Source organism: Pleurodeles waltl, chromosome 1_1, assembly GCF_031143425.1.
Source record: "Pleurodeles waltl isolate 20211129_DDA chromosome 1_1, aPleWal1.hap1.20221129, whole genome shotgun sequence".
Taxonomy (NCBI): domain Eukaryota; kingdom Metazoa; phylum Chordata; class Amphibia; order Caudata; family Salamandridae; genus Pleurodeles; species Pleurodeles waltl.
In genome coordinates this window covers 235311448-235383536 of record NC_090436.1, presented here as the reverse complement: position 1 = coordinate 235383536, position 72089 = coordinate 235311448, and positions in this window count along the sequence as shown.

Sequence of the window (72089 nt, the reverse complement as noted above, 5' to 3'; positions counted from 1 at the left end):
TTGGGGGTGTGTGAGGGCTCTTGATCCTAAAAGGGGGCTATCCCTGTGTGGGGTTGTGACCTGCAATCAGTGCTTTTGGTTTTTGTAGGAACTACACACTTACCTTTAGCTATAGTTTGGTGAGGGCATATATGCTGGACCTTTAAAAGCCCTCAGTCCCTCTTGTCGTGAAGCTACAGAATTATGAGGCACGTCTCAAGGAAAGTAGTGAATAACCATAATCTTCCACACCAGCAAAAGTCTCCTTGCTACACAAAAACATCTGAGTGCATTCATACAAATTTGGTTCATTGTAACTTTTGGAACCTCTATACAGTAACTACCTGCCAGGTGAGGTGTGTTTAACCTCAATGTTAAACTTGTTCAAGATGGCCATCAATGAACATCTCATCACAAGATTATAGATGCGATCCACACTCTTGATACTGTAATGTCCATACTGTAAATTTGTACATTTGATAAATATGTGGAATGTAATCATAATTTACCACTCAATCAATCCTGATATCCTAATATATGTATATATACATCAACCAAAACTATTAATAGTCTTGTTACCCTTTGAAATTTTAGAACCTAATACCATTGTGTTGTGTTTCTATAAAGAATCAATTACAGTGAACATTCTCCCAGCCCTTTCACTCACAGCAGTGAAATAATTTTTATATATATGTTTCTCACGAACAAATGGATTGAACAAATTGTGGTTGCAAGTTCAAATATCTACCTGTTGCCTTAGTAAAGTCTGACTATGAACAACCGCAGGGCCCTTAAAACTCTTGTGCAGGTCACTGCTCTAAAATTTCTTGAAACAATCCAGCAGGGATTTCCTTTGATGGCATGAGTTAATTTTTCCATCCCTAGGATGAACTAGATCCTCCTATTTTTGTTAACAAGTATTTTCTATTGGTGTTTCAACAAAACAATCATAGACACACTGTCACAATTGACATAATGTCTGCATTCATATCAATAGAGCTGCTACTGCTCCTGGGGGAGCAAGAGCTGTGGAATACGTGTGACAGTATGCGACCAATGGTCATGGGGCTATTGTTTGATTACACGGGCAGCACTATGATGGTGAGATTAAGCTGTTTGTCTCGGGGTAGCATGGTGGGGAGGAATCGGGGGTTGGGGGTGGAGACCAGGGCGCTATTCGATGAAGGCTGTGGCTGATGCCATGGTGTGTGTGGGAAGTACCCCGTGCAGTGTTAGCAAGATTGTGGGGAAGTGAGCCTCCCAAGGGATGCAGCAATAGGAGTCTGGAGAGGGGGGTACTTGGCCACTGGAAGGGTTGTAGCTCTGGGATCATGAGGATAGGCCATCATCCCAGATGTTTTGGAGGAACTGGTCAAAGAGGGCGTCCCTGCTGGGCAGAAGAGGCATCAGCAGATTTTCTGGACCCCTTCAAAACCCAGTACCTCTCCCTCTGCTCTCCCTCAGCACAGCACTGCATTGTGCCAGGCCTCCAACCTGGGGGGCCGAAGTATTTCCCAAAGGAGAGTGATAGCTCACTTACCTAGAAGTAGTGCGAGGCTTGCGAAGCATGTCCAGACTGCTATTCGCTTTCTGTGTTTGGACATACCAAAGTCACAAGCCTCCCAGTTGCTTATGTCTGGGAGCTCCGTTAAAACACATAGCATTTCATGAATAGCCTGCCAGTATGTGGAGAGGGAGGACAGAACCATAGCATGTCTTCAAGGTCGAAGGAGAACTTTTGAAATTGCAGACAGTTGAGGTGGGCCGTGGGGAAGAAGCGGTTAAGCTGGTGTGGCATGAAATAGGCCCTATGAAGCATAGTGTACTGAATACTCTTAAATCGGGCATTGCATGAGACCTTATGAGGGAATTTGAAAGCTCTTTCCCACCTAGAGGCGTGCAGGATTCTCCCAAAGTCCATTTCTCACTTGTCCCAGAATGATATGAGCGAGGCCTCTATGTGGTCCTTTATGGCCTTGTAGTGACATGTTAGGAGGTGGCTGCCTGTTTCCATGGTTAGTAGGGACTGAATGATGGAATGAGTAGGAGATTCGGTATCGATGATGGACCATAGGGCGTGGAATATGGCAACTGATGGAATCTTAGAAACTGATCCTTCGGGTAGGCGAAGTTGCTAATGAGATGGTATTTGGTGAGAAGTTGGCCATTTTGAAAGAGGTCATTAATTATAGTGAGAGAACAGTTGTGCTAGGGTGTGAGATCTTTGGATGAGCAGGCATCAGGGGTGTATGGGAGGCCCTGTAGAGCGAATGCAGGTGCATGTGGGACTATGTGCCGTGCCAGAGCAAGTGTCTACCTGATGTATTTATACTGAGTTGTCACCAGGAGAAGGGGGGATCGGCAGTGGGGAGGCACTTAGAGCTGTAGGAGGCTCACGGGGTCCACACGAGAAAGGGGGCCAGCTGTGGTGCTCATTTCAGCCAGATTACAGTATGTCAGCAAGTGGGAGCCCCATTGATGATGTACCGCTAAGAAGAAGGCCTTGAACACCGATGCTCCGAGGCTGCCTTTCTCCATATGTTGTAGTTGTAGTTTCTGTAGTGCTATGTGGTGGCGCCTTTTTGCTCCAGTTAAGCTCTCTGAGTAGTGTGTCAAGGTCCAGAAAGAAGCTGCAAGGAGGGATTATGGGGAGGCTGGTGAAGTTGTAGAGAAGGTGCTAGAGTATTATAATGTTTGAGACAGCTATTTTGCCTATAGTGGCCAATATATAAGTTTTCAAGACTTGAACCTGGGATTTCAGCACTGTAAAGACTCTGATCTGTGGAAGAATGATAGAGCCAGACCTCTAGGTATCAAATGGTATCTTCTTTCCATTCCAGCCACCATCCATTCAGTCAGACCTCGTTAGGGGGTAAGGATCCCCTCAATGGGATAACACTGGATTTTACCCAGTTTACCCATTGTCTAGTGACATATGTGAATGATTGAAGGGTGGAATTGATGGCGAGACGTTGATGCCGATATCCCAGATGTTGAGGAGTAAATCACCCACATAGAGAGAGACTACATGGGTTTTATTTGCGTATGGTATCCCTAGGCTTCTCCCTCCATTTGGAGCCTTGTGGCCAGTGGCTCCATTGTAAGCACAAATAGTAGGGAGAGGGAGGAGCAGCCTAGTTTGGAGAATCTCTCCACAATAAAAGCTGGAGATCTCAGAAGGCCCTGCTGGACCCTGGACCTAGAGGCAATATACCTTAGCCTTGTATGTGCACAGAGACGCTTGCCAACTCTTAGCATGGAGAGCACCTGGAAGAGGCAGTCCCACTCTGAGGTATCAAAGGCTTTTCCAGGTCCAGAATGAGGAATACCGCATAGGGGAAGTGATGTAGGACTTGATCCATTAGGTGGAAGAGACAACAAATATTCTGGGCCCCCAGAGACACAATTGTTTTCACCTGAATGAAGTGGTCTCAGTAAAATGTGGGCAAAATATTCTGAGAGCATTTTCCCCAGGTTTTTATAGTCTGTGCCTAATAAAGAGATGGGGTGGTAGGACTCAAGGAGGGTCGGATCCTGATCGGGCATCAATACTGGCTCACATAGGGAGAATGGCAAGTGCTTCATGAGTTAGGCCTCTTCGTACACCTCAATCAAGTCGAGAGCTAGGACAGTACGGAAGATGCAGTAATATTCAATTGAAAGGCCACTGAGGCCAGGGGCTTTATTCATGGCCAGGGTGCGTATAGCCTGTTCAACCTCTTGGGGTGTTATAGGTTCATCCAGTTCCCCTCTTCTGACGGGTGTGACCTTAGAAAGGGTGCATTTGACTAGAAGGAGCTAATCTCCATCATTGGTAGGGAAGGTGACATAAATCAAGGTGTAATAGGTGATGAAAGCCTCTAGGATGCACTTTTGGGTGTGAAGGGTGTTTCAAGGGGGTGAGGTGATCTCAAGGGTGGACTTTGAGAAGGTTTCTTGGTGGACTATGCATATGAATAGCCTGCCCGATGTAGCTCCCTCTCTGTGCGTTCTTTCTTAATAAACTTTAAAGTTGAAGCAGCACATTTGGTCCAGGATTGTCGCACATTGGACTTTACCATCTGTGAGGGCTGTCTTTTTAGAGGCGTCTAGGCCTGCTGCCTTCTCCGGGTCAACTATCTCATGCTCGGCTGTGGCTGTCTTGCGTTCCAGCATTTTGCAGACCCCTGAAACTGCTTGAATGCACTAGCCATGCATGGTCACCTTGAAGAGGGTGGGATCCTCCAGCGTTTTCATGGGGAGTCGCCACATGGGCATAGGGATGTGGGATGGTCCAGAATAAGTCAACTGTGTTTGCTTCATGATCTGAGAATATACAACACAGATAGTCCATCCATTGTATGGCATATAGGAAGGTGGCTGACACAAGGATTAGACTGAGGCGCCCATACAGATTTTGCACCACTGAATAGTAGGAGTATACTCTTGTGTTGGGGTGAATGGATCACCCCGCATCAATCTATGACCATTGATGAGTTCATTGTTGGAGGTGTACTGCTTGCTAGTGTGAGGGCATGTGGGAGAAATGAGGATGGGAATAATAAAGAGAGACATCTAGTGAGCAGTTGTACATGCTTGCAAAGATTCATGAGGTTCCCGTTCTGTGTGCAAGTGTTTGAGATAGTATGATCCAGAAAAACAGAGGATAAGTGAGGTGGGGGAATGCACCAGGAGGAGTAAAGGGTATCATGGGTAGTTCAGATTATGGTGTCCGCAGTCTGTGGCGTGACCAGCTGTGGGGTCTGGGAGCCAAGGCAGTGCCCATCCATTGCAATCAATTCCTTGTCTGTTGTGAAGAAATGGGTATCCTGTTCATCTTCCAAGGAGCCAGCAATGTCTCTCAGCAATGCCACTGCCTGAATTGCCCATCTACGGTACTCAATTAGCTGTTCCAACAGTGGGTGGATTTGTGAGGCTGAGAGGAGGAAGGTTACTCCTTCTCTGGCAATGCCTTCTCTGTTGTCCCGCTCCTGGTGGTCTGGATTGTGCCCCTCTTCAGATTGTTGAAGTCGTGTTGACATGATACTGGTCCAGCCACTCCCAGACATCTGTGGAAGAAGAATAGGGACTTTCCCTCCGAGAGCAGCTTGAGGCATGCAGGGAATAGAAGAGATTGCTGGATTCCCATGTGACAGAGTCTCTTTTTGGCGCTCAAGAAGAAGGCTCTCTGGCATTGTACTGCAGGGCTCTAGTCTGGGAACAGCATTATCGTTTGATTGTGCAGAGGCCAGCCATACGTGGTGCTTGCAAGATCGTGTCTTAGTCCAGGTAATGGAGTAGTTTGGCCAGTATGGGGTGAAGAGGTCAGCCAGAATTGGTGGTCTTGTTGGGTCCCTGTGTGCCATTTCCAGAGTGAAAAATGGGGTGAAATCTGAAACCCAGATGAAGGAGCAGAACCAGCTGTAAAGGTATGCCACTGGGTCTCAGCCCTCCAGGCCTTCTGGAAGGCCCACTATTGAGATGTTGCTTCTCAGGGACCGGCCCTCGGTGTCTTGTGCTCACTTCTCAATGGTTTTCACTTGAGCCTGAAGATCCAACAGCATTCCTCAGGCTTCTGACATCTGGGGCTGTAGTGTTGCCATCTTCTTTTCACCTTCCACCACCCAATCTGACAGTTTTTGATAATCATCTCTGAAGAACTGTAGTTCAGTTATCAGTTTGCCAATCTTCAAGTCCATCGATTGTGATGAGGTATCAAGTTTATCGTTGGGGAGCTGAGTGCTGTCCGTTGGATTGTCTGAGAGAGAGATTTCCAGCACCACTGTCCATTGCTCAGCGACCTGGCACATCGGTGCATGTGCAGTTGCCTTGTTCTGCCCATTATGCCTCTTGGAGTGGGGGTCCAGCAGGAATGGAGTTTCCCCAGCCAGTCACGTAGGGTGAGGACACTGATGCACCAGATCTGCAGATATTGAGTACACTTTAAAGCCTCCTGGGAGGGGTCTCTAGCATGTGAGTCTTTGCTTGTAAAAGGAGCAGGGCAGTAGAGGGCCTGTTTAGTTCTGAAGGAAGGGAAGTCATTGGGTAGGTGCGGTGCAGAGTAGCGTTCAAGTGTCCGGATCGCACTATGTGGCATGGTATGCGGGAACAAGTGGCATCCTGCGCCTTGGTCAGAGATCTTTGGGAGTTGCTAGGGGTTCAGCTCAGGAGTGCCCAGTGACCAGCAGGGGCTGCCCCTTCCACCATAAGTATGGTGTGCCCTCAACTCAGTGGCTACTCACTTGTCCTGGTGGGGTGGTGAATGTCTTCCTCTGGTGTGTGGTACCACTGACATTGACAAGAGGGCGCAAGAGTTCCACTGTAGCTTTTAAAGTTCATGGGGTGGGTGGGATCCCTGGTGCAAAGCGGCCTCCGGTGGTGTCCTATTTTTATTAAGTTTGCCACTCAGGGGATTACTGAAGTCTGGCTGGGGACCTGCGGATTATAGGTCCTCAACCTGGTAAAGTTCTCCTCTTGACCCACATAAGCCACAAAGGACAGTTGCCTGCAGGCACTGGCCATTACAGTGCCCAGTGGCTGGAAACAAAAGGAACTCTGTCACAGTGTCTATTTGCCAGGTTTTGGCTATTGGCATGCAGGTGGATGCTCCCCCTGAAAGTAATCAGGCTTTGCTTCTGTCAGATGGCTGCTTCCGAAGGCCTTTGGGCCAGGCTGTCTCACTCCTGTGCATTGGTGGTCATTTGCGGGCACTGGTGTGCAGGAGATGTGTAAATTAAGGATCTTGCCCAGATGTTGACTTGTTAACTGCATGAAGGGTCTAGTGCCAACTTGAAAAATGTTGCCGCCAGTTTCTTTGCAAAGTGCGTGTCTTAATCTCTTGTATGTATTACGAAAATAAATTCCAATTGTGTATTTGAGAGGGTTAATTCTCATTGCTTTTCCCATTTAAGCTGAAAAGCGCTCTTCATTGCTATATTTGCATCTGTAAGTGCTTTGTAGATTTTTTCATATTAAGTGTGTATTCCCCTCTACAATTTGTAGTAGCTATTCAAATGCTGCAACTGGTTGTGTAGCTGCAGCTTATATCTCCTTTTGCATGACTCAGTGTCCCACACATCCAGTAGGTAGCCAGATTTAATTTGGTCTGGAGATTTAATGTCGCTATTTTTAAACATGTAACCTATGGTAGAGCTCTAGCCAATCTAGCAGTCTCCATTGCTAAAAGGCTTCTCTATCTAACCTTGGACAAACTTATGGGCTTCCAAACAGTGGAGTTAATGGTGGCTGATGTTTCATGAAATCCAGTGATTCACCCATCGCGTCACTTATTTGAAGAGTTGCTTTTGCTATGGGATTGGGAGACTCCAAGAGGAAGCGATGGCTATGTTTCAGGTACGTCCATGGGACTTCCCATAAATAGCCTTATGCAGGGAAAAAGTTGATGAAGCACTACTGTAATCCTGCTGCCTTGGCCTTTGACCATTCTAAATTATAGGGTTAGCGCGCCAGACCATAATAAGTATACTTACAAGGGGAACGCGAATAGGTCCATGAACCTTTTGACTCACAATTAAGAAGTTTTTACCATAGCTCCAGTACATAATCAATAATCAATACACAATAATCAATAATCATTAGTAATCAATGAAATCAATAATCAGTAGAGTCTGTAGCTGTCACACACCATGACCTTTCAGTCATGAATATTCACACCTTTAGAAAAGGTTTAGTAAGTTTATTTCCCTATATTACCAATGCTCAGGTCATGTAGATTAATCTCAATATCAAATGAAACACACACAAAAACAACACTGGTTGTCCAAAGTGGCTTAAGAAACACAATCTAATCAAAGCTTGAACACATTCTAAGGTTACAGTGCAAATCAATAGCACAGTCAGTTGCGACAAAGTTATAACTTACATGGAATTCAGCAAGGTAATTAACCAAACATCAGTCCCTGTGATCCTCAGTCATTTGTGAAGGCCCTTAACTAACATCAGATTAGCATCAGCATGATGGGCTTCATGCAAAACATTCAGTAACACAAATTTAGAAAAACATCTAACTATGGTTCTATCAAAACAACACAGTTGGTACCTAGAAAGAAAAAGCAAATATGCAAAATAATCACAGTTTAGCGCATTATACCTATCATCGGTATGGGTCAGCAAGCAGAATCAGTCTTCGTCCTCAGGATATCAGTCGATCAGCAAAGCATCAGGCTCTCAGTCAGGGAATATGAGCCCAATGTCAGCATGAATGTCTATCTCCTCGAATCTCTTCCTCTCCTGAAACTTTTCCCTCTGCGGCATGGTATAAAAGTCAACTGAACTATCCCCTAATTCCCTGTTGGTCAGTATGTTCATACTTTTGTCCAATAATATTTTTATACCAAATCTATGAATTCTAATTACACACATTACACATAAAATTTTGCAGTAGCAAGAACATCATCTCCTAGCAGCTGGTTCTCAGGAAAAGTTTCCGTTAGGCACATTTAACAATACAATAGACATTTCACAGTTTAATTCATGTGGTCAGCATTTTCATTAAGCGCTAAGAAATACAGCTTCTGCATGGGGCCTGGCAAAATAGGCCAAGACACTTGCTACGTTAAGGCCTACAATTAATAAAGCTAAAGCATACTTCAAAACCCCTAAAATGACATATTACTGCATTAGTCTAGTACACATTCGATATGTCATAAGTATAAATCATTAATTAGTACTTTTCGTGAATATTGGTGGCCATTCTTCGGAGTCACATTTTCAAATGTGTGCATTATTTTTCTACGTTATTTCATTTTCTACATAGACTCATTATTCAAAATACATAGATATTCATTAATAATTTCTAATTGAAACTCCTGCGCTAGCAATAGCTAATGCGGTCGGCTTTGTAATAGGCAAAAAACTTGGAATTTCCAGTGTTTTCTTAGTGAGAGGCTGAGTTGAGGTTATGAATGTTATTCTCATCTTCTTCCCTCCATTTACTCATTCCATATTCTTTGAAGGTGAGTGAAGATGGGGGGGTTTATCCTAACAAGTATTGTCTGAAAGAGGAATAAATCCATAGGAACGATCGCCATTTTCATTGAGGCAATTCTCTGTCTCATGAGACAGAGTGGTTATGCAGCTCTGAAGTTCCATTTGGACATAATTCAGCATCTATTTGTATTCCCAAATATTTAACTCTGGATATATTCCATAAAAAGACAGAATCCACTTCAAGCCGTGCCTCCGCATCTCTAGAAATATTTAATCCAAAAGTGTGCCAATTTAACCATGTTAACTTTAAACCCTGGGACCCTCCAAAACCTCGAAAGGGCCTCCAAAAGTGGAGCCAAAGAGTACTAAGGGTTAGTGGGAGTGAGTAGAAAACTACAGTTTCATCAGCAAACAAGGAGTTTAAATTTGTCTCTTTCGAGGGCCACTTTTATAGCCACAGGGTTTCATATTTGCTCTGTCAAAGAGGGGAAGGGGCACCCCTGTCATGTACTCCACCTTCACTGGGGATGAGGAATCCCAGTCATTTATTTGAATCTTAGCTGTAATGTTGCTATAGACCGCCATAGCCAAATTTATAAATCAATTTCCCAGCCCGTTGTATTTCTGGGTTTCACTCAGGAAGTTCCATTCTACTCATCTGAATACTTTTTTAGCAACCAACGATAGGAAGATGTTCTAGTTATTTTATATGTTTATCACGTCAGTCAAATTAAGGGCTTTCTTAGTGTTGTCTCTCATCCATTTATTTGGAATAAAGCTGACCTGGTCTGGGTGTATCAGCATTGACAACAGTTTTTGTAGTGATTGTAAGAGAATGCATGTCTCTTTTTGCATGTTCACCCCTACATTTTTGGACTGATGCTGCTGGTTTTCAATGCTGAGTGCACTGAGGCCTGCCAAACAGACCTCAGAGTCAGTGTTGTAACCTGTTCACAGAAAGCAGTCAGGTGAGTCCTTTGGGCAGCCAGGCAGTTCTTCTTGGCAGGATGCAGGTTCTGGTTCCAGTTATCTTCTCCAGGAAGTGTCTGAGTTGGACGGGGCATAGGCCCTGTTTATATATCCAAATGTGCCTTTGAAATGGGGGAGACTGCAAAGAGTGGCTTAGAAGTGCACAATGTCCCCTTTCAGTTCAATACTGTCTGCCAGGGTCACAGTACGGGGTGTGGCAGTCCTTTGTGATAGAGCAGGCCATCCACCCTCCCAGCCCAGGAAGACCCATTCAAAATGCAGATGTATGCAAGTGAGACTGAGTATCTTGTGTTTGGGGTGTGCCTGGGTGAATGCACAAGAAACTGTCAACTAAACCCAGCCAGACGTGGATTGTAAAGCACAGAAAGATTTAAGTGCAAAGAAATGCTCACTTTCTAAAAGTGGCATTTCTAAAATAGTAATATTAAATCCAACTTCACCAGTCAGCAGGATTTTATATCACCATTCTGGCCATACGAAATATGACCTTCCTACTCCTTTCAGATCAGCAGCTACCACTCAAACAATGTATGAGGACAGCCCCAATGTTAGCCTAGGAAGGAAGCAGGCCTCACAGCATTGTAAAAACGAATTTAGGAGTTTTACACTACCAGGACATGTAAACTACATAGGTATGTGGCCTGCCTTTTGCCTACACAGCACCCTGCCCTATGGGTTACCTAGGGCATACCTTAGGGGTGTCTTATATATAGAAAAAGGAGAGTTTGGGCTTGGAAGTACATTTAAATGCCAATTCGAATTGAAAGTGAAACTGTAAACACAGGCCTTGCAATGGCAAGCCTTAGACAAGGTTAAGGGGCTACTTAAGTGGGTGGCATAATCAGTGCTGCAGGCCCACTAGTAGCATTTAATCTACAGGCCCTGGGCACATATAGTGCACACTAGTAGGGACTTATAAGTAAATTAAATATTCCAATTGGGTATGATCGAATGTTACCATGTTAAAAGGGAGAGAGCATATGCACTTTAGCACTGGTTAGCAGTGGTAAAGTGCGCAGAGTCTAAAAACCAGCAAAAACAGTGTCCAAAAAGTGGAGGGCGGCAGGCAAAAAGTTAGGGGTGACCACCCTAAGGCTGTCAGGTCTAACATGTGTCCCCCCCAGCTGAAAGTGGGGGGAGCTACCCACCCTCCTGGGAGCTCTCATCGCTAAGGCGGAAGTATCTTGAGAGACCATCAGCATTGACGTGGTCAATCCCTGGGCGATGCTCCATCGTAAAGTCTATCCCCTGTAGGGAAATGGACCACCTCAAGAGTTTAGGATTCTCACCCCTCATCTCATTGGGCCATCTGAGGGGCCTTAGGTCTGTCTGAACCCGGAAGTGAGTCCCAAACAGGTAGGGTATTAACTTCTTCAGTGCCCAGACCACAGCAAATGCTTCTCTCTCAATAGCACTCCACCTTTGTTCCCATGGTAACAGCCTTCTGCTAATAAAGGCTACTGGTTGGTCTTAGCCCCCCTCATTTAGCTGTGCTAGAACAGCCCCTATGCATGCTCTGAATCGTCTGCACAATAAATTCCTGGGAGTAGTCACCGGCCTTGAGCATGGTGGCCGTGCACATGGCTTCCTTCAGAGAATCAAAAGCTTTCTGACAAGCCTCTGTCCAATTCACCAACCTAGGTTGTTTCTTAGAAGTGAGTTCTGTCAAGGGTGACACAATGGTACCATAGCCCTTGACGAATCTGTGGTAGTATCCAGTGAGGTCTAACAAAGCACTCACTTCCATCTGTGTTCTAGGTGGTTACCAGACCTTGATAGTTTCAATCTTGGCCTGGAGTGGCTGCGCCTTGCCACCACCTACTAGATGTCCCAAGTACACCATGTAACCCTGCCCAATCTGGCATTTACCAGCCTTGATGGTCAGGCCTGCCTGTCACAGAGCCTGAAGCACCTCCTTGAGGTAGAGCAGGTGTTCCTCCCAGCTGGAACTGTAGACAGCTATGTCATCTTGGTAGGCTGCGCAGTAGGCATCCTTGCCACCTAGGACCCCATTAACCAACTGTTGGAAGGTAGCCGGGACACTTTTCAACCCAAAGGGCATCACCTGGATCTGTGAATGGCCATCAGGTGTGGAAAATGCAGATCTCTCTTCAGCCCCCTCAGTCAGAGCGATCTGCCAGTACCCTGATGTAAGATCAAACGTATTCAGGAACTTGGCAGTGCCTAGCCTGTCAACGAGCTCATCAGCTCGGGGGATGGGGTGAGTATCAGTCCGTGTGACTGAGTTGAGACCCCGGTAGTCCACGCAGAACCTGAGTTCTGGCTTCGCACCGGGGGCAGCAGCCTTAGGAACCAGCACTACAGGGCTAGCCCAGGGACTACTGGATTTCTCAATAACCACTAAAGTCAACATCTTGGAGAACTCCTCCTTGATGCTACCCTTCACCTTATCCGATAACCTGTAAATTTTGTTCTGCACAGGGGGACTGTCACCTGTGTCAATGTCATGAACAAATAAGTGGGTCAGTCCAGGAGTAAGGGAGATCAGGGAAGAGAACTTCTCTAACAGCTCATAGCAGGCTCCGCCTGATTTAGAGTCAGGGAGTCAGATAGAATGACACCCTCCACTGACCCATCACCTTCTCTGGCAGAGTGGAGGTCGGGGAGAGGTTTGCTAGCACACCTTGTCCTTAGTAAGTAAACTTACAAAGGAACACGTATAGGTCGATGAATCTTTTGGATCGCATAGGGTATCCTAGTCAAGTATAGCGAGCAAAAGACAGTATCAACAAATCAATCCAATCAACTTAGATTACCATGAACTAATCTAATCAGAAAAACCACTATCACTCATATGAAAGTTAATTTGTTTTATTCCCTATTAGTTACAATTCTAATCATAAACCTTTATTCAACAATATCATGATTTCCAAATCTTTATTAGCAACATAAGCAATGAATTCTCAGCACTTTATTAATATGCAACCAACGTTTAACAAAGCATAGCCATTCATGAGCAATCGAATAATTCAGCAATTTAAGTCAGTCAGTCTAAGTCACCTTAAGTCACCATTGTCAGCCTACCTATCTCCAAATTAGCATCAGGATGTGGGCCTTCATGCTAAAACAATTTAGTCAAAAATCATTCATTTGGAAAAATCTATCTAGAAGAGAAAAACATTTTTAAACAGTGCAGTTGGTACCTAGAAAGAAAAAAAGCATTCATTAGTAAGTCAGGTTATAGCTACCTATCCAAGATAGATTAGCAACGAGTCAGACTTCGTCTCCAGGTCATCAGTCATTAATAAGAGTCGGGCTCAAAGGAAGCAAGTCCAAGTTTCAGCACTTCGGACAGCGTCTCCTGACGTCATCAACTTTCGCCTTTCCATTGTGATTTTTTCCTCTCATGTCATGACTTTTTATTAGGGTCTCTCAGTCCGTCCCACAATTTGCCCATTGGTCAACCTTATGAGGGGTCATGACTCTAACCTATAATTTTTGTTTCCCACTTGTCTACGTTATTTTGAGAGTCAAGTTCCATTAACATGATTGGTCCTCTTGTTGATGAGTACATCATCTAGTTTCTTCGGGTCTATAGCTTTATTGTTCGAGTCCTGGGAAATTACATTTAGCCTACTCTACACATAATTGTATCAATTTGTTCTGATCGTCTCCTGTCCGCTGGTGAGTTTGCAGATTTTTCTAGCAGTGTTTCATGGTGAGCTCTGTACAGTTCAAGGTCTCTTTTCTCCAGTTCTAGTCTGTGGCGGCTCATCGTGTCTCCACGTTTAAGCAAGCAAGGCCCAGTGCCGACTAGGCATCTGGTGTAGCTAATTTAAGGATATGAAGCATCATAAGATAAATTTATATCTCTCATTATAACACATTAGTACAATTATTAAACATTTCACATTATTTTAGTACTGTTAACACAGATGGTGACCACTCCCCGTGGGCACATTTTGCACATTACACATTATTTTCAATTACTGTTAATCTAATGTCAAATTTTCTCATTAGTTATTATGCGCAACTCATTAGCATATTCTCACATTAGCATATCTGCTGCAACAGGTTCACTCTCCTCTTCCATGCCCTCACCTGTGACCAGGAGCATACTGATCTCAGACATCTCAAAGTGAGGTTTGAGCCTGTTGTGATGGAGGACCCCTAGGGGATGCCTAGGGGTCTTGAAGTCCACTAGGTAAGTGGCCTTTCCTTTGCGCTCCTTGATCTCAAATGGGTTAGTCCAGCGGTCCTGAAGAGCCCTGGGCTCTACTGGCCCCATCACTCAAACCTTGTCTCCAGGTGAGAACTCAACCAGAGGGGTCTTCCGGTCATACCACTCCTTCATCACCTCTTGACTGGCCTCGAGGTTACTCTGGGCCTGCTTCCAGAAGCGTTGGGTTTGGTTGCAGAGGGCCAGCATGTAGCTGACCACATCTTGGAGAGGTGTCTTGGGAGCTTTCTCCCAGCCCTCTTTAACTATGCTCAGTGGCCCCCTGACGGGGTGACCATAGAGAAGCTCAAAGGGGCTGAACCCCACCCCTTTCCGGGGCACCTCCCGGTAAGCAAACAACAGGCATGCTAAGAGGACATCCCACTTACGCCTCATGGCTTCAGTCGGGCCACTAATCATGCCTTTCAGGGTCTTGTTGAATCTCTCAACAAGCCTATTGGATTTAGGATGATAAGGGGGTAAACCGGTAGGTCACCCCACACTCATCCCACATGGACTTCATGTATGCAGACATGAAGTTTGTGCCCCTGTCAGACACAATTTCCTTAGGGAATCCCACATGGGTAAATATTCCCAACAGGGCTGTGGTCACCACTGGATAGCGGGTAGCATGGTCCACCAAAACCAGGATAAACCTGTTGCCCAAGGCAGTTTTGGGGTTCAAGGGACCAACAATATCGATGTCCACCCTTTCAAAGGGGGTGTCAACGACGGGGAGTGGGAGCAGGGGAGCTTTCAGCTTTTGCCCTTTCTTCCCACTAGCCTGGCAGGTGGGGCAAGCTCTGCAGAAATTATATGAGACTAACCTCATTCTGGGCCAATGGAAGTGGGTGACAAGCCTGTCAAAGGTCTTGACTTGGCCCAGATGTCCTGCCAGGGGAATGTCGTGAGCCAGACCCAGTAGGAAGGCCCGGTAACACTGAGGGACCACCAGCACATGTGCTGCCCCAGGACCAGGAACCTTAGGCTCACGTAAAGGAGATCATTCAGTAAATATGGTGATTAACAGAGGTGTCACTTGCTGCTTGGGCTGTGATCATTCAGTAAATATGGTGATTAACAGAGGTGTCACTTGCTGCTTGGGCTGTGGCCTGTCGCCTCAGACCCTCAAGGGTGGAGCATTCCTTCTGCGCCTTGCAGAATTCTGCCCTGGATGGCCCACCCTCTACTTGCCAGCCAGCAAGTTCAGATAGGTTACCCAAGTCAGCTGTGCCCTCCCCAGTTGTCTCAGGGGCCTCCTCCTCCTCAGGAGCCCCGTCCACCTCCGTGGCAACATCTGGGGTGGGTTTCCCGCGCCTCTTGTCCTTCCTCTTTGCAGCTGCCTGGCCATTGTTCCAGGATCCATATGTTCTTAACTCCCTTACCTTACTCCTGGACTGTGTGGTCATGCAGACCCACTCAGGCAAACCTAACATCTCCAGGTGGGATCTGAGCTCTACCTCTTTCCAGGCAGTATGCTCAAGATCATTGCCTAACAGACAATCTACAGGCATGGTAGGACTCACAGCTACTGTGTGTTCCCCTTCCTATTTGCGATTCGCATTGCGATGTAGAATTGCTTTGTGACAGCGAACGCGGTCGCAAAGCAATTCGCAGTTAGCACCCATTTCAAATGGGTGCTAACCCATTTGCAAAAGGGAAGGGGTCTCCATAGGACCCCTTCCTCTTTGTGAATGGCTCTGAAAAAATGAAACCAAAACGTTTCATTTTTTCATGTTTATTGCAACTCGTTTTCCTTTAAGGAAAATGGGCTGCAATACAAAAAAAAAAACTTTTTTATTTAAAAGCAGTCACAGACATGGTGGTCTGCTGTCTCCAGCAGGCCACCATCCCTGTGAGTGCTGCGAATCGCAAGGGGGTCGCAAATTGCGACCCACCTCATTAATATTAATGAGGTGGGTCTTTGCGACCCCCTTGCTATTTGCAGATGGTGTCAGAGACACCATCCTTCATCTGGGTTCGCAAACTCTGACTTACCTACATCTGGCCCTTAATGCTCACACTTTTTATATTTTTTCTCTTTGAAACAAACCCTTGACAACAATGAAAGGAACTCTGAATATTGGCCAGTCCCATGATCCCTATATTTTTACTGAGTTTGCACAAAAATATGTGTGTCTTTTGTGAGTATTATTTTTGTTGTGTCTGCTCGGTGTGTGTGTGATATTGTTGTGTAGGTTCTCCTTATCCTAATGAGACTACTGGATTCAGGCGGCAGAATCACTTGTACTTCGTGGGACTGAGCCTGATCCCGCCCCATGTGACACCTGTATGCCTAATCTGTGTTTGTTCCGGCTAACTAGCAGTGCCTCATCTCCACCCAAGAGCAGGTATTATTGGGGCAACTGGACGCATGACATACATAGCTCCTCAGGGGAATCGTGGTCACTCAGATCTCATCTGTTTCTCACAGTTACAATAGTCTCACATATGCAAGAACAGTCAGAGGCAGAGTATAGTTCAATAAGGTTTTATTGAAGTAACTGCATCTTAGATAATAAAGCATGAATTGCAATAACAGCAACAATGAAGCACAATAAGATAAAAATTGTGACAAGGAGAGTAAACACAAGAATAACGCTGCCATACTGTCACTAAGGTTTGTAGGGATAGTTCCTACCTAAGCTATGTTAGAGCACAGCATGTTAAGCTCTAATTCTGCCTTTCAGGTTCCCTCTGGAGTGATATCATCCCTCGTACCTGAGCAAGAGGCCCGTAGTCTGCATAAGCAGCTGTAGCAAAGCAATCGTTAATCAGCATACAGTCGTGATCATCTGGCTGGAATCTCCCTCTAACGTACATGGGTCAAAGTAGTGTTTTGATAATAAAACAACTGATGTTCCAAGAAAGGAACCCCACGTAAAAGTGTGTATGTTTCTGTGAACATTGGAGACAAATGGTACCACTTTTGCTGGCAACCTATCTTATTGCAGCCTTGAGAAAAGCACAGAGTGAAAGAAATGTCTTGTTTAAGAACGTAGTGCTGACCTAGGTGAAGAACAGCTAGATAGAAAAAATGAAACAAGACCGTATATGTGGCTAATGTTAAAGTAATAAAACAAAGCCAAATAAAATATATCTAGGTTAAAGTGCACAGCGACAGGCCTAGTATGCTAAAATAACGAGTATAAAATTATAGCCAATACGACTACCCAACAATATAATGTATAAGTCTTGTGCTCTTTAGTACAAAGTATCACGTATAGAATTTTATTGGTTCAATTATCCCAGGAGATTGGGGGATGAACAGGTAAGGAGTTTGTGTTTTGTTCTGCCAGTACCTGAGGGTCTCATTGTACACCTATGACAAGTTCAACTTGCCGCTGACGCATTAGGGCAGATCTGTAGCGATGTTGGTCATCTAGGTCGGAACTGTGGAATGATCAATCAATCTTGAACACAGACATAGAGGTGGACACCCAAAGATTGAAGACATTGCACTGCCCGTGTCATACAATAGTGACTGTCCAAAGTGAGGTTTTGTATTAGCATGGAGGCATGACCCTACACTAGAAGCATTTGCCTAAGTTGAAGCAGGTTGAAGTCAATCTGCATTATCAACCATGAAATATGCAGAGTGTGCCACTTAATAACAGTCAATTTAGCTTTCACTTAGACCATCTTTGACTGTAGTGACTATTCCACGTGGTATTCATGACTTTCAGCAGCAGTTCTATCATACTGTGACTTTACACTGGTTTCATGTCTGTATGGTGGAAGTAACACATGTTATTAACACAGCGTTCTGCAGTGTGTCACATTTGAACACCAGTAAATAAAAACATTTGTCCTTTGTGTTCTTTGTGTGCGTTCATATTTATTTGCCTTTCAGAACACTGTCTGTACCATTTTGAATTCTCCAAAGCAAAATTCACTTATCTGGATCTCTGTAGTTAAACACCTACGTTACACTTGTGGTATTGACATCAAGTGGGACATTGGCCCTGATTCTAAGCTTGGCGGGCGGTGGTAGCCGCCCGCCAAGCGTGAACCGCCAGAAGACCGTACCCCGGTCAAAAGACCGCGGCGGTCATTCTGGGTTTCCCACTGGGCTGGCGGGCGACCCCCGAAAGTCAGCCCGCCAGCCCAGCGGGAAACACCCTTCCCACGAGGAAGCCGGCTCAGAATGGAGCCGGCGGAGTGGGAAGGTGCGACGGGTGCAGTTGCACCCGTCGCAAATTTCAGTGTCTGCAAAGCAGACACTGAAATTCTTTGTGGGGCCCTCCTACGGGGGCCCCTGCAGTGCTCATGCCATTGGCATGGGCACTGCAGGGGCCCCCAGGGGCCCCACGACACCCCATACCGCCATCCTGTTCCTGGCGGGCGAACCGCCAGGAACAGGATGGCGGTATGGGGTGTCAGAATCCCTATGGCGGTGCAGCTTGGGCAGCGGAAAGTCGGCGGTACACCGCCGGCTTTCCACTTCTGGCCGCGGCTGTACCGCCGCGGTCAGAATGCCCGGCGGAGCACCGCCAGCCTGTTGGCGGTGCTACCGCCAACCTCCGCCCTGGCGGTATTTACCGCCAGGGTCAGAATGACCCCCATTGTGTCTTTGCTGGATGTCCCATGGTGGATCCCGAACGTACATCATGCACTCTGTAAATCCTCCTCAAATATTTTTACAATTACCTGGGAAACCTCCTCGCAACATTTATTTGCAGTGATCGATGCATTCATTTTTCCCTGTGAATGGAAACAATGATTGCCTGAACATTACTTGGGCTTGACAGAACAAAATGTGTCTGTGTTGCACCAGCGGTTGAGAAATATGATCAACATGAAGAAGCAATCATGAGAGAAGAATAAAGACTAGAAACGCATTTTTTGTGCTTAAAAGTATATTCTTACCACAAGACGCACATTTTTTCCAGAAAATAGCAAGCTGGTTACCCACTGATTTGTTGAATGGGTCTGAAACCTGGGTCACAATTAATTCCCAAGAAACATAAGAAAAGATACTGGCCTACAGTATTGAGTGTTTATGAGAAGCATAGGTATTCACATCCTCTGCATGGGTTATGGACTACCATTCGCAGAATGCCAAGCAGTTATTTTTATTGGTTGTTAGTTGTTGGGCCATTCTTATTTGTTGGGCCCTTCTATACAAACAGTTTTCGTCAATTTTTCTTCTCCTCCTTACCGATGACTCAGAAATCAGACAACGTATTTTCTAGTTCCAGTTTATTCTATTTGTTACAAGTGAGTTGCTTGGTTCCCTCTGATGCTGTAACATTCTTGCTAGAACACTAATATTTAGAATTTTGAGCAGTTTTCTTCAGACTTGATTTACAAGTTCCACATTTCATTCCTGGCCAAAAACTGTGATTAATAAATGTAGAGGGCAGACTGGTGCATGGTGATTGGGGCGTCGGATGCCGGCCTGCCATCAGTTGTAGGGTCTGGGTAAAGTGGTAGTGCTTCTGGGTTATTAGAGAAACAGCTGGATTTAGGGCAGCCCATTACAATTCACGGATGCCGGTCAACTCTCTATGTTATGTGGCTTGTTGTGCTTTTGTTGAAAACATTCACCAATGTCAGAACACATTTCTTCTTTTCTTGCTTCAACTCAATATCCTCAGGTCTGCATACTCTTAAATGCCCCGCTGCCCCTCATCATTGCGGTCTTCAGCTTTCCGGTTTCTTCTGCTTGTTCTTTAACGCACTGCTACTTTCTCCAGCCTCAGCATCTGTCATCAATTCAAACCAGAGCTCCCCTTGCGTAATGATTACCTATCTCAGGGTTATCCTATATGGACTAAAACTTGCTATGTACTAGTCAGTGAGTGTAGGTTCTGGGGTTCTTCAGAAAATTAGTAACATTCAAAATTGGTAATTAGGTAACCTTATACATTTACCGATGACTCAGAAATCAGACAACGTATTTTCTAGTTCCTGTTTATTCCATTTGTTACAACTGAGATTTGCTCGTTTCCCTCAAATGCTGTAACATTCTTGCTACAACACAAATATTTAGAATTTTGAGCTGAGGAGTACCTAAATTTAAACCCACTGACCTCAACACCACCATTCCCGTGCTTTAGCTCAGTTCAGTTCATTTGTCTTGAGTTTGTCTCAAATCCATTTCCTTTTGCCCGTGAAAAAGAAAATGTTCCTATTTCTACCAAGTAGGATTAGAGGATAGTCACAAGGAAATGTGGCGGGTTAGAGTTGAATTGCATTTCACCTTCTATATTCTGACATTGTTGAGATACCCATCTGTCCATAAACCTTAACTCAAGCTATTGTACTATTGCACTGGAAGCTCTATGGTATGCTCAGTGAAATGCCGAACAGGAGCCATTCATCATTTCTGGTAATTCTACACAAGAGAAACGCCCAAAGCAGTAGTTTATTTGTGTGGAACAAACAATCGATGGCCTGGCTGTGCTGAGAGGTTTCTTCATATTTGGGAGGGCTATTGAGGGATTTCTTTACCGGGAATATGTAGGGATTACACTCCAAAAAGCAGTTGGTAATTGTGTTGCGAAAACATACTAGAATCCATTTAATTTAAATCCGTTCAAAAAACTGCTGGAGCTCAGAATGAGTAGTAGAATGCAGAGAGATTCCTTCTTTCAAATAATGAATTATGTGCAAATATTAAAGAAGTTGCCATAAATCTCTCCTTTTTGCTGATCACTGTTCATTTTAGAAAAGCAGATTTTAAGAATGAAAAGCCAAATATTGTTTTAGTTTTTTAAACTACAACTTAAATGATCCTCCGTGACCTGCATTTCATCTTGGCTGCTGTCCCTGGCAGGTATTTTCAAGTCCCAACTCATCTGAAATAAATTGTTCTAGTTGAGCAGCTACATCATTTAGGTATTACAGGTGACTAGAGACACCACAACTACACTATAATAAGGACATTATAGATTCGTTTTTATATTGGGATTGCATGCTTCCAAACATTATATATGGCTTAGAGTACCCCAAGACACTCATAATAAGGCTGTTGGAAGTCACTGAGGGATTTTGTGGTCATCTTGAGAAATGAAGCTGAAAGGCAAGTTTCTTTATGAGGTCATGGAACGCCAAGGTGATTTGCAATATCCTTTTAAACATTCAGGGGTATTTACTGCTTATGATATGTCACACAATCACTTTGGCTATACGTTGTTTACATCCATTGGGTGTCTTGATCCTTTGTATGAATGAGATAGCATAGTTCCAGAGATGAAGAATAATCGCAGATTCAGTAGAGTGTAATTCAACACACCAAAAAGCAGTTATCAGTTTGTTGCAAAAACATATTAGAATTAGTTTAATGTAATTCGTCACAGAAAAACATATCATAAAAATTAGATTTTGTTTTTTTTTATTTAAACAACAGCTGTTATTGTGCACTGTGATCTGCCTTTTCCCTTGGCTACTGGGTCTGGAAGCAAATGTTATGATATCACAATTGAACTCTAATACCTTATTACAATGAGCAACAATATCGCTTTCATACTACAGATGCCTAGAGACATCACAACTCAACCGTATTAAGGAAATTGCAGACATGTTTTTGTAGTGGGACTGAAGGCTTCCATGCATTATACCCAGTGCAGTATGCTAAACTTGTCATTAAATGCCAGAGTCAAAGGTGAAGGTCAATGCAAAGGACGCTCAAGCTTCATGGTCAGTTAAACTCACTGCTGTAGGCTTTAAAGCTATTAGAATTTTTTCTCCCAGAAGACGCTGGGGGGTTTTAAAACCCCCAAGGGGTCTTGGCAGCTTCCGCCTCCATTCACAGTTTATATTGTCAATGTTTGGCAGGTCTTGCAACGTACATAATTTTAGCAATAACCAACAAATATGGACACCAGGTGCTGTGAAAAGTAGCACAATTTCTGCAAACCTTATCTAGCTCTGCCAAATTGTTTTCTATATTTTGCAAAGAGGGGGACACAGAAGCTACAGAGAATTGTCCACCTTTCTTCTCCCTCACCTCTGGTGGTATTTTGAACACCGGAGGATAAGGAAGGCTTTTAACTTTTTGATTTTATTTTGATCATTCCCCTGCAGGATTTTCAGACTCCGTGGAGAAGCAGGGGAGAATCAGATTATGTAAATTACTGCATTGTAATATTGATGGCAGCAGTCCTATACCAGTGTTCATACCCTGCTGATAGAGGAGTCACCAATCCATTGATCTAAATTTCGTTATAATTCACGGAGTCATCTCAGCATTGCACATAGGGTGTTAATTATTAATACAAATATAAGAACAAATAAAATAATAAAACATACTTCATGGCACTTGATAGATACATGCTATCCACTCTGTTTCAATAGTAAATGCAACCCTCCATGCACCAAATTCCTCCTAGGCTTGCCAGTCATCCCCACACCCAAATATCTATGCTCATTAATAACCCCCAATACAGTGACAACATCTTTGGACTGCACATAACAATGTCTGCCCAGACCACTGTGACCTTCCTTTCATCCCAACTAAATACTGCCCAGTTGAATATTGGGACCTGGCTGCAATAGCCCAGTTGACTATTTGAACACAGTGTAGCTCAGACTTCCAAAATTTTCCAACACACAACAAGTAATTCATTTATATCTGTGCAAAACAGATATCTGGAACAAAGTCTTTCAACTCTATTCCTATGTTGCTAGAATACTTTCCTTAGCTTCCAGTCAACATCCAGGTGGCACTCACATCCTAAATTCAGCTGTGACAAAATACAACAGTGTATATCTGCTCTTATGCAAATTATATATTACTCAGAATCCCACATAAGCTACAGCTCAAAAAATAAATTTAAAATTACATGCTCACAATGACCATATCAAAAGACTACTTCACCTTAGGGAAACAACTACATTTTTCTGACTTCTCTCAATGCCTATTCCTTCTAACCAGGAAGCTCCTTGAGGTAGTTAAGCTCACAGAGCACAACGATATAAGTATTCTTGTACCCATGCAACGCAGGTTTGCTCTAATGGCCTATAGTACTCCGTGAGGTTTAGCTAAAACCCTGTGAAAGGCTGTCTCATTCATTCATTAATCAGGCATTACTCTCATCTCCTCGGTCAAAATGCCCTTGTCAATGCAGCGCTTTGGACTAAACCCCATGGCTCCAAGCTAAGAACGTCTTCTGGGCATACTTACATTTTATGCTTTCCCTCTGTAACTTTCACATCATCCATTTAGTCTTTCAACAATCATATTACTTGCCTGCATGTATTTACCGAGTTGCTATTTTTGTAGTTGTTATTTTTACTGATATTAAAGCTATTCTCGGTGAGATTGATAGTTCATAACACTAGTAACAACGATAAAACTGCTGACAGTAATGAAGGCAAACCACCTTGTCTGATATTCCCTAAAACCACGAACCCTTTGTGAATTGACTGGAAGAAGGAGCACACAGGCCGCAATGTCATGGATGAAAAATAGGAACCGCATCACTCCTCACATGTACTGGTATGAGACTGTTCCCTGACGGACCAGGGTACTGAATTATGAGCATTTGTGCTGACCTGTTCATGCGCCACGGCTCTGGTAGATGAAGAGCAGAAAGCAATCTCTCTCATCGATCCTAATTTTAAACTCAGTGGACATATGTTCAAGCAGATTGAAGAAAGTCTCCTGAAACGGGTTTGAAATAGTCGGAAGGAACCAGTTCTGCTATTTCTTCAGGTCACCCGATAGAGATCTGCACAGGGTCAGGGTGCTCTAGCCTGGGAACTGCACTGGGATGCAGCCGAGTCGCCGTCATTAGTCTCCACGTCTACAGTTTGTACCCATTTACCAATGCGACCTCATCTAAACTTCCAATACTTTCTGTTCCCTGGAAAAAGTTGTTCTTGGCTGCAAATTTGCAGATCTCTTCTTTCTTTACCCTTTCACAGTTATTAGCGAAACACATTGTTGTTTTATGTATAAATGAACCGAAACACTGTAGAACGAGATTAAGCTTTTCTACTTAAACAACAGCATATTTCTTGGTCTTCAATTACTTCTCCCCAGGAAATCACCAGACATTATTTAAGTGAACATGCCAGGTAACCTAAGATACAAAATAAAACCAGTCCTTAATCGGAAGTGCTGGAGCGTGTTTTCCAAAAGTAATATTAACATGAAAAGCTTGCAATATATTGTGTAATGAAGCTGCATGGAAAATGTGTTAACATAGAAAATAGTGTATGCGTTTGAAATGTACCCAGGGGGAGTGGCTACCAATGTATACGAAAACTAATGAAAGCTTGTTTATTCTGAATTTTATGCAATAATGTTATGAGTTGTATTAGTATATTAGAATTAGAGTTATGTATTTGGAGTTTTGCTTATTAATTGTTAGGCCTTAGTTTAGCGAGGGTCTGGGTCTAGTTGCCTGGTCTCGTATTAAACTGCATTTTCTAAACGTGCAATGTGCTGTTTTCCTGAAGGACACGAAGCTGTACTTTTCCAGAAGTTAGATGTGTGTAGCCCTAGTAAATTATTTCTCATGAGAACTGACTTGCTCAAGGAGACATTCTTGCTGAATGCAACAGTGTAATATGTAACAGGTGCAAGGACAACAAGAGTAGAAGAAAACAATGAAGACACTGACTGGAGCGCAAAGTGTAACTTTTCTTACCTGACATTCTAACTGATGAAGACGTCAATGATATGGACCAATCAGCGACATGAGAACTGTGGTTTGTGGAAAATTCTGGCGAAGTGCGTGGAGAATTATTGGACAGAGATAAAGATGCACCAATTATTATGCAATGAGGCATTAAGGTCAAATTAGGCAGTTTTGATTTAACCGCACGACCCAAGGAGCAAGGGGGCCATTCTACTGAGACGTTGCTGTTTATTCTTCCTGTTACCTTAAACCATCCTCTACCCATTTCTTACTGATACTTACTTCTCCTACATATGAGGGAAGATCCTATTCCTTCGTCATGCTATATTGAGACTTTGCCCCATCCAATCTCTGCTGACGGCGAATCAACTGATGTCCTGAGGACGAAGACTGAAGCTATTTGCTGATCTGTTGGATTGGTAACTATCCGATGCAAAGTTGTGATTGTCTGTTTGCTTTTTCTTTCTAGGTACCAACTCTATTTTGATAGAGTCCATAGTTAGATGTTTTCCAAATTCATGTTTGCTAAAATGTTTTGCATGAAGCCCAACATGCTAATGCTAATCGGAGAATAGTTGAGGTATTCACATATCTGACGCAAATAGACAAATGACCGAATTCATGCTTTGTTGAATCATGTATTACTGAGACTTTGCTAAGTTGCTTCATATTAATGATGTGCCTAACCATTGAATTAATATTCTCTACACATTGATTAACTGCGTTCTAAATTGCTGAATAGAAGAGTTTAATGAGGTTTATTGCTGTTGAGATTAACAGAGATGACATGAGATTGTAACCAATAGGGAAATAAATATCCTAACACTTAACTAGTTTGTTGTGGTTATTTGTGACTGAAGGTCATGGTGTGTTCAACTTTTGCCGCTTACTAAATGTTATTGATTAGCTTGTTGATTAGTTACTGCACATATTGATTGGGCTATTGATCTATCGATTTGTGATGCCAAAAAGATATCTCGTACTGGAAAGTCCCCGAACGTGGTCAAAAGCTTCATCGACCTAGGCATGTCTCCTTGTAAGTTTACTTATCAAGGTTCTGACGCGCTGTCAGTTTTTGGTAGTAGAGGTAATGGTTTGGCCCTTTGGGGCCCCAGTACAAGGGACTACGGTTTGATAGAGTTGTTGGTTCAAAAGGTCTGCTAGAGATTGATGGGCGTGGTTTGGAAGTAAAAAAGGTGTATCAGAAAAATTGAGTTTGGGAAAATTATTATTTTTCAATGATGCAAATTGGAGAGATGATGTGCCCCTAAGTCCCAAATGACTTTCCTGGAATTTCGGAGCTTGCTGAAGGAAGTTTGAGTATGTTCTCGGCGTTCTAGTGAGAGTGTGAATGAAGTAGATTTTGCGCTTGCACAGCTTATGCATATCGCAGGTGAATTGTGAGGTTTGTGAGGATTTAGGCCAGATGATGATGTTTTAGTAGAAGTGTGTGTACTCCACAGAATGAGAGTAGGGAAGTCGGCTAACTTCATGTGAGTGTGGCGCTTTGTGCTAAAAACTTGTCCACGTGGTTGTTGGTGATGTACAGTCCCTGCGTGGTCCAAGACTCCGGAGTATACTGATAAGTGTATGAGACACTTGTTTTATGTTGTAATTTGTGCAGTTTAATAGGTCGATGGTGAAATGGACAAGTTGAGTTTGAGTCAAAACTGAGTGAATGAAAACTTCGATGGAGATTTAGTGAGTTCTAAAGTGCACTAGAACGATCCACTGACAAGTCGAGAGTAAAATTTGCAGGTTAAATTTTGCTTGCGATTGCGGGATCTGAGAAGGAGAGAGTAGCCGCTGAGGCTGAGCGAAATCTCCGTAAACTTCTAAAGCGATTGTGTTACCCTTTCCTGTAGTAAACCGACAAATTTGGTGCTAGCATTATATTGCATTATTTTTGTGCAAATTAAGAGTGAGGAAGACAAGCCGCAAGACTGTGTGTGTGAGTGTGACGTCATTGGAGCCACGCTGGGATAGGTTGGTTAGTGAGAAGGGTCGTGCACGGATTGGCAGCCGTCCGTGAGAGGCAATTGGTTGAGAAGGTAGGCGAAGAGAGTTCTGGGAATTAAAGTCACTTCCTGATGTGATTGGGAACAGAATCAAAGGCGGAAAAAAAAAATATTTCAAGGCTTTAAAGAGCACCTTGAGGGGAGATGTACATATCACCGCGAGTGTAGGGGAGGTTACACCACCAGAGGATACACCAGCTTATGCTGTAATGGAGGAAAATAGAGTCGCACCATGTCTCTGGCTAAAGCAATGGTGCAAAGCTACAGAGAAAGAAGGGTGTTTGGTGTTTCCAGAGCACGGAATGTTCAATTCGAGAATTTTTGAAACTTTGCGGAGGGTGCTAAATGAGCTAAAGCCACCTCCGACACCAGCACAGTTTCAGGCATTAGCGATTTGGGAGCTGCTGGCAATACAACAACAGCAACAGAAATTTGAAAGGAGGATCAGGATATCAGAAAAGACACTGGCGGAGGCTAGGTGGGATAGTGCACAGAGAGTTTGGAGAAGGGAAAAAATAGATGGAGTAAGGCTGTTTTCAGCAATAGCTCAAGAAGGTGAAGACAAAGGGGGGAAAGCCACTTGTAAGACTGACAAAAGTCCTTCCAAAGACAAAGAGGCTAGGAAGCCATGGTCAGAGGTAGATGACTCAGACAATGATGAGATTCTAAATCAGTTACTGAATGACCGACCACCGGCATATGCGATAGATGACAATAAACCGAGCACTAGCACATGTCCTGCAGGTTTGACCCAAGAAAAAGTGACAATAAATCTGATACAGGTTAGTCCTGTCTTGACACCAGTCCCGGTACAGAGCAGTTTTAGCGTGTCCACTGCCCAGGGTATGCAATCTCAGCTGCAACCACCACAGGCTCAGAGACTTTACCCCGATGTTCCAGTCTTAGAGAATGCCATGAATCTGATGGTGCCGACAGAGCAAGTATATGGGGGACCAAAGTTGATTCAGACTGATCCCACTCCACCCTTACTGCCCCAGGTACAGCAGCAAATGGGTCTGAATTATACTTCGGTCATGGGACCGCAGTCAAGCCTGGCACCAGTGATGAACCAAAATATGGGAGTTAGTCCTCCACAGGTTCTGGGGAACAGACAGACGCCAGCTGCCATATCTTTGCCTAATACAGTTGGCCCACCAGTACCATTGTATGCGCAGGCGAAGCCTAGTGTATGCGATCAAGGGGTGATGACCCAAGAGATGACAAGAGGAGGGTTTGTAGGAAACTTTCAAGGGATGACTTCAGTCGAACAGACGTTTGAAGGATCTAGATCCCTGTTAGACTTCAGTCCGATTGGGGCTCCTCCGGCGGCCATGAGGCAGACAGGTTCGAGACAGTTGACTCCACAGATCTCAGGTGTGAATATACCACAGACGCCGTTAGTGCAGGCTGGGAATATCTCATTACAGGGTCGAACAACACAACAGCTGACTGACTGGCTAGACAAACTTAATACACCACAGACTGCTCCTGTAGTTGCAGGGAGAAAGGAAGAAAAAGAGCACCTGGATTTTGTGAAGTTGGGCATGGAGGCAAATTAACTTGTTGAAGGGAGCATGGGAGTGAACAGGTTAGAGTCATACACGGAAGCAGAATTGAGATACTTGTGTCCAAAGATAACTAGAGAAGTGAGCAGGGTGCACCAGAGGTTGGCAAACTTGGCAGATAAGTATGGCATCGATTTAGACAATACCAAACATTTAAAGAGGAGTTATAGGTTAGATTTTGAGCCTAAGGATTTTGAACACATAAGGTCTACTGGGATGAAGGCACACCTCAAGGAAATACTGCAGAATGTGCAAGTTTGGGGAGCCTTAGAAAAGTGGGAAGGCAGATGGGCGAAGAAAAGAGATAAGAGGAAGAGTGACTGCGTAGAGCAGCCAGCAAGAGCGTTACCGGACATCAGTACAGTAAGGATGTTGCCAATGAGAGAGTCTGCCGGAGGGGTTCTTGTCCATGTACCATGGACTAGAGGTGATATCCTATCATTATGAATGATTTCCCCAGGCGGAGGGAGAAGCCAATTGAGTGGTATCAGCAGACAGACAGGTTTGTGAAGCTTGCAAAATGCCTTTGGGAAGACCTGAATACTCTCTTTGAGATCATAGTTCCAGCTGACTTGTGGCTGGAGTGCAAGAGGGGTGTGGATTGGCTGACCCAGGAACCGGCAAGGGACAGGATCACAGGAGCACCGTCTCCTGAGGTGATGAACTATTACTATAAGGTGATTGAGTTTCTGAAATCGAGAGCTTCGCCAAAGAATATTGATTGGCAAAAGATTGATCGAACGGCTCAGGAAGCCAAGGAGTCGATACATGCCTACTATGAGAGGTTGCTGAAGGCATTCAAGAACTACAGTGGTACAGAGGTTGTTGAGGCGAAGGATATGAATCACCTTGTGTTTAGATTTGTTGAAGGGTTAGGACCTGAGATTACTCAGATGATTGAGAGTAATTTGATTTGCTGGCAAGCAAAGCCGATTGATGAGGTGTTGAAGTATGCAAAGTACTGTAGTGATGAGATTGAGTTAAAGCAGAGGAAGTTGAAGGAGAAAGCGATGGTGATGCAAATTAAGGCAGCACAGTCAGGGATGCAGGGAGGATGTTTGCAACAGATGGTGAAACAACCTCAAGGAAACGGGATGTTTCAAGCACAAGTGAGAGGCAGAGGTCACAGAGGTTTTGTGAATCGAACTCCCGATTTGAACACTGTAGTGGTGCAAAATCTTGTGCAAGAGATGAAGAACATGTTACCCTGCCATGCTTGCGGGGTCGTTGGACATTGGAAACGGGAATGCCCGATGATGGTGCAGGGGGGTGTTGTTCAACAAAGCAATGATGTCAGTTCATTCCAAATTTGAGAGGACCGAGATTGAGAGGTCCGAATCCAAATTTTCAGAATAACGCGAGTCAAATGCAGGGTTTTCAATCCATGCAGCAGTTGCAGATGCCGCGTATACAGCTGATGCAGCTACAACAAGTGCAACAGCAGGTTCCTATGGTACCTAGATAGCAAATGCAAGTGCCTTTAGCGCCAATGGAGCAGCAACAGGTGATGCTTCCTCAACTGGTCACAGGCCAAAGAATGAGTCAAACTAACACAGTACAACAGTACCCCTTGCGTGGTGAGAATTGGAATAAACGATGAATGGTCGGATGAGAGTTCAGATAGCGAAGAATGCAGGCTTGCAGCATCCTTAGAGGTAGACCAGAAAGGGCCCCATGTTCAGGGGAAGGTAATGGGTCACAAGGTTTCATTCTTGGTTGACACAGGAGCTACACGTTCTACAGTCAGAAGTGCAGAGGTTCCGAAACTGCCTCTTTCGGGATGGACAGTCAAGGTAGTGGGAGTAGCGAACCAACTCCTGACTAACCTGATCACAGATCCGGTTCAGGTTGAGCTTGGTACTTTCCAAGGATTGCACAGATTTGTGGTGTGCGATTCAAGTCCCGTATCCTTGCTAGGCAGAGACTTATTGTGCAAAACGAGGTGTTCAATCACCTGTTCCAGTGAGGGAATTGAGGTCCAGACAAACAGTGATGATGAAGGAGAGGAGCAGGTTTCAGAATCTGAAATGAAGACCACAGACGAGGAGTATCCTCTGATTAATTTCTTCCCGATGTTTACTGTGGCTGATCTCCCGGCAGACTTGCAGGGAACAGTCCAAGAGAAGGTGTGGGACTTGACAGGGAACGGAGTAGGGCAGATAAAAGGAGTAGAACCAGTTAAAGTCAGTGTGAATCCACATGCTGTGTTTCCCCAGGTACCACAGTATCATATGGCGCAAGATGTCCTTATAAAGGTTGCACAATTGATTGCAGACTTTGTGAAACAAGGAGTCTTGAAAGAAGTGATGAGCAGCCCATGTAACTCGCCAATAATAGGACTGAGAAAGCCCTGTGGGAAGGTTCAGATTGTCCAAAATTTGAGAAAAATCAATGACAGTGGTGAAATGCTGCCCAGTAGTGCCAAATCCAGCTGTAATTATGTTTCAGATTCCATGTGATGCAGAATGGTTCACAGTAATTGATCTGCCTCAAGCGTTCTTTTCTGTGCCTCTTCATGAGGACAGCCAATTTCTCTTCAGTATTAAATTCCTGGACAAGGTTTACAGTTGGTGTTGAATTCCTCAAGGGTTTTCGGAATCACCTTCCATATTCAATCAGATACTGAAGAAGGATTTGGAGTCATTGGAGCTGCCTTTCCAATCGACTCTAGTGCAGTACATTGATGATTTGTTGGTCGCATCCCAGACAAGGGATGAGTGTAAGTATGATTCAATTGCCTTACTGAATCACCTGGGAAAGAATGGACACAAGGTGTCCCCAAAGAAATTGCAATATTGCCAGAAAGAGGTGAAGTACTTGGGTCATCAAACTGAGAAAGGGTCGAGGAAGTTATCCAGAGAAAGAGTGACTGCCCTGTTACAGATGAATCCCCCAGCAACACGGAGATGTTAGGATGTTTCTAGGACTGGTAGGTTACTGTTGTCAGTGGATCCCGAATTTCTCAGTCAACTCCAAGCCATTGGTGAGACTGACGGTCACAGAAGGGCCAGATGTCATAGGCGGTCATTCTGACCGCCATGCGGTCACCGCCATTTGCCCGCTCTGCGGTCGAAAGACCGCAGAGGCCATTCTGGCTTTCCCGCTGGGCCGGCGGGCACCCGCCAAAGGAGCGCCCGCCGGCCCAGCGGGAAAGGCCCTGCAACACAGAGGCCAGCTCCGAATGGAGCTATGCAGACAGTGAAAATCATGCTGGGGCCCTGTTACGGGGCCCCTGCACTGCCCATGCCAGTGGCATGGGCAGTGCAGGGGCCCCCAGGGGCCCCATGACACCCGTTCCCGCCATCCTGTTCCTGGCGGTAAAAAACGCCAGAAACAGGATGGCGGGAAGGGGGTTGGAATCCCCATGGAGGATTCTCCCAGCTGGGGGAAATCCGGTGGGAAACCGCCGGACCCGGCTGGGCGACCGCAGCTTTACAGCCGCGGTCGGAATCCCAAATGAAGCACCGCCAGCCTGTTGGCGGTGCTTCCGTGGTCATCCACCCTGGCGGTCGATGACCGCCAGGGTTGGAATGACCCCCATAGTCTTGAAAGAGAAGGAAATGAAGGCGTTTACTGAGCTAAGAGAGAGCATGTGCAGAGCTCCAGATTTAGGCATGCCTGACTACACGAAGCCTTTTGTTCTGTTTTGTCATGAACGTGATGCATGTTCTTTGTCTGTCCTGACACAGGTCCATGTAGGTGTAAACCGACCAGTAGCATATTTTTCAGCTACTTTGGACCCAGTCGCAGCAGCCTTACCGGGTTGTCTGCGTGCAATAGCAGCAGTTGGACAAAGCCTCACACAGTGTGAAGGTATAGTGATGGGACACCCTATAACAGTCATGATCCCTCACTCAGTTGAAATCCTGCTGACCCATACTAAAACGCAGCACACGACAAATGCAAGATTGACAAAATATGAAATTATTATATTGGGGTCACCAAATGTAACACTGAAAAAATGTATAGTGTTGAACCCGGCAACTTTGCTTCCAAATGAAAATACAGAGGTTGAAAATGTCGAAGATGTAGAACATGGTTGTCTTGAGGTAACCGAAATGTGCACCAAACCGAGGCCTGACATTAAAGATACCCAATTGGAAGAAAATGACCAAATTATCTTTGTCAATGGCTCGTGTTTGTGAGACTCAGTAGGAGTGCTGAGAGCAGGATATGATGTATATACGATTTCTGGCATCCTGGAAGCGTCTAGGCTTAAAAGAGTGTATTCTGCTCAGGTAGCTGAATTGGTTGCTCTTACTAGAGCTTGCCATGCCGCTGCCCAGTTGAGAGTGACTATTTATACTGATAGCCGGTACGGATTTGGAATTGTCCATGATTTTGGCCAACTGTGGTCACAGAGGGGTTTCTTGACTTCTTCTGGTTCAACAGTGAAAAATGGTGAAAGAATTAAGGAGTTGTTGCAGGCGATTCAGTTACCTTATGAAATTGCCGTGGTGAAATGCAGTGCACACCTGAAGTCACAAGACTTTGTTTCAATGGGAAATGGATATGCGGATCAAGACGCAAGGTTTTGTGCATTGAACTGTATATAGTTTAAGGATCATTGGGAATTGTTGCCTGAAACAGAAAATGAGACATGCACAGGTTACGCATTAAGGGTGATTAATAATCCAGAAGAGTTGAGATTGTTGCAGGGATGTGCCAGCAAAGATGAGAAACGTTCTTGCGTTAAGATGCAATTCATACAAAGACCAGGGGCCAGATGTAGCAAAAAAACAAATTGCGAATTGCAATTTGCGAGTCCTTCCGACTCGCAAATTGCAACTCGCAATTTGGTATGCAGAACGGTGTCTCAGACACCGTCTGCAAGTCGCTATGGGGTCGCAAAACCCACCTCATTAATATTAATGAGGTGGGTCGCAAATTGCGGCCCCATAGCGACTATGGGCACTCGCTAACATGGAGGCCTGCTGTAGTCAGCAGACCTCCATGTTCGTGACTGCTTATCAATAAAGCAGTTTTTTTTTTTTAAGTGTAGCCCGTTTTCCTTAAAGGAAAACGAGCTGCACTTTAAAAAAATCAGAAACCTTTAGCTTTGGAATTTTTTCAAATATTTTGTGGTCCATTTACAAAGGGGAAGGGGTCCCATGGGGACCCCTTCCAATTTGCGAGTGGGTTACCATCCACTTCAAGTGGATGGTAACTGCGATTCCATTTGCGACCGCATACGCGGTTGCAAATGGAATTGCATACCACTGCGAATCGCAAATAGGAAGGGAACACCCCTTCCTATTTGCGATTTGGAAATGCATTTTGCGAGTCCGTCCCGACTCGCAAAATGCATTTCTGCATAGGAAACTCCGGTTTGCGACTCGCAAACGACAATTTTTGCCGTTTGCGAGTCGCAAACAGTTTCCTACATCTGGCCCCCAGATGACTTGTGGGTCTCAGACGAAGGGAAAATGGTTTTGCCGAACAGTCTTTTGTCACAATTTGCAACGTTTTACCATGGTCAAGCACATATTGGGAGAGATGCCATGATTAGATTGTTCAAAATTGACTGGTTTAACCCAAAGTTCAGGCAAGCTGCAGAAGTAATTTGCAATAGGTGTGTCACCTGCCAGCAGATGAATGCGGGGAAAGGCACAGTGGTGAATTTGAGCCACATTGGGAGAGCTGGAGGTCCATTTAGCAGAATGCAATTGGATTTTATTGAGATGCCCGTGTGTGGAGGTTTGAGATATGTGCTGGTGATTGTATGTATCTTTAGCCATTGGATTGAAGCGTACCCTACACGCAGGAATGACAGTCTCACAGTAGCAAAGCTGCTGCTTAGGGAATTTATACCACGTTTCGGGTTTCCAATCTCTTTAGAATCAGATAGGGGAAGTCACTTCAACAACGAGGTGGTTAAGTTATTGTGCACAGAATTGAACATTGAGCAGAAGTTGCATTGTAGTTACTGCCCTGAATCATCAGGACTAGTAGAACAGATGAATGGTACCTTGAAGTCGAGAATGGCGAAAATGTGTGCAGCCACAAATTTGAAATGGCCCGATGCATGGCTTTTGGTGTTAATGTCAATGAGGAATATGCCTTACAAGAAAACAGGACTGTCTCCTCATGAGATTCTCATGGGCCGAGCTATGAGATTGCCCGCAGTGCCCACAAATGCTCTTGTGAATATCACGGATGATATGGTGTTGGACTACTGCAAGAGTCTGGCTGATGTGGTCCGCTCTTTTTCTCACCAGGTGGAAGCTACCGATAAATGATCCAGGACACAACCTGAAAGCTGGTGATTGGGATGTCATCAAGAAACACGTAAGGAAGACGTGTTTGGAGCCACGTTGGAAGGGGCCATATCAAGTGATACTAACGACTACTACTACTGTGAAGTGTGCGGGAATTCGGAACTGGATCCACGCCAGTCATACGAAAAAGGCGACGTGTCCAACTGATGAGGAAGTTGAGTTGTTGAAAGCACCAACAACAGAAAAGGAAGTCTCAATGCGGAGAGTAATCGAAGGGGATCTGAGACAGAAGGAGAGCCCTTTGAGGACGGCTTGGTCACTCCAGCAAGAGACGAAGGAGAAGAGATCCAGAGGGGTGACGGTGAGCCTATCTCAACTGAGGCAGCAGGAGCCTAATCAGAGAGAGGTTCTCCCAGAAGCAGACGAGTGCAAGAGCGAGCTAGAGCGTTTGACTGACCCAGAAGGCGAAGGAGTTGAGGTGGAAGAGAGTCAGAGTGTCCACACGCCTCCTGCGCAATTTGCAGGTCCATCAAGAGAAAACACCATAGAGTCAAAAGAGGGCGAAAAGTTGCCAGAAGAAAGTTCAAAGACAGGAGAGATACTGAAAGGAGACAAGTGGCCAGAATTGCAAGTGAAAAAGGGAGAAGTAGTTGTCGAAGATGCAATAGAGGAAGAAGTTGATACAACAAGGAGAGAAGATCTAAGCGAGGGAGAGTTGCAAGGTGATCGCAAGTTGAAGAGAAAGAGGGTTGCAAACAGAAGGTGTTCCTGAATGGGCATATGCAACGAAAGCTGAATGGCAACAAGAGTTCTTGGCGTTTTGCTTTGATCGAGAAATTCCAGGGTCAATACTTCGCACCTGAGTCTGGCTGAAGAGAATGAATTGGTGTAAAAGATCGAGATTAAGGAAAAAAATTGAGAAAAGAGACTGAGAATTTACCGGATGAGACTTTGATAACCTGAATTGACTTTTGAAAAACTGATTTTGAGAAGCTGCTAACCTGAATTGACAAGGATCCTGGGAGTGAAACTGAAAAGTGTAAATAATTGCTTGACTTTTGCTGCAAAAAAAAAAAAAGAGAGAAGAACATTTTCTAACCACCCTTGTTGTTTGAATTAACCATCCTTCACTTTCGGATTCTTTACAAATCATGGCTAATACTAGTCAGGATAATAGAGGGAGTAGGTATTGTAAATATTTGGGTGTTGGTTTAGGTGTTGTGTGTGTGATATTCATTATGGTTGTGATAGGGGGTGTGACACTAATGGATAATAGTGGGGCTAACAATGCCTCAATTCCTGAGACTACTACTCCACTAACAGCTTGGGAAAGGTTTGAGCTAGATACAAAATATTTGCATGAGGGAGCTAACGCAAAAGGGGAACTCTCCACTAATGTTTTCTATTGCTTTCTGAGTGAGTATGTTGACACAATGGATGCGAAGGATTGCTTTGTGTGTACACAGATTCCTGTTTCGGTACAAGAGAGGGTTACCTATCATAGTCTGCCACTAACATATGGGATAAGTTGTAGTTTGTTACTAACAAGGTTCTACAACCAGGAAGAGATTCAATACTTTTACTCTAATTATGACCCTGTGTTTTCTTATGTGCCTATAATAGAGGATTTGATTGGGGTAGCTAGATACTATAGTTTAAAATTAGTTAAAGGATTCTTTGAGTCGACATTAACAATTAGTACAACTTAGGCACACCGTAATAATTTGACATGCTTGCTTACACCTGTAGAGAAAGGATTTTTAGATAACACGGAAGATAGGAGAAGGGCATTAAAGGGTAAATTAGAGAAAGGATTGCAGCAGCTGGCTTTTACTAGTAGTGAAGGGTATGGTGCAATTAGGCACCAAGGGAAGTTAGCTTTAGATGCATTACATGTAGGGAAGCTTTGCATATCTAGGCCGAAATCATATTATGACAATGTGTTTGTGGGAATGAGTGAATGTAAGCATGTGTTTTTGTTTCAGAGTAAATGGACTTTCATGTTAAATGAACAGGACGCAGCAATCCCAGGGATCTATTACATATGTGGGCTTAATGCTTATTACCGTCTTCCAAAGGGATGATATGGGGCATGCTATTTGGGGATAGTTTTCCCAAAAATATATCAACTTGAGGATTAGAAAAGTTTACGAAATTGTATGAATTACATCGTACTTGACAGAAAAGAGAAACTGCTGCTGGTGTAGCAGGAGACATATTTGGAGCGATAATTCCCTCAGTGGGAGATATCTTGAACTCCATAAAGATTTGAAAGTTGTCTACTATTGGGGATAACATGTTGACAAATTTTTCAGGGGCTATACTCTTGATGGATACTGAACTTGCTGCGGAAAGGGCTATGACTCTTCAAAACAGGCTTGCTTTAGACATTCTTTCAGCGAAAAATGGTGGGTTCTCTAGAATGCTTAATGAGCGTCATTGTTGCACATATATTCCAGATAATAGTAATGAGATTAGGAGTATGCTTACTAACTTGACTAGGGATAGTACAGACTTGAAGGATTTGAAAGAACTAGGTGTTTGGGAAATGGTTGGAAAAGGATTTGCTTCAGTGGGAAATTGGCTTAGTAATATTTGGCATGGGATATTGGCTAAAATAGTACAGGGAATATTGATTGTTATAGCCTGCCTATTTGGATTATGGGTGGCATGTAAAATTAGCAAAAGAATCAAATTTAAAATGGCGAAAAATAATAAGAGGAGGGAAGAAAAACAAAGGGAATAATTGTATAGGGCAAAATCAAAGGGTAAGCCAATAAGGTAAGAAATTGAGTTGAGAGAATTTTAATATGTAAAATTTCTGGGGATAGGTTTGTGTGATGACAAGAGTCATCAAACGAGGGATTGTTGGAGCGTGTTTTCCAAAAGCAATATTAACATGAAAAGCTTGCAATATATTGTGTAATGAAGCTGCATAGAAAATGTGTTAACATAGAAAATAGTGTACGCGTTTGAAATGTACCCGGGGGAGTGGCTACCAATGTATACGAAAACTAATGAAAGCTTGTTAATTCTGCATTTTTTGCAATAATGTTTTGAGTTGTATTAGTATATTAGAATTAGAGTTATGTATTAGGAGTTTTTGCTTATTAATTGTTAGGCCTTAGCTTAGCGAGGGTCTGGGCCTAGTTGCCTAATCTCATATTAAACTGCATTTTCTAAACGTGCAATGTGCTGTTTTCCTGAAGGACACGAAGCTGTACTTTTCCAGAAGTTAGATGTGTGTAGCCATAGTAAATTCTTTCTCATGAGAACTGACTTGCTCAAGGAGACATTCTTGCTGAATGCAACAGTGTAATTCGTAACAGGTGCAAGGACAACAAGAGTAGAAGAAAACAATGAAGACACTGACTGGAGCGCAAAGTGTAACTTTTCTTACCTGACATTCTAACTGATGAAGACGTCAATGACATGGACCAATCAGCGACATGAGAACTGTGGTTTGTGGAAAATTCTGGCAAAGTGCGTGGAGAATTATTGGACAGAGATAAAGATGCACCAATTATTATCCAATGAGGAATTAAGGGGAAATTAGGCAGTTTTTATTTAACCGCATGACCCAAGGAGAAAGGGGGCCATTCTTTTGAGTCTTTGCCGTTTATTCTTCCTGTTACCTTAAACCATCCTCTACCCGTTTCTTACTGATACTTACTTCTCCTCCATATGAGGGAAGATCCTATTCCTTAGTTATACTATATTGAGACTTTGCCCCATCCTATCTCTGCTGACGGCGAATTGACTGATGTCCTGAGGACGAAGAATGAAGCTGTTTACTGATCTGTTGGATTGGTAACTATCCGATGTAAAATTGTAATTGTCTGTTTGCCTTTTCTTTCTAGGTACCAACTGCTATTTTGATAGAGTCCATAGTTAGATGTTTTCCAAATTCATGTTTGCTAAAACGTTTTGCATGAAGCCCAGCATGCTAATCGGATGTTAGTTGAGGTATTCACATATCTGACGCAAATAGACAAATGACTTAATTCATGATTTATTGAATCATGTATTACTGAGACTTTGCTAAGTTGCCTAACCATTGAATGAATATTCTCTATGCATTGATTAATTGCGTTCAAAATTGCTGAATAGAAGAGTTTAATGAGGTTTATTGCTATTGAGATTAACAGAGATGACATTAGATTGTAACCAATAGGGAAATAAATATCCTAACACTTAACTAGTTTGTTGTGGTTATTTGTGACTGAAGGTCATGGTGTGTTCAACTTTTGCTGCTTAATAAATGTTATTGATTAGCTTGTTGATTAGTTACTGCACATATAGATTGGGTTATTGATCTATTGATTTGTGATGCCAAAAAGGTATGTCGTGCTGGGAAGTGCCCGAACGTGGTCAAAAGGTTCATCGACCTAGGCGTGTCTCCTTGTAAGTTTACTTATCAAGGTTCTGACGCACTATAAGAAGCAGTAAATAATAGGTGTGTTTTCCTTAACGTGTATCCAAAGCCTGCATGTATTGCCAAAATGGATCTTTATGAAACAATGATTTTATAATCGTTTGAAATTCTTGTATTTTATTGAATGCATTGATATGTACAATGGCATATCAAGAATAGGTTAGCCGAAGAGTCAAGAGGAACTTTGACTTGTTGCTGTGCAACATAATGCATGTAAGGGCCACATTAATGATCATCTATAGAATGTCAAATTTCGCCTTCCATATGTAGTTTTTAAATTAATTTCTGGACAATCACCATTATCCGTTGTTGGAGGTCTTCCTCAGATGTATAATGTGACCGCCTTTGAATACTGCATTGTTTCACATTGTTTTTGGTCATTAAAGTGATAATTAATGTGATCATTCTTTTCACTGTTCTGTAAATTATCTTCCACAGCACTTTTTCATTTTAAAGAGCAATGAGTCGTGTTTTTCACTTTAAATAGAAACATACATTTGTCTTGGTCGTGTCTTTGAGATTTACTGCAATGTGGTTTGCAGTAATATCTTCATAAGTCATTTCTGGGACGAATCATCCTTGGTTTATAGCTATAAACCTAACAAACAAACAACAGAGGGCTGGACAAGAGAAGTGATAATTCCGAATTGTGCACATAGAAACGGTAAAGAGTCAGCGCAGGTCGGGGTAGATGATGACCCAGTTACTCTCCTTATTCTCTGAGTTCAGGTGTCCACCGATAGATTCAGTCCTTTCTTGCTGAGAAGTCTGCTGCCTCACAGAAGTTATTCTCCAGTTAATAAAAATAATTGCTTCAAACTGGCTGCCGTTACTCTGCAGGCCACACAAGGGAGGAAGTTACACCAACAAACACTTCCTTTGGTATACCTCTTATATAAAGAGGAAAGGAAAATAATCACTCCCCTGATTGAGATTCAGGGATGTGTCAACAAAGATCTGGACTCAGAGTAATGGAACCATTAGCTCCTCGTTCGTCTTCTTCAAATAGTTCTTGCATGTTAAGAAATTACCCAAGCAAAAATGATTGATTATTTAATTTCCTCTAGTCAAATTACCATAAAAAGAGTCGTCAGCTATACTGCAACCCCTGCAACTTTTATTAAGAGTTCCTCTTCTTATATATCTTCCGTCTTACATAATACATAAAACCTTTCTCTTTGTAAGATTATTCAGAAACAGAAGACAGTGCATGAACCTGATGCAAAAACACCACCCAACTACAGACAGTATTGAGAGAAAGGTATGAGGTTATTTCAGTGTAGCTGTACCACAGATGTCTGAGTGGTGCATGCTTGAAAGATGCCCAAGAGGTCGACATTCCCTTTGTGGATATTTCTTGCACCTGACTGGGGATTTCTGAACATGAAATTTCAGAACTCTTGATAATGACTTACTTGATCCATCTCGAAATGGTTTATGAGAATGTAAGACGACCCTACTGGAATGTCCAATGGTAATACCTAGTGAAAAAGGGATGATCTTACTAGGTGGATACATAAAGCTCTGTGCAGATCTAGTCTGTGCAAATGTGCCCTTTCGGCCGATGAAGAATTTGGATAGAACACTGAAAGGACAATATTCACCGAACAGTGAAAGGAAGATGGCATTTTGGGAGGGATGATGGGGCTCAGATGGAGAACCACCATTATCTGGAAAAAACTGAACATAGAGAGATGGAAAGCAGTACTCCATTTTCCCCCACCTCTATCCCTGAGCATATCACTACCAAACACACCACCTTAGAGTTAAGGTACTTCATAGCAGATGACTCCAGAGTCTTGAAGGAAGGGCCTGTTGAATCACAGAAGACCAGTGTTAAGTCCCAAAAAGAGCAGGAGCATCAATTGATGGATGCTGGAGAAAAGAAACTCCTTCATAGGCAGGATGCCAGAGGAGCCACCACAGAATCACTCTCTCCTCTGAAAGACTGGATAGCTGCCCTTTGGATTCTGATGGACGAGACTGCTAAACCAAGCACGAAACCATCAATTTAGAAATCCAGAATTGCACCAAGATCACAAGAGTTAGAGGTTAAATCCTTGCCTGCCTCATGATTCAAAATTGTGCTAGGTACAACTGTAAGATTTGCCGGTTGAAGGCCTCCAAGAAAGCTGAATACATTCTGCTACTTCAGCTAACAGGTTTAACATCTCAGCAGACATTCCCCTAGATTGAGATGCCTGGAGAGTCCTGGTATATGACTGGTTACTCAGCATTGAGGGATGTATTGAGAAATGCCATAGAGAATGGACAGCCATTTGAAATAGGAGAGGATACCAAGTTCTCCTCGACAACGCTGGTGCAATCAAAATCACCCTGGCCTGATCCTCCCAACTCTTTTTCAGAACCCGAGGAATTCATTGGAAGGGTTGAAAACAGTAAAGAAGCCCCCCACGCCAAGGAATTGAAAGAGCATATTTTGTCAACGTTGTGATGTAGGGTAGCGGGGAAGGCATCTGTAGTAACAGCGAGTTGGACTCCATGGCAAAGAGATCCAGCCAGTTCTCCTTCTTCAGAATATATACTGCTATCAGAAAGTGGAGGTTCTGTTATGCCCACAGGCATATCTCCTGAGAAAGGAGAAAGAGAGACCACTGAATCCCTCCATGAGGGTTGAGGTAAGTCCTAACCACCTTGTTGTCTGTCTCAACACAGACTACTTGATTCTCGATTAGGGGAACGAAATTGAATAGGACTGCTGAACCAAAGCTAATTCTCTCAAATTGGAGAAGTTGGAGATCTGTCATCTGTTCCCTTTACCCTGGACTTGGAAGCCTCTAGAACTGAATCCCATCCCATTTACCTAGAAACAGTAGAGATGATCAATAGAGGAAGGAAAATTAATTGATGACCTTTGCCCAGGTTTGATGGAATGAGTCACCACTTAAGGTCTAGACAGAAATGAAGAGCTACTAGAATGCCTTGTAATTCTTTGATACAGGATCCCAGTGCTGAAGAATGTAGTGAACAATAGGGTAGAAATGAAGGCAGCTCCAAGATAGAATTGAACGTGTCAAAGCCAAATCCCCTTAACGTTTGAGCCAAAGTCTTGCTGTGGCCTCAGTCTTTCCTAAAAGATATATCAGCTGAGATATCAGTCTGTCCCTTCTTTTGATGCTCATAAAAACCTCTCTTAAGTACATGCAGAAGTGTGTTCCAATGAACTGGAAGGACTGGGATGGAAAAAGGTGTGACTTGCTGTAATTCAAGAGGAACATGTGGTCTCACAGTAGATTACACATCTGCTATATTTCCAGCTCTGCTTTTTGGAGAGAAGAATATGCAATAAGCCAGCCATGGAAATAGGGATAGTCCTGAATTCCCTTAGCATGCAGGATACCTACCAATGGGGCCAAGAACTTCATAAAACCCTTGGCGCTGAAGCCAGACCCAGTGGCAGGATATGAAAGTTGCAATGATGATTCTCTATTGCAAATCTCAAGTACATCTGGTGGTTTGTATGAATTGGGATTTGGAGGTAAACATCCATCATTTTGAGGCATGCCAAATAATCTTGGTTCGCCAAAGGAAAGATGCCCTGAAAAATGTCCATCTTGAATGTTTAATGACAAAACAAACGATTCACACCTTTGCTATCTAGGACCAGGTAATAATCCCCTGAGGCCTCCCGGACAAGGAAAAGTATTGGAACCTTTCCTTTAGAGGAACTGGGATTATGGATGCTTTTTGCAGCAGTAGCTGGATCCCCTGCAGGAGGTCCTCTTGATGAACGAGGTCCTTTAGAAAAGGAACCTGATGGAAATATAAGATTGGAGTCCCTAAAAACTCTGTCTGGTGTCCTCTTGATTCTACTTCCATAGCCTAAGCATCCATCAATGACTGATGACAAATATCCTAAATAGTTATAGGCAGCCTCTGACAGGGATATTGCCATAGTAGTCATATGCTTGAAGGTGGAACAGTGGGGGAGGTAACAAATACATGGAACCGGGATTTGTCTGACATAGATGTTCCCTGCCCACTGTCCCTTCCTCAAAAGGGCTGGGAATTGTCCCACAAAACTCCAGGAGGAAAAGCTCTTACATCCCAAAAGCCTCTTCCTCTACAGAAAGGTCAAACAGGAGTCATGAGCTTCTCACTCTCAACCAACTTCTTCACCATGTCCTCAAGCTGCTGCCTGAAGAGCTTGGATCCATCAAAGTGCAATTCCATAAGTATTTGTTTTTGTGCAGCACCTGCCTTACAAGAGCTCATCCACAGGTGGTAACAAGCTGCAATCTCTGCTCCAGAACCTGCAGCTTCGACACAGAGATTATCATAAAATATAATGAAAAGATGTCAGACCTGTTGTTCCATGAGAGATAGGTTTGCTGAAAAATCTACTCTCTCGTTCATTTGTTCTTCAAGGGTCTGAAAATCTCTGAGGAGAGACTGAACATATCACCTCTTTATAGTGCTTGCCACCTTTTGGTCTATTGAATCAGGAGATAAGGCATCTACAGAGATTATGTATGATATGCAGGCCATGAGGTTGACCACTTTCACTACTGGATAGAACTCTTTATCCAATGGATAGCACCTAGACAACAAATCTAGGAAAATTGGCCTTGTCCACCTCCACCCACACATGGGCAGAACATGCCAAATAGCTTCATGTAAATAGATACACTCTAGTTCCATGCACTGGTACTGGATGAAGAAATCATCTTCAGCAGAAAAAACAGAAGCTGAAAAACATAGGTTTCTATGCAAATGTTAAGGAATTTTTGTGGGCTATGTTTATTGAATAAAACAGCCCCTTCTGTCCTTATCAGGGCTTAATTTGAGCTGGTGTGTGGCTCACCAGCACTTGTGTTTGAGCGCCAGCCCTTATGTTTTCTTATCAGACTACTGCAACACAATCTGTACACTCTGTCCAAGGCTAGGCACACAGAACACAATGCCCTTTTATCATGTTGTCCGTTGGAGCCAGCTCCAAAATTGAAAACCTATCATCGTATCAGCTCTGCCCCTTGACACAAGGCAATGTGAACAGTGCTTTCATTATAAAAACTGCCTCTGTACTACATTCAGCATAAGAGTACTTCTGCTGGGATTATCCTAGAATGCGGTGCACTGTGACCAAGATGCAGCCCTGCTGAATCTGACCTCCATCCTGCAAAGGACAATGCCCTGCACTCCACCAGACTGACTTCCTGGCTTTCCGGTCCATCTTACACTGGTATGGGGTGTTAGGCTTTCCCAGTTGATCTGGCAGAGGGTATACTCCACTATGATCTCCATAGTGTAGGTAGTAGCAGATACTGTAGGAGTATACCAGCAAAGTAACATTATCAGGGTTGAATTGTTTATTTTTTCACCATTCTTATAATGCTGGTTACCATGCTATGTTTTATCTGCCTACTAATTGCAGCTCATGTTTTCTATGCAAGAAAAGGATTGTTGCAAAAAATGTTTGAAAATACATTTTTGTTTCTTTCTTGTGTGTTGCCTTGCGAATGCAAAGTGACAATGAAAGGAAGACCTTTTTCCATGATTTCCTTGGGAATCCAAGTAGTCATGTTCAAGGTTGCAGATACCGTCTGGCACCCTGGTAAGTTTAAGGGTTCAGATAGGGCACTGTGAGCTAGCTATGAATTTTGTCCATATTTCCTGATGGTTTAGATGGACTGAGTCTGAATATCCTGAAGTTTATGCTGACTCGATACAAAGTCATACATAATTTGTAGGAACCATATAACACTCTTGACTTAAAAGCCATTTCAACTGCAGCCTCAATCATCTCTTGCAAAGAGGCCATGGGTTAGACCTTTTTGGAAGGTCCAGTAACTTCCTTTAGTGATTCCACCATAGATCAAGGTGTGAGTTATGTCTCCAGACAAGATTTAAAAATTGTAATTTTAGGAAACTGCCACACCAGAAGGATAGTGCTGCAGTTATAGTACTTGGCTGCCCACAAATCACTGCCAATCGCCAGCAAAGAAACTTCTCCCATGAGATCAGCAACTGCCCAGTTAAAAAACTGACTGAAACTTTCTGTTTTGGTGGGTTTCTATGAAACAATTATCTTATTGCTATTCCCTCATGAGTCACTGTTTAAACAAACATTTGCAATGTAATAGGTCTTGCATTTGCTTGAGTTAGAGCTATTGACATTGTAAATGCATAATTGGACTTTTCTTGCCACATAAATTGATGAACCCTGCTGCCCAAATTGGTGTTCTCTGCCACATAATTACAGTGGCCCTGCATATAACTAAAGCACTTCCATTTACCTTCTTCTTCTATCTGCAGCAAAAAAATAAAATATTGCCATTAATAATCCACACTCTTCAGCACAATGGTATATTTTTTGTGAAAGTGCAAAATAAATTGATCTGCCCTTCGAGTGTGCTAGTAGCAGCAGAAAACAGGCTGTGAAGGTTCGTGATCTACAGACGTGCAACAATTATATGGGGTTGCATAACACATTGATTCCAGTCGGTAACGTGACTCTTAAGAAATATCGATCATATACAGGAAAAGGGTGTGAAAACTACAGCTGACTGTGGATACGCAATGAGGACATTTAAAATGCTTTTATTAGTGAGAGAGATAGATGTGGAAAACATATGAGAATATGAAAGGAAAGCTGTCCGAGAAATATAAAGTCGTAGGTAAACTCGTGCATCAACACAGATTAATAGACAGAGGTCGACAGTGTGACTACGACACAGAAGAGCGGACTGACCCCAGGAGCAAAGTTGTTACATCTAAGAGTGAAGTCTGGATCTCCTGGCAGCTTGTTCAAGTCGTCTTCGTTCCCAAATTAGCACAACGACCAAGATGTGTTTGCATTAAACTCACCCCAACTGACCCCTTCTTCTTCAAACCCCCTTAATCCTGTACAAGGCCACCCCCTGGGACGGCACGCAGGGTGGAGGATGTAACAAAGCACTTGCATTTAAGGATACAAGAAGCAAGAGTCACACCTTCCACTGTCAACGAAACCAAACCAGCAGCGATACAGCAGAGAGAGTAAAGGAAATTAGGCTAATAGAAAATGAAGGGGCAGTTGAATAAGGCTCAGTTAAAGAAAGGTATTCTTACAACCACCACATAAAATACCAATCAACTAGTGCTGCTGAGTGACATGCGTGGCGGGGCTCTGCAAAAATCTACCTGTGTTTTGGGCAACGATGCGTTTTAGACACCAAGAATATCTGGCCAAGGAGCATGCCTGAGAAGGCCTACTGGATAGGTTGAACACGACAGCAGAAGCGAGCAGCTAGGGACAGCAATGGCGCTGAAGACGACCAAGCATCAGCAGGCGGGCCGAGCGCAGAAAGGAAAAAGTAGTGCGCTGAAAGAAAGCATATGGCCAATAGCGAAAGGATCAATATAGCATGGACATTTTCCAGGCCCGGAACAAAGGCAGGAGGAATGTAAAGCATTTACAAGCATTTACCAAACAATCCAAAGGAAGTCTGAAAGGCAGACCAGAAAATGAATGAAACTGATGTACATGAGATTGGGTGGTTAATGCCCACAGAGTAGATTACATCATGTCGAGAGAGCAGCACATGCGGGCTGCTAGACTCTACCTAAAAAGGAGATTACCATAGCTAATCTTCAGTATGGAAAATATACTAATTATATAAAACAGAAACATAACTTTTGTATCAGCTAAGGATGTCTGTACACAGAAAAGAAACAGGACGTGTTGGTGGAAGATCCTCCCTTTTGGAAACTGCTTGGAAACTGCAGCCATTGGGGGACGATTTTTGTCAGCTAGGGAATGTCTTCTGTGTGGCAGAGACATGTGCGAAATGTAAGGGCTGTATTAAGAGATAATGAGAGTTTACCAAATCAACAGTAGAGACTCTGCTCTTCTTTGAGATTTACTTTACTTTGATAGAACACTTTTTGACTCACTAAAACAAGTTGGTCCATTGTAATGAAACTTGAAGAGAAAAATCTTAGAAACATGTATAGATGCACCTTAGATTGATCATTTACAAGTTAGTGCAGATTAGTTAAGAAGGGTAAATTGCAGCGTCATCCTAAAATGTGCATTTCTATTTAAACTCCCATTTATTGTTCTTGCTGCTGGAGCAGAAAAAAATGGATGGCATTACACAAATTTGGGATTTCAGTCCAGCTAAGTGGTACCCAACAGGCCTTAGACTAGCACATTTTAGTGTGGTGGTCTGCATCAATGCACCAAGATAGTCACGCATATTAGCACCTTGACACCACCCTTGCACTGTGAGGGAGAGGATGTGAGTGACTGCAGGTGTCAGAGAGTTGCTGCATTAACAGCAGTGCGGTTTGTGGGCTCCTGGGCTGCATTATGCAGATGATAATGGGCACTGAGTGTTTCTCTTTCTTAATTAGGAGCCTCACGGGTTGGTCCACCTGTACAGACTGTCTCACTATGCTGCAGTGGACCACCCGGACTGGGCGCAGTCCGCCTGCGACACCAGGATGTGTTTTTAATTTTAATTTCCTGCAGACTGACGTGAGCCCCTAGGATTTTCTGCTGCCCACTGGAGTTTAATTGTAGTTACGTTATAGGACAATCATCTGTCCTCAACACACGTGCTGCTGTCCTGTTGTATGTTTTTTGGTTGTGCAATCTTGCTTGGGCTAATCTGCCCTCTGCAGCAATAGCTGTGACCAACGGACTATGGGCCACATATAGGTAGCTTTTTGCACCTTGCAAACAGCGAATTTGGCTGTTTGCGACATGCAAAATGCACATCGCGATGCACAAACCCAGTTTTGTGATTCGGTAACCTGGTTACCGAATCGCAAAACGGGTTTGCGACTCGCAATTAGGATGGGGTGTTCCCTTCCTAATTGTGACTCGCAGTGCAATGTAGGATTGTTTTGTGACTGCGAACAGTTTGCACCCATTTCAAATGGGTGCTAACCCATTTGCAAAAGGGAAGGGGTCCACATGGGACCCCTTCTCCGTTGTGAATGTGACTGTAAAAAAAATTCAGAGCAGGCAGTGGTCCGTCTGTAAAAATGAAATGAAAACGTTTCATTTTTTGTTTTTGTAATGCATCTTGTTTTCCTTTAAGGAAAACGGGCTGCATTACAAAAAAAAACTGCTTTATTGAGAAGCAGTCACAGATATGGTGGTCTGCTGTCTCCAGCAGGCCACCATCCCTGTGAGGCCCGACATTCCCAAGGGGGTTGCAAATTGCAACGTACCTCATGAATATTAATGAGGTGGGCATTTACGACCCCCTTGCGAATAGCAAGTGGTGTCAAGGACACAATCCTACATTCGGATTTGAGACTCGCAATTTGCGAGTCGCAAATCTGAACCTACATACATGTGGCCCTAAGTTTGTCATGTACTAGGGAAATTTATATGTGGTGTAGAATATTTGTCGCAAAGGACTACTGAAGACAGACACTATCTGGGTTCACACCTGAGCCAAACTCCATCTATGCTGTATGTTGACACCTGTGCCGGAATATTACTATGTTCACACATGCATCCCGCTATGTCAGTGTTCTCGTTTTTTTAATACATAAAAAGAGCTGGCTGTGCAGAGTTCAGAATGGTCTGTGATCTGCGTTTATGAATGGACAACTCTACCTGTCTGGGTTCTCTTTACACGTGAACGTATGTATGCCAATGGCGCAAACTCTGTGTGGTCCGTGTCTCTACCTCCAGGGTTCATACCTATACTGGGTTCTAGATATTGTTTATTCAGAAATACCATGGGTTTAAAACCACCTGCGGCCAAATTCTAGAGTGTCAAGCAGTTTTCAGGCAGCAATAGAAATGTCAAGATAACTCTGGCGAATAATGTTCCTACTGGAGATAGAGCAGCACTTAGTCAAGTGTCAAATTTCACTCATCATGAACCAGCGCAGGGGATTAATGAGCCTGCTGCAAAGAAAATAACCCATGCAGATCACTGAACTTGATATTTTTTATGGCTAGATCAGTGGGTTACTGATTTTTTCATAGAGACCCTTTTGTTACTTGCTATTCATAGATTACAATCCTACTATCGCAGCATCAGCTATGAACTTGCATCAAGGACTTGCCTTCAAACTGCAAAGTATGGTTAGAATGTTATTCCACCCCCAGTCTTTCATTACCCTAGTAAATTATTATTAGAAAAAGCCAACCACTGTGCTTCTCCAGACCAAATAGTCTTAAATTATACTGCTTACTAAGTATAGATGACTTGACTCCTACAAGTTGTAATACTCACTGTTTTATGTAACATTTCCTATAGACTGATTTACACATGTATGATTCGTTGTCTCAATATAATGTGTGTGTGCTGTAAAGTGTTTTGAAACCAACAATGGTATAAGTTGCACTATAAAATAAATGAAAGGCCTGTGAGAGAGATTAGTGCCCTTCCATTGTAGGTGCTTTGCAGCAGTTTCAAGAACTTACTAGAGTTTCACGTTCTTCATATAGGTGTAACTTCTGCTATTTATCTATTTTCATGGACTTCATTGCTTGATTTTGCTTGCGAGAAAGTGTCACTAAGTGTCACACTTTTGATCGTTGAATGTCACTCATAAGTACACTGAAGCAATGAAAATATCACACATTAGCAATCTGAAACCTTGGCAGCTATCAGATTTGTGCAAATCTGTGTGACTGAGCAGCACCAACTGTGGTTCCTCCACTTTTGCATGGACTAGTGAAACCTTGATCTCCCTGTGAGTTTCCAAATGCTCAAAAGAGAAATCCAGACAGTAAGATATGGGTATACCACTGCTCTACATAGAAGCAAGATCTGCACCCCTCTAAATCGAAGGCTAATTCTTCTGTAGTTACAAACTAGATGTCCCTAGATGTCCCTGCCATCTGCTAATCTCAGAGATCTGAGGCTTTAGAGTGAGCTTTGTGCCCTTGAAGTCCTTTAAGTCATTGAAAATGTTTAGTTAGTATTAATAAAAGAAAGTCTTATTTTTTTATATTAAGAAACACCAATTGGACAAACTATCTCTTGAAAGTGATGTGTGTGCTGCCTCAACCTGACGGTATACCCCACACCACCTTCCAAGAGTAAGGTGCTTTTTTTAGTCTAGTGGACAGGATACTCTGTCAAAACATGATGGACATCCCTTCTGCCATATTACAAGTTCTGTAAGCTATCATGAACCTTTAATTTGGCTGATGGAAATTCTGCTAATGTTGTGACAGAGTATTGCATCTGCCAAATTATAAATAGGGTGCTAAGGGCCTGATTAGAGTTTGGCGGAGAAGCTTACTCCTGCACAAACATGACGGATATCCCGTACACCGTATTACAATCCCAGAATAGCCGATGGAAATCATAATACCGCGGATGGTCTATCTGTTACATTTGTGACAGAGTAACCTGTCTGCCAAACTCAAAATCAGGCCCTAAGTCTTTATTAATTTACTATACTATCCCCTGAAAGCCAATGCTTAAAACAACGCAATTGGCCTTTTAGTGAGCTTGCAGTGGTATCTGGCATCTGTCATAGCACAAAACCTGCAATGAATGTTGCCCCAGAGATGTGCAGAACTTAGGGAACTTGCTTGGCAATGCCTGTAATTGGCAACTGCTTGGTAGAATAGGAATCAGGCTGCAGATTTGAGAATGTTTTTGAATATGATTACGGATTGTTATCCGTTAGTGTTTGTGTATGAATGCTGTGTGTGTTTTCATTAAGGGAACTTCTAGTGCCAGGCAGAGCTGCATAGCCTGTGGTGTCATATCAGAATGTTTTACTGGTGTTCATGGAAAATTATGTCATGATACAGTTGACATTTGACATTTGACCAAAGTCTGTCAACGAGCTGTTGTACCTGGTTTACTGCAGTACCTTCATTTCATGTAGTGCCAGGGTTGTAACTATTTCAAAACAACATATATCACAAATCAAATATTCAGAATAGGAAAAGTTAAGGGGCAGAATAAAACCGATTTTTAAACCAAAATTGACTTACAAACAATATTTCACTGAAAATACTTTACCACGTGAAATGATTCTAACCTGTCACAAGAAAAGGCCATGTGATACCTGGAACAGCCCTGCCTCTATCTACATAGTCAGACTTGCATCAAACCAAGTGGGAGTAAAGCTACCCCTTGAACTGGTTTTGAGTGACCATAGAGAGGGGACTGACCACTACACCTCTGAGAGGTCACAAGAGGAGAAAGGCTTTCCCATCCAGATTTTGGGAATAAAATGAAATGTGGGATTGCTTTCAGTAGGGAAATCAGGTAAAACTACAAGAGGTTGCTCCTGAGATCTTTTGCCCATTGGTGAGGGAAGAGGGAAGAGTTACCCCCACCCACTGGCAGGTGGCATGGATAAATGTGGTACTCCAAGGCAACAGCCTTGAAATTCTTTCCAGATCTGTGGAAGAACAGAATAAGGACTGCACCTGCTGTTTGAGGCTTGGGAGACCTGAGAGGCTGAACCAGCTCCCACTTTAATCTAAGACAGTAAGATGGACTCCAAGGATCAGCTGGAAACAGTTACACAACATCAGATTGGATTACAGATTCTTCTCTTTCAAAGGTCCCAACACCTTGGACAAACTACTATGTCCCATTCTGTGTTAGGACTTAGAAATTGTTTGCAAGAAATCCTCAGAGTTCCATAGCATGAGCTGGTATCTGGCCTTCAGTTCCACGACACTGTCTACAGCTTCAGCAGTGAAGGGCTCGTGGAGCATTTTCCTTCTCAAAAAGTGAAAAAGTCCCTTTATGCATTGAAACTTAGAAGAAATCTCCATGTTTTTTATCCAAAAAAGTGACAAAGTTCCTTTTGGTTGTGGGACTTAAAAACTTTTCCAACTTTTTGAATAACAGACTTTCACTTCGTCCAGTTCATATGTGTTTCCAACACTCCCTTGCATTCGGCTTAAAATTGCATCTTAGTCCCAATCTATCTATGAGCATTGATTTACATTGAGATCTTTATTTTTCTTGGGGGTGTTAAACCTTAAATCTTTAAAAGTTTATATCTCTGGTTGAACTTATGCATTTTTGTCATTTTGGTTTTATTTTACATATTAAACTTTTCTTTCTATGTTTAAATTAAAGTGGGATTTTTATTGCAATGTGCCTTTGACTTTCAAATTATTCTGGTACTTCTAAATGCTTTACTCATTTTATTTAAGTTAAGCCTGTCTGCTATGTATCATAGCTACTAAGGGTTGAGCTCAAGATTAAACGACTAAAACCTTTGGCTGGACCTAACAGTTTAGGGACTTTGGGCCAGATGTATCAAAGGGTTTTCCCCATTCTGTGTCAATGGGAAAATGTGTTCGTACATATGGCCCTTTATTACTTGTGGTGGATTCTATCCACCACAACTAATAAGTCACTTTCTTACACCAGGTTACACAAATAGTACATAAGTATTCTATAAATACCAGTTTAAAATGCCAGTTTACAACAATCTCATTACAGCATGAATCTTCACATGGATTAGCCATTCCTCTGGTTACATATATTTCACAGACTCAGCCAGAATTATGGCAGATAACAGCTCTCTAATGGAATAAGGTCTCATGCAGAAAAAATATCATTTAGGTTACAAAGCTCTCACAGACTCAGACTACAAGCAGTACAGCTATGCTGTAAGTTATATATCTTACAGACACAAACATCACTCCATCTTGTTATAGAGATTTACAGGTACAGACTTGCAGAGGAGCTTTCCCAAACCTTCTAGGCTGTGGAAAAAAAAATTACCACATGTGCTACAGATCTCACAGGCTATGTTCTCATACACAAGCAATATCTATCACGGTACGCCAATCAGGGTTCAAAAATAAATTGTGTAGACTATAGCCATTAGAGAGGCCCAAGTAAATTTGTTTGAGGTTACAAAGATTTTGTATGCTGAATTCTTGGAGCTGAGTTTTATCCTTTAGTAAAAGACAGGCTTGTATTTCAGACATCTGAGGAGTCCATTAAAGTACCCATATCTCTCAGATTTATTTATGTGCAGCAAAACTATGTTTCAGCTTACAGTCATCAAACATGCTGAGGTCTCAAATAGAAGTATCTACCACTCTACAGATCCCATAGCCTCAGCTTTCAACAAGTACAGATATCTCTTAAATGACAAACCTTACAGACTTAAGCAGCAGTCCCTTGCTATTGACATCTAATAGGATCCGGCTTCTAAAAGGGGTATTAGGTTAGATTTATTGTACAGGCCCAGATCACAAACAGCAGCACTATCCCAAATGCTACACTGATGTCTCTAGCTACGGACAGCAACCGTCTGTCCCATGGTACAGAGATCCTACAAGTTCAAGTCTTAGGTCCATAGTCATCTCAGGTTAAATAAATCATACATGTTTAGACAGCTAACTGCAGAACTATGTCCATGTTTCATAGCTTTTACATGCTGATCCTTGCATGATCAGGCCTATAATCACAGAGCTATTTTTTATCTTACAGATATCCCATAGGCTTAATCTTTTGAAAGCAAAGCAATGCTCCAGTTTAAACAGATCTTGCAGGTTTGGATCTTTGATGGCAGAGCAATCTATCAAGTCAGATAGCTATTAGAGGCTTATACTTCAGACAACAGAGCTATCCTTCAAATTACAGAAATCATCCAATTTTACATGCCAAGACTTTGGGAAGTAAACCTATGATTCTCTGTGCAGAGGTGATACAGAGTATGGACTAAACTGGAAAACCTAGATTACACCCATCCAACACTGAAATTAGTACTCAGGCTATCCATATTTTACTAGGGTTTGCTGCTGACAATAGAGCTATCTCTCAAGTTATAGAAAACTTATACAGTAGTTCAGGATTATGAGAACAGATTTATCGTCTGGGTCACTGATTTATATTAATATCTAAACTGATGGGCAGTAGATGTTATAGGTGATTCTCGCAACACAGGATTCTGAGATGCTATTGTGGATGGAAACCTTTTAAAGACAAGAGGCATGTAATAATAAAAACCAATCCACTTGCAAAACACCAATCACAAGAACCATATGTAAAAGAAAAGGAAATATCTTTGATATCTTTCTCATATTGAGTATGTGGAGAAGACATTGGAAATGTAATGATTAAGAGTGTGTTCTACAGTGCCTTTTCAGAAGAAAAATGCTTTAAAGCAAAAGTAACTCCTTTAGTAAACATTTAAATCTCTGGTAGATGAGTTAGATTCATGGTTTGGGTAAAGCTGTGCAATCTTCATGCATAGAAAACACACATAATCCATGGATTCTCAATTCTTTCGGTGCATTTGAGATGATATTAGGTCATGAAAACTGCACTTAGGCTTGAGAGGTTTTGGTTCTTTGGTGGGCAGTGTGCAAATGTAGGTGAACACTATGAAATCTAAATGTTTGTAGCTCTTAAATGCATTTTCCAATGTGTTGGTGTCTATTAATTTGCTCAACTCTCATAGAGAATCACATGTGTTTGAATGGTACTGCTGAGGGAACTCTGCCAATTTTAGGTCTCACTTGCAGACAGTGCATATGTGCTGTTGCTTTGCGATGATTTCTTGTTTCTAAAAAAGCTAAAAAGGGGCTTTTAGCCCACCTATTACTCCTCATTAGCTGGCTTCATCATCACTCTCATTTCCTTGCCTCTCTTTGGCCAGTGCACGCAGATTTCACTTCCTCTTTGTGTATTCTCCTTTTGATGGAGTATGGATCAAGTACTGATTAATGTCTTTATTATCAGATGAAGCCATTTTTTATTGGTTTTCTGTTGTCTTGTTACCTCCTTCATTGCTTGCTGCATCATAGCTCCCACTCCCTCTCTCCTGCATTGTTGCGTGCTCTTTTTGGGTGAACCACTCCTTGAGAGTGCATGTGCTTTAGGTCTCCTGTGTGCTTCTAAGCAACCCACACTTTGTCTCTCTCTCTCTCCCCACCCGCCAGTTTGTTCTCTGCTATTTTGCAGTTTTGTATAGCGCAAACACTACCCAAAAGCAGTAGTGGCTGGTGACCCTTAAAAGTGGAAGGTTGTCGAGCCGCAGTTCAGTGGCAGGCACTGTAAAAAAAAACACAATGCCTTTATGCACAATTTTCAAAGCTCTTAATCATGGCTCATTATTATAATGGGCTGTGACTGAGAACTCTGGAATTAAAGCGAAAGGCAATGTGAGTTTCTCACAGTGCCTGTCAGTAGGCCAAAAAAAAATGTACTTACCATCTTTCCTGCTCTTTGTCCAGTCAGTGCAACAGCACTTCCTTGAGCCTCAGGCAGTTCCCCTCTCCCAATCCCAACGCTGCTTTAATGCTGCAGATGAGCAGCATGAGAGCAGCGCCAGGATTGGCTGGAGGATTTTGCCTCGATGCTCCAGCAGGCATGGGTTTACACTGCACATGTGAGGCCGGCCGGCCCAAGAGAGCAGGCCAAACTACAATGAGCAGTGTAAACTCTTGGAGTAAGTCCCCCACCCGTGCTGTCAGTCAGCAGCAATGTCCCGCTCCCAAACAGTGCTCGGGCTGGGAGCAGTTAAAAATAAAATAGAAATTCATTTTATTACCATTTTATTTATCACGATTGCTGCACTGGCAGCAGGGGGGATACGGTCCTCTGTCCTAATGGGTGGGCCACCACCACAAGGTTTCGGACCACTTTACAGGCACAAGGTGACATTCATCTTTTTTAAGACCTGGGAGAGTAAGTGATTTGCTCAGAATCACAGGATGTTGAGCCGATGCCAGACTTCTTCCCTAGATCCAAAGTTGGCAGCTTGGGTCAAAACTCACATTTATTATTCTGTATGATAATGGCTTTATATTCACTTAGCATAACCTTTAGACTGAGTTACACTTTAAAATTCGCAACATTAAGTGTGTTGTTTTATTTAAAATGAAGGACAGGCATCCATTCCATGAGGTAAGTGCATCAACTGATGTTATTTTTTTTTTGTTTAAACATGACAACTGTTTGCTCCCTATTTCCGTAATCATCAATCATTGTCAAAATTGTTAGAAATGACGCTAGAAATGGCACAATGGAATCTTGTAGTAGATTTCATTGAGCCATTTTTAGCGACCCTCTAACAAGGGAAGAACCCCTTTGCACAATCATGTATATATTATGCACGATGTAGCACAAAGGGTTTACAAGTTGGCTTTGTCTTCACTTAGCATAACCTTTAGACTGAGTTACACTTTAAAATTCGCAACATTAAGGCCCTCATTATGACATTGGCGGTAAATCCCACTTACTGTCATTCCAACTGCCGTTAACATACTGCTGCGGCAGCAGATATCCGCCAACCATATCATGACACACACATACCAATCCGTCACTATACAGCCACACACACAAGTCCGCCAGTCCAAAGGTCAGTAATAAACTGGTGGTAGCAAAACCCACATCGTTACACCACGAATCACTGCGGCGGACATTCAATGGTGGTACACCATTGGCGGTAAATACTGTTGCTCTCAAAATACACACACACATATAAAACAACACCACATTGGACAATTCAAACTACACACACCTGGCACCCATACACACACTACACCCACACCACTATAAAACACCCACCAACATTACCCACAACCCTTTATGACTACAAAGCATTGCCAACAGAGAGAGAGACAGCAAGAGCACCCACCCAACCAGAGCCACATACCACTATCACCTATAAACCACCCACGCAGCCCACAACACAGAGACCAACAAATCACCCTACACACCCTCACCCACACCACTCGCACCACACTCATGACACCACAACAACACCCCAGGTTCTCTGAGGAGGAGCTTGGGGTCATGGTGGAGAAAATCATCTGGGTAGAGCCACAGCTATGTGGATCACAGGTGCAGCAGATATCCATTGCTAGGAAGATGGAGCTATGGCGGAGGATCGTGGACAGGGTCAACGCCGTGGGACAGCACCCCAGAACAAGGGATGACATCAGGAAGAGGTAGAATGACCTACGGGGAAGGTACATTCCATTCCAGCAAGACACCAACTCGCTGTACAGAGGACTGGTGGTGGACCCCCACCTCATCCCCACAACTTACAACATGGGAGGAGCAAGTCTTGGCAATACTGGACCCTGAGGGCCAGACAGGAGTAGCAGGAGGTAAGTCAACTCTATACTACCACTACCCCCCTACCTGCATGCCATCACTTACCCCGTCCTCACCCTCTCTCCTATCACTCCATCACCTCCCACACACCCCACCATCACAACCCACTCATCACAATGCCAAGCCCTGCATGCAACACCAATGCATTGACACCCCTCACAGACCTGCAGGGACACCCATCACAACAGCATGCACACTAGAGAGAATCACCTTGACCACCAAATAACAACTCACACAAGGCAAAGCTGCCAGGGCAATAAGAACCATAGAGGGCAACACACCCATGCACAATTTGTCACACGCAGAAACAATAACACTGCATTTACATCCCCACAGGTAACCCAGCCAATGTCACCGGCAAAGAGGTGCCAGCAACATCCAGTCCCCCAACAGAAGAGACCCACAGTGATAACAGCAGCTCTGGTAACCTGGATTTGAATGACCAACCTGGCCCATCAGGGACCTCCGGACAGTCGGTTACCCGGCGCACTCTCACACCACCACAGAGCCTTCCCCCTCAGGAAACACCACCACAGCACCCACCCAGAGGGCCCATACCTCTGTCCCCAGGACATGTCAATCAGCAGTGTGTCCACCACTACCGGGACCCTAGGACACCCAACAAACCTAGGACGATCAGGGATCCGGGGTCAGTGACCACACGGTTCAGGAGACAGAGGCACAGGACAGCAGGGAAGCTGGGAGGACTGCTGTGCGACAGGGGGAGGACAGGCCCAGGGAACCGAAACTCCAGGAGGAGGCACTCACTGCGATCCTGGGAGAATACCAATATTCCCAGAATACACTGGGCCAGATCATGGACAAGTTGCAGGAGAACATGCGGCTGCAGGAAGGACAGTACCTGGAGATTAGGGAGAACTTGCAGGCCATCAACACCACCCTGGTCTCCATTGCAGGGGTGCTGGCAGACATGGCCAACACCGGGCCCCTGACACTAGCCAAACCGCTGAACACCACTCCACCTTTGCTGCCGCTAGTGGACAGCAGACCCCGCCACAGGACCAACAAGCCACCAGCACCCCTTCCCCTGCAGAAGGAGGACCACCCTGCAACATTCCCTACGATCCAGGCAGAAGCCAAAGACTATTGCCAAGACACCCGCCAGGAAATGAGACTCTCCTGAATGTCCCCCTTGTTTCACACTCTGTCACCCTGTCCACCTTGAACTGCCATTGCTCCCCTTCCTATGCCCCCTTGGACAATGCACCTGTGATACAAATAGACGGGACTCTAACCTGGACTTTCCTCCATCATCACTCCAGCCCACTGCACTACCCACTCTTCTTCAGAGCACTGCAAAGAACACACTTTGAAAAAATACAAGTATGGTGTACGTCAAATGATTTCAAAATGTATTAGCTTAACTAGGTTCATACATTGCAATTCAACTGTAGAGTAATGTTTACATAGGGAAGACCTGTAGTTGGCTGCACTGAACACACCAGGAGCAATAATGGGGCACCAACATCTGCAAAAAGAGATGGCAAAGGGTACAGTGAGTGGCCATAGAAGTAGGACTACCCAATCTGCCAGTGACAATGTCACACATCAAACTGTCAATTATATGTGTATTAACACTGTCTTACCTGTGTCTCATTGGAAGTATTGATGAATAATTGCACTTCTGTTGTCCTCATCCTCATACTCTGCCTCCTCATCTCCACTGTCCACAGGATCCACTGCTGCCACATGGCCATCTCCAGCCTCCTCCTTCTGCACAAAAGGCATCTGGCAATGCAAGGCAAGGTTGTGCAACATACAGCATGCCACGATGATCTGGCAGACCTTCTTGGGAGAGTAGTACAGGGATCCACCTGTTAGATGGAGGCAACGAAACCTGGCCTTCAGGAGGTCGAAGGTCCTTTTTATAATCCTTCTTGTTCGCCCATGTGCCTTCTTGTAACGTTCCTCTGCCCTTGTCCTGGCATTCCTCACAGGGGCAGTAGCCATTAGAGGTTGGGGTAACCAGAGTCACACTATCCCTTAGGGCCCACACCATACCCATACACTAACATCACCTGGGTGGGAACCAGGCCTCACCTATTAGCCACACCCTGTGCCTCTGGAGTTGGGCCATCACATTTGAGATGCTGCTATTCCTCAGGATAAAGGCATCATGCAGAGACCCAGGATACTTAACATTGACATGGGAGATGTACTGGTCCGCCAGGCACACCATCTGCACATTCATGGAGCGAAAACTCTTTTGATTTCTGAACACCTGTTCATTTAGTCAGGGAGGGACAAATGCAATATGTGTTCCATCGATTGCCCCAATGATGTTGAGGATATGTCACATTGCATAGAAGTCAGCTTTCACTGTGGCCAAATCCTCCACTTGGGGGATAACGATGTAGCTGCACATGTGTTTAATCAGGGCAGACAACACTCTGGTCAGCACTATTGAGAACATTGACTGTGACATTACTGCTGCTAAGCCCACTGTCACTTGGAAAGAGCCAGTTGCCAGGAAATGGAGCACTGATAGCACTTGCAGAAGAGGGGGCATCCCGGTGGGGTGACGGATAGCAGATATTAGGCCAGGCTCCAACTGGGCACATAGCTCTGTGATTGTGGCCTTGTCCAGTCTATAGGTGAGGATAATGTGCCTGTCCTCCATTGTTGCCAAGTCCACCAGGGGTGTGTACACAGGGGGATGTCTCCAACTCCTATTCATCTGCAGAGTCTGCAATCTAAGGGGCAAAAGAGTGAGCATCTGGTCATTATCTGTACATTCCAACCACTACAGTTCAATGCATATTGTAATTGTAACATTATTTTGTTGGAGATGTCCAAATAGTGCATTTGCGTACTGTGTGCCAGTTAGGATCCATGGCCTGCACCCCTCCCTGAAATGGCATCCACCTGTCCTGTACAGAGGGACAGGAGGAAATTAGGTAATTTCGCAGACTTTGTGCACCGTTGCAGGAGGCGGTCGAAAAGTGACGTGCAACTCCTCATTGATTATCATTGGGCCCTATGGAGTACAGTGGCCAATAGTGATGTACGCCAGTGGTGACGGTACGCACCGCCACGGACATGACCACCATTTTCTATCTACTCACTCACTTGCTACCTGACCTTCAACAGGAGAGGACCTACACTGCAAGTGCTGCTGAGACCTGTGTCTGAAAACAACTCTGGCTCGTGTTACTGGGGAAAGGGCCCCTGCCTTCAACTCAGCAGAGATGGAGTGACTGATGGATGGAGTCCTATCCCAGTACCGACTGCCGTATGGGCCTCCAGACCAACAGGTAAGTACACCGTGAGAACGATGCATGGGGCTTGAATGCATGGAGTGCTGTGTGTTAAGGCCTCATGTAGGGGAGGTTGGTGGATGGGCCCTGGGCAGCGTACAGCATGTATAGTGGGCCATGTCTGTGCCACTGGGGATGGGAAGGGGCATGGTGGGCCATTAGTGTAACAGGCAGGTCGGTCGGACTAATACCTTTCCCTGTGTCTATTTCCCTGCAGGTCAGCGCCCATCAAAAGAAGGGTATATGGCGTGCCATTGCCAAGGATGTGCGGACCCTGGGAGTCTACGGCAGGTGGAGCAGCCACTGTCGGAAACAGTGGGAGGACCTGAGACGCTAGGCATGGAAGACGGCGGAGACCCAGCTGGGGATGGCCTCCCAATGAGGAAGGGGTGTCCATCGAACCCTGACCCCCCCTGTTGGCCTGCATACTGGCGGTGGCCTATCCGGAGCAAGATGGGAGCTTGGGGGCATCACAGCGGCCACAAGGGGGTGAGTACAGTGCCCTAATTTACAACTTAAGCCTGGTGGAGTGGTATCAGGGTGGGGGTTGTGGGCCCTGTGGGTGCCCCTAGGCCAGGCCTCGCATTGCAAAGTAGGTCCCGTGTTGGGCAGGATTCTGATGTGAAAGTCCTCCAACCAAGCTAGTAGGCATCCACTACTGGGCAGGGGTCTGTGGGTCTCAGGTATGCTGCAATTTGCATTAGATGTCCCCATCCATGGGCTGGTGACTAGCATCGTGACTGGTAGTGCATTGCCTAATGCATAGGGCTGTTCCCTGTATGTGACTGTGTTGTGTACGCCAACGATGGTGTTGGTGTCGCCATTGACCAAGTGTATCCTTCCCACCCCCCTTTTTGTTTTTTCACCCTGTCCTTATGTGCATTAGCATCATCTAGCGGATGAGCAGAGGCACCGGCGACAGAGGTAGCTGCATCCTAGCGGACCCAGGAGGCCAAATCCACTGACGGTGAGGAGTGGGACGGAGGGTAAGGGGAGCACCACGGCGGAGACTGGAGGGGACAGTTCGGTCATGGACACCTCCTCTGATGGAATCTCCCTGGTGGTGGCGGACACATCTGTGCCCACCCCAGCTACAGGTACAGCTGCCACCCCCTGTACCAGCACCACCCTCCCAGCAGCCCATCAGTGAGTTTCCCATGCCCGCTCTCCCAGCATCTCCTTCGCCCCAGGCACCTCAGGCCCTGCCCCAGTTAGCCCTGCTGCCCTGAGTGAGGAGGCTATTGACCTCCTGCGATCCATCTCTGTTGGGCAGTCAACCAATGTGAATGCCATCCAGGGGCTGGCTGCCCAAATGCAACAGTCCAATGCTTTTCTGGAGGGCATTCACACTGGCATGGCGGCCCAACAGAGATCAATCGAGGCTCTGGCCTCCTCTCTGATGGCAGCCATTGTCCCTGTTTCCACCCTCCCCTTCCACCTACCTCATCCCAATCCCATTCCCCTCAACCCCAACCCATCCCAAGCACACAGTCAGACGAGCAGGCACCCAGGACAACACACAAGAGTGGACATGGCAAACACAAGCACCACACTTAATCCCACAGGCACTCACACAAACACTCCCACAGGAACTCTGTTGATCCAGAATCAGACATACCAACATCCGCTGCCTCCACTGTGTCCCCCTCTTCCTCCTCTTCCACCTCCCTCCCAGTTGTGTCTACACTCACACCTGCATGCACTACATCCTCATCCATCACCACCATCACCAGCACACCTATCAGTACATACCCCTCACTGGCAGTCACCACCCCCACATCCATGCACAAGTCTGTTGTGTCCTCTCCCACTGTGTCTGTGCCCCCTCCTCCCAAAGTACACAAACGCAAGCACTCAGACACCCAACAGCTATCTACCTCACAACATCATCCAGCCCATGCACCTGCACCCAAACACAGCAAACTGACACCTCCAACCACCACTCCCCCTTCCTCCACTCCCAAACTATCTCCCTCTTCCCACCCCAATGTCCCTAAAAGCTTTTCCTCGCCAACATTGGCCTCTTGCCTAGCCCTCCCCCGTCCTCACGTCAGGCCAGGGTGGTCAAAACCCAGCCAAGCACTTCAGACACCCAGTCCACGGGCACAGTAGTGTCCCCAACTACTCCAGGTGGGAAAGGATCCCGGCCACCAGCCAGCCAGATGGAAAGGGTGCCTGTACCAAGTGCTTCAAGGAAGGGCAAGGAGTCAGCCCCAGCTGCAGGAAGGAAGGGCAAGGAGGCAGCCCCAGTTGCAGGAAGGTAGGGCAAGGCAGCCCCCAGCTGCAGGAAGGAAGGGCAAGGAGGCAGCCCCAGCTGCTGTAAGGAAGGGCAAGGAGCCAGCCCCAGCTGCAGGAAGGAAGGGCAAGGGGCCTGCAACAGCAGGTAGTAGAGACAAGGGCCTGGTACTGGGACTCAGTCAGAGCCCCCACCACCAACCATGGTGGAGCAGCCGTCCGAGGCTGCAGGGGTCGGGCTGGAGCCACCCCCCACCACTACCAGCTCTGCCACCAGTACCACCACCGGCAGAAGCAGCCCCAGTGAGCAGCCGTCCGAGGCTGCAGGGAATGGGCTGGAGCCTCCCCCCACCACTGCCAGCACCACCACCAGCACCGCCACCAGCAGCAGCAGCCCCAGTGGGCAGCCGTCCGAGGCTGCAGGGGATGGGCTCGAGCCTTTCCCCACCACTGCCAGCTCCACCAGCAGCACACCCACTGTCACCACTGAGCAGCCGTCACCACCAGCTGACAGTGTGTAGTCCTGCGTCCATGGGCTGTTGTGCGGCCTGGCCCCTGCAAATCCTGTGGGTATGACACCCAGGTGAGAGACTGTGACCTTGCACTCCCCATGATCTGCATCACAGGGCACGATGCTCCCTCCAGAACCAGTGGAGAAGCCATCCACTCACCCCATCCTCCCCAGGATGAAGCTCACAGGGCACGATGTCCTCTCCAGAACCAGTGGGCAAGTCACCCACTTGAGAGACTGTGGCCTTGCACTCCCCAGGACAAAGCACATGGCATGTTGCCTCTTCCAGAGCCAGTGGGCAAGTCACCCACTCGAGAGACTGTGGCCTTGCACTCCCCAGGACCAAGCACAGGGCATGTTGCCCCCTCCAGGACCAGTGGCATTGTACCATCTTCCAGCTGAGGTGCCCCCCATTCCCTGTCTCCCTGAGGTGCCTGTCTATTTTCGACCTGATGCCCCTGCAGTGTTCTCTCCATGTTGTTGCAGGAGTGAGGTGGGGCCTTTGACTTTGTGATGTGGCCCTGTGGCCCACGAGCATTGAGGAGTGGGCAGTGTACCTTGGTTTGTGAAGATGTATATACTTTTTTATTTTGATGCACGTATTACTACTATATTTATCTTATTACACTCTTTTTTCTCTATTGTAGTTGTTCTTGCATTATTCCTGGGGGGTACGGGGTGAATATGTAATGTTACTGCAACTGCTTGTGTGTATGGTGTTGGGGTGGGGGCACTGCATGTTGCATGTGTGTGTCAGTCTCTTTTTCCTCCCCCTTCCCTCGTGTGCAAGGCAGCAGTACTCCCCGTGGTCGTCTTCGCCGGCGTTGGAGATCATAGTGGAGAAGAACGTAGAAGAGCATGGGGAACACATGCAACTCGGGCTCCATGGCGGCGTGGTTCTTCCTTGAGTCTCCGGAGGTGAGTTATTTCCCTTCTGTGCTGTGTTTCCACCAGGCTTTTGATGTCGTTGGTACCACACCAGAAAAGGTGGCGGATTGGTGTGTCATTATACAGTGAGCGGAACATTGTCTTCCGCCTGGCTGTAAGTGGTTACCGATGTGGTGCCTGTTGCTTTTGCCCTGGAGATCAGTGTGTTAAAGTGTCTGTCTGTCTGAGTGGTTTCTGCCGTGGTCATAATTTCAAAGTTATTACCGCCGGCCTGTTGGCGGTATTACCGTCACTTTATCACCGACCGACAGGGTTGTAATGAGGGCCTAAGTGTGTTGTTTTATTTTAATTGAAGGGCAGGCATCCATTCCATGAGGTAAGTGCATCAACTGATGTTATTTTTTTTTGTTTAAACAGGACACTGGTCTCGAATCTGATCTTTTTTCCACTCTCATCAGCTTCCTTCCGCCCTCCCTTCCCTGACAGCCGTTTGTCTGGGGTGATAACAACAGCCAGTTGTCAATGATTGATTGATGCAGAGGCTGGGAGCAAACAGCTGCTGATTGGATGATTACTAGTTTAACAGAAGTTGCCATTAGGCGCACTCTCAAGGCTTCTCTTTTTGGTGGTGTTAAATGTGAAAAAGCATGCTTGTGCGCTTAGATGGAAGCATATTTGTGATGCCGATTAACCTCAGTAATTTCATGTGCACAGAGCTGCTGCCACACTTATGACAACGTACACATTCTTTACTCTACAAAAAAATATTTTTGGGGGCATAATAATTTTCAAGGTTTGTACGTCTGGAGACATTTTACAGTACACTTGTCTTTTCTTGAGTTTAATCACTTATTTTCGTGGTAGGTGCTTACCTTTATTTAAATTGTCGCCATAGCTTTTGAGTAGTGACTGCTTTCCTTGTGCATTATTTTCCAAGCATTTATTTCAAATCAAATCGACTATTCTTGTCCTTGAAACATGCACAGCGTTTTTTTTTTTATACACTATGTAATCGCAAGCTGCATGGACCATAGTTTCTGGTGAGTGGGGTGCATATTATTAACTTAAACTAAGGGCCATACTTACAAGATAGTGGCACATCACTAGTGAGGCACCACCTTTCTTGCAAACCCCTTCTGTCCCCTAACACCACAATGGTAGGAATGCCCCCTTTGCAAATGCATATATTATGCATGATGTAGCACAAAAGGTTTACAAGGTGGCACAAAACTAGTTTATGCCACCTTGTGAATATGATGCTATGGTATTGGCCCATTAGCGTCACATTTGCGGCAAACATTTTGCCACAAAAGTGGTGCTAATGGGTGCAATGGCCTTGTAAATCTGGCCATAAATCCTTTATTCAGTCTTCAAGTTTGTCTTAAATGCAAGCGATGAGGTGCCTAGCATTTTACATGCCTTTCTGAATTGCACCAGATTTAATACTGAGAATGTATTTGCTTTGTTAACTTAAGTCATTAAGTGCAACATCAGTTGTAGCAAATCTTTAAAAAAACATGTAATATGCCTGACCACAGAAATTGCCATTGTATAACAAACGGACACACCGGTGCCCCTTTTAAATCTTGTGGTTGCATTTTAACAGTTTATACAACACGTTCTTGAATGGTCACCGCTATCATGCTAACAAAAGACTGCACATTCCTACCTCTGAGTGACATCTCCAGCTACAGCACCATTACTGGGAGTTAACAATATGACCAGTGTCTATAACAAGTTTGTTGTTAAGATCATAAACGTTCTTGCCTGTTTACCACATACAACCATCCATGTAGACCCTTGTGCTCCTGGGGCTGTATTACAGAAAGCACCGTTGGGGTGCAACAGGCAAATGCACCTGGTTTGTGCTCCCCCAGGGCACTTTGGTTCTCTTGATTTGTAGGAGAACGTTCTTCAATGCAAATATGTATATATAATTTCTTGTAAGAGATTATTTTGATAGAAGTGCTTGTGCGGTTGTTCTGTAATGTAGATAGTGTAGGTGCACATGTAGCACCAGCACTATCTCAAGAGTGCATTCCCTCTTTTGCATGTGATATGACAGCCCTCTAGAGGAGGGGCAATGGGGTCCTATGGACCCTCAGACATTCACTTGCAAGGGGGTGCAGTCACTCTCTGCACCTGCCTGCAAAGGGATCTCTAAGCCCTTGCTAAAGTGCAGGCAGTTTGCCCCCTGCACACTGAAACATGGAGCAGCTGTGAAGCAGCTGCTTCATATTTCACTTATACGTGCTGCCCTCATGGCAGCACGAGTTTGCGGCTGCCATGGGAGCAACGCAGTCACTGTAATAGCGGACACTTTCCCTGTTTGCGCATGGCACACCTATTTAAACGTGTGCAATGATGCAAACAGGAAAAGTGCGCCCGATGTGTAAAAAGGTCCTTGGTGTTTGGAAGAGGAGAACACGCGCCAACATCAACAAACTCCCACCCACAAAAGATCAATACAAGATACCTAGCATAATTTCGAACCAGCAAGCCGCTGCCAACAAAAGCACAGCATTTGTCCTCTCAACTGCATCTTTTAACTGAACTATCTGTGCTTCATTATCACAAGGGGATCCTCCTGCACATCCTGATCTCTGGCCTATCCTACTAGCTTCTTACCAATCAGTATTTTGACCTCAAATGAGTAGGCTCTGATCTCCCAGTGCTAGATGATGCTCTGTGCGTCCTCAAAGGAAGAACCTTGGCTACTAGAAGTTTTGGACCTTCAGATGTTTTTGTTACAGTGGATCATGATGCACATCTGAATCCTTTCTCGCCATCAATAAAGTAGATGGGGCTCTTTGGACGGCGGCATGTTCTGGTTGGCTGAGACGAGACCCTAGCCAGGAAGAACCTACCACTCCCATCAGGGGTGGGTAATTACACTCACTTTATAACCTTCGCTCACCCTTTGGTAGCTCGGCACAGAGCAGTCAGGCTTATCACAGGTACAATGTGTAAAGCACTGGCACAGCACTAACACACAACAATTACACTGAGCGGCAAAAGAGACTTCATACAAGGGGTATGTAAATAAAGTTTGAATTCAACATACACATTAACACAACATGAACATCATCTAAATCTGGGCATCAATCACAGTTAGAAATATAACTAGTATTACTAGGCCCAACTGTGTTAGTACAACATTAGCACTATGTACACGTCAGAAAATGTAATACTTTCCCTCCCATCACCCTCAGGTGGTGCAACCACACTGGCAGCACGAGACCCACCGTAGCGATCACCCCCAAATTCAATATCAGTTAGTTATAGGATGCATCCCGGTTGCCAATGATAGTAGCAATGTGTACATACAGGGAATCTCAGCTTTTAATTTCAACATCAACCATAATACTAAACAATGTGTATGGCACCACCACCGTGCGCTGTAGTCAGTCCCAGGTAATCACTCACACACATTCACTCCGCAATGCTATGTGGTGCCATGAATATCAGGTAGGCTAGTATATGCGCACTCGCACACACTCATGTCTAGCACTCTAGTGCGGTGCTCTGAAAATCGGCAGGTGAGTTGTCAATGAGTTTGCAGACCCCTCTTGGACCCAAACTGTCCTCCACCCACCAACCAATTCCCGCCCCCAAGAGCTAGAGATGCAGTTACCTTTCCCCAGATACTATGCCACTAGTGGACGGTGGTAACACTTAGTCAGGTACCCGGGTCCCGGGCCATGGAGGCGGAAAGAAAAAGAAAATGGCTGATCAGGCAACAGTTGGCAAATGGAGGTTTGGCTACAGCTTGGGAAGTTCACTCAGAGGTCTCTACACCAGTCTTCCAGTGCGGGCCCCAGTCTGCAAAGCATGAGGGAGGTTCACCTTGGAACACACACTGGTCACAGTGACACCAAGCCAAACCTGACACTCCAATCCACAAATAGTTACCAATTCCATACCTCCCAGGAACGGAGGTACCATGCCTGGGGGTCAATGACTTGGGTTGGCCCAGGCATCCCAGTTGTACAAGAAGAGTTACCAAGTCCGCACTTCCCAGAAAGGAAGTGCAATGTCAGGTGTGGAATAACTTGAGCTGCCCCAGATGATATCAATCACCCATGAAAAGTTACCAATTTCTGTACCCTTCTAGTATGGGAACAATGTCTGGTGCTCGATGAACTGAGTCACGCCAGACGATTCTGATCACCCATGAACAGTTACCAATTTCTGTGCGCTCCTGGTATGGGTACAATGTCTGAGATGCAATGACCTGAGTCGTACCAGATGATTCCGATTACACATGCAAAGTGACCAATGCAGTGCCTCCCTGCATTGAGGCACAAGGTCTGGTGAGTGAGGACTTGAGTCATACCAGATAATTCTGCTCACGCACGAAAAGTTACCAATGCAGCACCTCCCACGAATGATGCACAATGTTAGGTTCATGATGACTTGAGTTGCACCAGACACGTCCAAACATATGATTAGTTCTTATCCCGTCCCTCCATGAAATGAGACACAATGGGGGTCATTATGACCCCGGCAGTGAGTGTAAATATGGCGGTAGTACCGCCAACAGACTGCAGTACATACCACCACATTATGAGAATGGCGGGTTGGCCACAGCCAACCCGCCACTACTCCACTCATACCACCATGGCGGTATCAGCCACCTGGCTGGCGATGTCAATCTCCAGCCCTGTAGCTGGCATAGTACTGCTGGTGGCATTACTAGCCTGCCTACCACCATGGTTTAGCAATGCCACGAAAACCATGGCGGTAGGCCCTACGGGTGACAGGGAATTCTTTCCCTTTCATCGGTAGCCAGCTCCCCCAACCCCCAACACACACCTGACACCCCCGACCCCTCCCATCCAAAACCCCACCCCCCATACACACACTAACCCGGCGCCCCGACATTCACATACACCCCATCCCCCGATCCAAACACACACCCTCACCCCCTCCAATCCAAACACACGCCCCACACTGTCTGATCCAAACTCACCCCCACCCCCTCCGATTCAAACATACACACCCCCTCACCCCCCATACACACACACACCCGCAGACACGGACCACGCATATACCCAATCACTCACACTGGCATACACGCATTCATACACACACTGGCATACACGTATTCATGCACGCATACTTCCAGACATGCTTGCACACATTCTTACAACGATCACACTGACATGCAGACACGCACTAACTTCACCATTCTTACATGCATTCACTTACACGCAAACAACCACGCAAATAACACAACACACACTGACGTATTCTCACACATTTATGCACACACTCAGACACACAACAACACTTCCCACTCTCCTACCCCTCTCCCCTGTCGGAAGCCCGATTTACCTTTGTGGAAGAGGTCTTCTGGCAGGGAATGGGAAGGGGTGCTGCTACCACCAACAGCGCCCCGCCAGCAGAACACCGCCAGGCCGTATTACAGTTCATGATATGGCTGGCGGCGTTTTACTGGTGTAGCAGTGCTGGTGGTAGCAGCTCCACCTCACCACCATCCGCTAGCATGAACACTGCTGGAATTCCACACTTCTTGTGGTGGAAGTCCGGCAGTGCTCATAATATGGTGGACGGATGGTAGCCACAGTGGCAGTATTTTGGCGGCTGTCACCGCGGCGGTAGCCGGTTATTACCGCCAAAGTCAAAATGAGCACCAATGTCTGGTGCGCAATGACTTGAGCCGCACCGGACAAGTCTGGTCACAAACACAGATTCAAGTTTAGCAGTGCTGCATGTGGTAGAATGTGGTACTGATCTGGGTATGCCCCCACGAGGGTTGCAACCAGTGACATAGAGATTGCACACAATGATCATGCAGTCGAGTGTCGTACAAGAGAAATCCGGCAGGCTCGACAAAAGCAGGCCACGTGGTCCTGTACCCAGTGAATCCGCTCATTACCAACCAGACGATTATGCGTATCTTGGCCCCATTATGACGGCCCACGCTCCATTAATGTGGGCAGTACTTTGAAGGCTCCACACCAGGCAAATCTGGTCTCCAGGTGCAATTACTTGGTTCTTGTTAAACCTGACAGCCTTTGGGTTTGGTTCCCCCAACTTTTTGCCTCCCTCCCTCCATTTTTCTGATCTCATTTTTGCTGGTTTTAGGACTCTGTGCACTTTGCCACTGCTTGTGCTCTCTCCCCTAAACATGGTAAAATTGCTCAACTAAATTGGCTTATTTAATTTACCTATAAGTCCCCAGTAAAGTGATCTAGATGTGTCCAGGGCCTGTAAATTAAATGCTATGAGTGGGCCTGCAGCACTGATTGTGCCACCCACATATGTAGCCCCATAACCTTGTCTCAGTCCCTCAGTCCTGCCATTACAAGGACTATGTGTGCAAGTTTACTGCCACTTTGATTTGGCATTTAAAACTACTTGTGAAGTCTTGATTTTGACTTTCTTACATATAAATCACCCCTAAGGTAGGCCTTAGGTAACACATAGGGCACAGTGGTTTGTAAGTAAAAAGCAAGACATGTACATATAAGTTTTACATGTCCTGGTAGTGAAACGCTCCCAAAGTTGTTTTCTCTAGTGTGAAGTCTGCTCCTCTCATAGGCTAGCATTGGAAATTCCCTTAAATACTTTTAAGTTGTAAATTCTAATCTGAGTGGAGTAGACTTGTCATATTTGGTATGGTTGGAATGGTAGTAAAAATCCTAGTTACTGGTGAAGTTGGATTTTACATTACTATTTCAGAAATGCGACTTTTAGAAAGTAGGCATTTCCCTGCACTAGCCTTACTGCCTGTCTCAAATCAATGTCTGATCTATGCTGACAAACAGCCATAAACACAGACACTCAGCTGCATCTGCATTCATCTGCATACAGATGGGTTTCCCTGGACAGGAAGGGTAGAGGGGCTCTCACACTCCAAAGGCCAGTGGCCTTCCCTCACTCAAAGGGCTGATAACCCCCCACAGGGCTCCTGGCAGACAAGGCTGGGCTGAAAGGGGAACTTGTGCACTTCCAAATAACTCTTTGAAGTTTCCACAACTTCAAAGGCACCTTGGGGTGTATATATACTGGATCTCTGACCCCACCAAATCAGGCACCTCTTGACCTACAACTGGACTGTGGGAGGGACTGCCAGGCTGTCCAAAGGACTCATCTGAACTGCTTTGTTGGAAGGACTGCTGCCCTGCTTGTTGTCCAGCTGCCTGCTGGCCCCTGACTCTGCTGGAAGGACTCTGTCTTCCCCACAAGTGCTCTCCAAATGCTTTATTTGAGCTTGTCTCCTCTTCTGATGTCTCAGGGCCACAAATACTTCACCAAAGAGAAGAAAATCCCTGTACATCTGAAAATTAATGAAAAGCCTGCAGAAATTGATGAAGAGCCTGCCTTGCGGCTGAAAAATCGACACATCGCCTACTGGATTGAAGCAGTGCCTGCTCCTTCTTACCTGCATGTCAAGGATTTTCAACGCATCGTCCCTGGGTGTCAAAATATCCCCACATCTCAGTCAGGACCCAAGGCTGCACTCCTGGAAATTGATGCATCGCCTTGCAGCGTGGAAAGAAACAACGCATGGTCTGTTCCGCACTGGACAACCCAATGCAGTGCCTTATTTTTCAACCCATTTCCTCCCCTGTGGCCCCTGTGGACATTGTTTTTGAAGCATCCCAGACAGTGTATGTTAAAAGGATACAACCACTGATTCTTAAAAATTGAGGCTCATTTAAACCTTGAAAAAGTGATATTTTGTTGTGTGCATATTGGATTTGTGTTGTTTTGGTCTTATTTTATTCAGATAAATATTATATATTTTCCTAAACTGGTGTGGACTACTGTTTGTGGTGTTTTCACTGCGCTACTGTATGAGTTATTGCACAAATACTTTACACATTGCCTTGTAAATTAAGCCTGCTGGCTCTGTGCCAAGCTACCAGAGGGTGAACACAGGATAATTTAGGTTGTGTAGTGACTTACCCTGACTAGGACTGTGGTCCCTACTTGGACAAGGGTGTATACCTCTGCCAACTAGAGACCCAACTTCTAACAGATCTATGCTCACAACACTGCTACCCAGAGGAACCCAGCAGATAGCAAAGACGCGTAGGGAGGCACCGCTCTCCAGATGACACAGGTAGAAGAGGTAGGCCCCTTACAGAAGGTCTTTGAAGTCTGTGAGACCTTCACAAAGAACAGGGGGCACACTAACAAGCCCTTGGAGAGCACACTTCAGAGTGCCTCACCCAGCAAGCAGTTTGCCCAGGCCAGCC